The following is a 72,089-nucleotide window of genomic DNA, read 5'->3' on the forward strand; positions in this document are numbered from 1 at the left end:
TCGATCCAATAGGGTAGCCTGCTTGTTCATGTGGGCTGAGGCCCAATTGATTGTTTTTGATCCTGTTTGCACTTGCAGTTAGAGGTAGAGGTGTACAAAACCGGTTTTAAACCCAAATCGAACCGGTTTGGTCAATGGCCGGTCAAAACCGGTTTGACTTAAACCGGTTCGGTTTATAAACCGGTTTAGAGACAAGATAGGCCGACCTGGTCACGTCGGTTCAGTTCAGTTTATAAACCGGTTTAACCGGTTTTAGCCGGTTTTAAACCGGTTTTTCTCAAACCGGTTTGGTTTTAAAACCGGTATGACAGATCTTAAGGGGAACCGGTCCTGAAACTGGCGGTTTGGGTCGGGTTGGGAACCGGTTTGAGTGAAACCGGTTTTAAACCCAAACCAGTTCGGTTCGGTTTGCCTAAAACCGATCCCAAACCGGTTTTTTTTTGTACACCTCTAGATAGAGGTGTACAAAACCGGTTTTAAATCCAACCGAACCGGTTTGGTCAACGGCTGGTCAAAACCAGTTTGACTCATACCGGTTTATACACAAGATAGGCCGGTCTGGTCAAGTCGGTTCGGTTTATAAATCGATTTTAGCCGGTTTTAAACCGGTTTTCCTCAAACCGGTTGGTTTTAAAACCGGTTTGGTAGATCTTAAAGGGAACCAATCCTGAAACTGGCGGTTTTTTTGAGTAAAACAGTTTTTGAAAATTTTGAACTTTTGCTCCAAAATTACAAATAATTTGGACTTTACCGGCATTATTTCCCCAAATCTCATCTTTTACCTGACTTTCTTTCGAAATCTCGTCTTTATTTTTATCTTTTCCCAATTCGTCTTGACAGTCCAAATTATCAAAGATTTTGTGGGAAAAAAGGCTATTTTGGGATTTCTCTCTCTAAGATGGGCTATTTTAAGAATTTTCCCTATATATTAATTTTTGTAAATTTCTATAGACCTTTTTCTCTTGTTATTATTATAGCTAGTGCTAATGTATAAACGAGTCATACTTCCCTTTTTTTATAAAGATATAACTAACTCATTTATTTTTATAATCGATTTTAATTGTATTCAGTAGTAAGTAATCATTTGTTTAGTTAACAGAAATTATAAAGATTACATAAAGTTTAACATTAAAGAAATAAAATTTAAAATACCTCAAAAAAATGTAAATGTGAGTTCTCCACTCATTTTTATTTATTTATTTATGAATGCACGCATTGGTTTATAAGTCTCTTAACAGTTGTCATATAAGTGTTAGTGTGCATAACATGTGCATTTTAGACTCAATAATATGTTGTATACTCTCCGAATTGGTTTAATCTACTTTATATTTAGACATTTAGTTCATTATTTACTAAAATCTAAGTAGATATCAATACGTAAAGATTTACTTTTTAAAAGTTTTGGTATAATAATAGCCTTTTGTCTAAAAATATTTACAAATTACAACTACTTAGTATCGATCCAATAGGGTAGCCTGCTTGTTCATGTGGGCTGAGGCCCAATTGATTGTTTTTGATCCTGTTTGCACTTGCAGTTAGAGGTAGAGGTGTACAAAACCGGTTTTAAACCCAAATCGAACCGGTTTGGTCAATGGCCGGTCAAAACCGGTTTGACTTAAACCGGTTCGGTTTATAAACCGGTTTAGAGACAAGATAGGCCGACCTGGTCACGTCGGTTCAGTTCAGTTTATAAACCGGTTTAACCGGTTTTAGCCGGTTTTAAACCGGTTTTTCTCAAACCGGTTTGGTTTTAAAACCGGTATGACAGATCTTAAGGGGAACCGGTCCTGAAACTGGCGGTTTGGGTCGGGTTGGGAACCGGTTTGAGTGAAACCGGTTTTAAACCCAAACCAGTTCGGTTCGGTTTGCCTAAAACCGATCCCAAACCGGTTTTTTTTTGTACACCTCTAGATAGAGGTGTACAAAACCGGTTTTAAATCCAACCGAACCGGTTTGGTCAACGGCTGGTCAAAACCAGTTTGACTCATACCGGTTTATACACAAGATAGGCCGGTCTGGTCAAGTCGGTTCGGTTTATAAATCGATTTTAGCCGGTTTTAAACCGGTTTTCCTCAAACCGGTTGGTTTTAAAACCGGTTTGGTAGATCTTAAAGGGAACCAATCCTGAAACTGGCGGTTTTTTTGAGTAAAACAGTTTTTGAAAATTTTGAACTTTTGCTCCAAAATTACAAATAATTTGGACTTTACCGGCATTATTTCCCCAAATCTCATCTTTTACCTGACTTTCTTTCGAAATCTCGTCTTTATTTTTATCTTTTCCCAATTCGTCTTGACAGTCCAAATTATCAAAGATTTTGTGGGAAAAAAGGCTATTTTGGGATTTCTCTCTCTAAGATGGGCTATTTTAAGAATTTTCCCTATATATTAATTTTTGTAAATTTCTATAGACCTTTTTCTCTTGTTATTATTATAGCTAGTGCTAATGTATAAACGAGTCATACTTCCCTTTTTTTATAAAGATATAACTAACTCATTTATTTTTATAATCGATTTTAATTGTATTCAGTAGTAAGTAATCATTTGTTTAGTTAACAGAAATTATAAAGATTACATAAAGTTTAACATTAAAGAAATAAAATTTAAAATACCTCAAAAAAATGTAAATGTGAGTTCTCCACTCATTTTTATTTATTTATTTATGAATGCACGCATTGGTTTATAAGTCTCTTAACAGTTGTCATATAAGTGTTAGTGTGCATAACATGTGCATTTTAGACTCAATAATATGTTGTATACTCTCCGAATTGGTTTAATCTACTTTATATTTAGACATTTAGTTCATTATTTACTAAAATCTAAGTAGATATCAATACGTAAAGATTTACTTTTTAAAAGTTTTGGTATAATAATAGCCTTTTGTCTAAAAATATTTACAAATTACAACTACTTAGTATCGATCCAATAGGGTAGCCTGCTTGTTCATGTGGGCTGAGGCCCAATTGATTGTTTTTGATCCTGTTTGCACTTGCAGTTAGAGGTAGAGGTGTACAAAACCGGTTTTAAACCCAAATCGAACCGGTTTGGTCAATGGCCGGTCAAAACCGGTTTGACTTAAACCGGTTCGGTTTATAAACCGGTTTAGAGACAAGATAGGCCGACCTGGTCACGTCGGTTCAGTTCAGTTTATAAACCGGTTTAACCGGTTTTAGCCGGTTTTAAACCGGTTTTTCTCAAACCGGTTTGGTTTTAAAACCGGTATGACAGATCTTAAGGGGAACCGGTCCTGAAACTGGCGGTTTGGGTCGGGTTGGGAACCGGTTTGAGTGAAACCGGTTTTAAACCCAAACCAGTTCGGTTCGGTTTGCCTAAAACCGATCCCAAACCGGTTTTTTTTGTACACCTCTAGATAGAGGTGTACAAAACCGGTTTTAAATCCAACCGAACCGGTTTGGTCAACGGCTGGTCAAAACCAGTTTGACTCATACCGGTTTATACACAAGATAGGCCGGTCTGGTCAAGTCGGTTCGGTTTATAAATCGATTTTAGCCGGTTTTAAACCGGTTTTCCTCAAACCGGTTGGTTTTAAAACCGGTTTGGTAGATCTTAAAGGGAACCAATCCTGAAACTGGCGGTTTTTTTGAGTAAAACAGTTTTTGAAAATTTTGAACTTTTGCTCCAAAATTACAAATAATTTGGACTTTACCGGCATTATTTCCCCAAATCTCATCTTTTACCTGACTTTCTTTCGAAATCTCGTCTTTATTTTTATCTTTTCCCAATTCGTCTTGACAGTCCAAATTATCAAAGATTTTGTGGGAAAAAAGGCTATTTTGGGATTTCTCTCTCTAAGATGGGCTATTTTAAGAATTTTCCCTATATATTAATTTTTGTAAATTTCTATAGACCTTTTTCTCTTGTTATTATTATAGCTAGTGCTAATGTATAAACGAGTCATACTTCCCTTTTTTTATAAAGATATAACTAACTCATTTATTTTTATAATCGATTTTAATTGTATTCAGTAGTAAGTAATCATTTGTTTAGTTAACAGAAATTATAAAGATTACATAAAGTTTAACATTAAAGAAATAAAATTTAAAATACCTCAAAAAAATGTAAATGTGAGTTCTCCACTCATTTTTATTTATTTATTTATGAATGCACGCATTGGTTTATAAGTCTCTTAACAGTTGTCATATAAGTGTTAGTGTGCATAACATGTGCATTTTAGACTCAATAATATGTTGTATACTCTCCGAATTGGTTTAATCTACTTTATATTTAGACATTTAGTTCATTATTTACTAAAATCTAAGTAGATATCAATACGTAAAGATTTACTTTTTAAAAGTTTTGGTATAATAATAGCCTTTTGTCTAAAAATATTTACAAATTACAACTACTTAGTATCGATCCAATAGGGTAGCCTGCTTGTTCATGTGGGCTGAGGCCCAATTGATTGTTTTTGATCCTGTTTGCACTTGCAGTTAGAGGTAGAGGTGTACAAAACCGGTTTTAAACCCAAATCGAACCGGTTTGGTCAATGGCCGGTCAAAACCGGTTTGACTTAAACCGGTTCGGTTTATAAACCGGTTTAGAGACAAGATAGGCCGACCTGGTCACGTCGGTTCAGTTCAGTTTATAAACCGGTTTAACCGGTTTTAGCCGGTTTTAAACCGGTTTTTCTCAAACCGGTTTGGTTTTAAAACCGGTATGACAGATCTTAAGGGGAACCGGTCCTGAAACTGGCGGTTTGGGTCGGGTTGGGAACCGGTTTGAGTGAAACCGGTTTTAAACCCAAACCAGTTCGGTTCGGTTTGCCTAAAACCGATCCCAAACCGGTTTTTTTTGTACACCTCTAGATAGAGGTGTACAAAACCGGTTTTAAATCCAACCGAACCGGTTTGGTCAACGGCTGGTCAAAACCAGTTTGACTCATACCGGTTTATACACAAGATAGGCCGGTCTGGTCAAGTCGGTTCGGTTTATAAATCGATTTTAGCCGGTTTTAAACCGGTTTTCCTCAAACCGGTTGGTTTTAAAACCGGTTTGGTAGATCTTAAAGGGAACCAATCCTGAAACTGGCGGTTTTTTTGAGTAAAACAGTTTTTGAAAATTTTGAACTTTTGCTCCAAAATTACAAATAATTTGGACTTTACCGGCATTATTTCCCCAAATCTCATCTTTTACCTGACTTTCTTTCGAAATCTCGTCTTTATTTTTATCTTTTCCCAATTCGTCTTGACAGTCCAAATTATCAAAGATTTTGTGGGAAAAAAGGCTATTTTGGGATTTCTCTCTCTAAGATGGGCTATTTTAAGAATTTTCCCTATATATTAATTTTTGTAAATTTCTATAGACCTTTTTCTCTTGTTATTATTATAGCTAGTGCTAATGTATAAACGAGTCATACTTCCCTTTTTTTATAAAGATATAACTAACTCATTTATTTTTATAATCGATTTTAATTGTATTCAGTAGTAAGTAATCATTTGTTTAGTTAACAGAAATTATAAAGATTACATAAAGTTTAACATTAAAGAAATAAAATTTAAAATACCTCAAAAAAATGTAAATGTGAGTTCTCCACTCATTTTTATTTATTTATTTATGAATGCACGCATTGGTTTATAAGTCTCTTAACAGTTGTCATATAAGTGTTAGTGTGCATAACATGTGCATTTTAGACTCAATAATATGTTGTATACTCTCCGAATTGGTTTAATCTACTTTATATTTAGACATTTAGTTCATTATTTACTAAAATCTAAGTAGATATCAATACGTAAAGATTTACTTTTTAAAAGTTTTGGTATAATAATAGCCTTTTGTCTAAAAATATTTACAAATTACAACTACTTAGTATCGATCCAATAGGGTAGCCTGCTTGTTCATGTGGGCTGAGGCCCAATTGATTGTTTTTGATCCTGTTTGCACTTGCAGTTAGAGGTAGAGGTGTACAAAACCGGTTTTAAACCCAAATCGAACCGGTTTGGTCAATGGCCGGTCAAAACCGGTTTGACTTAAACCGGTTCGGTTTATAAACCGGTTTAGAGACAAGATAGGCCGACCTGGTCACGTCGGTTCAGTTCAGTTTATAAACCGGTTTAACCGGTTTTAGCCGGTTTTAAACCGGTTTTTCTCAAACCGGTTTGGTTTTAAAACCGGTATGACAGATCTTAAGGGGAACCGGTCCTGAAACTGGCGGTTTGGGTCGGGTTGGGAACCGGTTTGAGTGAAACCGGTTTTAAACCCAAACCAGTTCGGTTCGGTTTGCCTAAAACCGATCCCAAACCGGTTTTTTTTGTACACCTCTAGATAGAGGTGTACAAAACCGGTTTTAAATCCAACCGAACCGGTTTGGTCAACGGCTGGTCAAAACCAGTTTGACTCATACCGGTTTATACACAAGATAGGCCGGTCTGGTCAAGTCGGTTCGGTTTATAAATCGATTTTAGCCGGTTTTAAACCGGTTTTCCTCAAACCGGTTGGTTTTAAAACCGGTTTGGTAGATCTTAAAGGGAACCAATCCTGAAACTGGCGGTTTGGGTCGGTTTGGGTGAAACCGGTTTAAACCCAAACCAGTTCGGTTCGGTTTTGTCACACCCCGAATTAGGGTCTAGGCGTGACACCCGTAGTTAGTACCTGTTTTGAAAATAAATCAGAGTTGCGAGTTATTAGCGGAAGTATTTGATTATAATAAAATATTAATTTATTTTGAAAACCTCTTGAATAATAAATATTCAAGTATTTGATTTACAAACCTTTGTTTATTCTTGTTTACAATATTTTATTTATTAAAAACTGAGTCATCTCTATCTGCGAGTATCTATCTCCAAGAGTGACTCCTATCCCTTGCTGTCTGTGCTATACTTGCTTTCCTGTAATGAGGAGAAAAAATACGTCAGCGATATTGAAGAGGTAGGTCCCAGCAGAGATCAGTTGGTCCCGCAAGACTCACCTTGAACAGGGACGTCTGCGCAAAGGCCATCTGCTCCCGCAGGACCCACCATGCTCATAGGATCTTACGCGCAGTACACAAGCTGAACACGCAGGGAAAGCCTCCCAATGGTGAAGTACCCCGCCTGTTCCCGCAGTTGCGGATACAAGCCATCAGGGAAGGCTACCCGCAGACAGCAGGGCTACACGCACAAGACACTAGCTACTTCAGTAGTCACATGAAGAAATGAGCAAGGCGGGAACAATCCCGCCTAAATGAGCCAGTCTGATTCTGAAAGATCTTTTGTACCATGCCTACCAAGGTATGGACAGGACAGACGATCTGACCAGAACAGCCCATGAGCCAATCACATGGTGACAGCTCATCGACAACAGGGCGAGGAGGAGCACCCTCTAGTACTGTTTGTCACTATTAGCCGCTGCCTACTCACCAACCCTTACTGAGGAGCATGCGCGGCCTACAGTTGGTGGAATAGTGTTACTGTTGGCCGTAACCTATTCACCAACCAGCATGGCCTGCGTACAATCCACAGTAAGTGGGACGTGCATAAACTACAGTTGGTGGAATAGTGCAGCCGACTTTGTTACTGTTGGCCGTAACCTACCCACCAACCAGTATGGCCTGTGCATAGTCCACTGTTGGTTGAACAGGAATACTATTCAGCCGGCTGTACCTTCTTGGAAACCTACCTTCGGCTATAAATACTCCAATATCTTGGAATGGTAAGATCATCTGCTATCCAGTTATCTAGCAATCTCTTAATATACACTTATATTCAGAGCAACCTAGTCTGATTCTCACGCCGGAGGGTGGTCACAAGGAGGAACCCCCCCCCCCCTTCTCAGTGACGAGCTTACGGTGTTTGTTTTGCAGGTCTCCTGAAGAACAGCCTTCTCAGCTAGACCTCATCCGTGGGAAACATTACTTAACCCCCAGATTATCTATAATCTGTGCAGGGTCACTTAGTGTTTCTTCATTGGCGCCATCCGTGGGACAAAAGCTAGAACTATTTTAGTTTTTTCACAATTTCTGAAGAAATGGTTAACGTTACTCCGGTTCAAAGGCCAGTAACCGACCAAGAAACCCCGGTAACAACCCCAGCAACTGGGGGGAACACCGGCGGTTATACAATCCTTACGAACACTACCCCGACTACCCAAGCCGGGGCAAGTGGAGTAAATATTCCATTGGGGTTCTCCGATACCCAACTGGAAAAACGAACGAAGGTTCCTCGCCAAACACTAGATCAAGTGAAGGCATGGGCCGAAGCACGGCAAAGAGAATTCCAAGCCGAATTGGACGAACGCTTGCGTTCAGTTCAACAGGCTGACGAATTCGCCAGTACTCGCCAACACCTCAATATGAGCAGTGACTGCGAGTACTCAGACGACGAGTTGGAGTCCGACACCGACGCGAACCCTCGCCATAAGGCGAAAGGGAAGCGTAAGGAAACGGACGTCCGACCAAAAAGGAATTTTGGGGAAGCCTTTAAACCAATCGTGGAGAGAAACCCGCGTGACTTTTCCAAAACCTTTAGACCAACTGCTACAAATGCAGGGAAGTCAAAGTTCGCAAGGGACATTGCGGAAGCAATCGCCCCGAGAAGTGCCAAACAAATGTCCAACATTGGCACTTACGATGGTCTATCCGACCCAGACGACCATTTGAACAGGTTCATTGCGGGGGCTACCGTCAGCAACTGGACGGAACCCACGTGGTGCTACATGTTCCAGATGACTCTGGTCGGAGCGGCCAGGGCATGGTTCGATCGTTTACCGATCCACCACATATATGACTGGGCGGACTTTCAGAACAAGTTCAGCCAGCATTTCAGCCAACAGAGGAAGTACACTGAAGAGCAGTGGACGATCCTTAACTGCGTGAGAGAGGAGGATGAATCTCTACTAGACTTCATCACTCGCTTCAACTCCAAAAAGCTTAGTCTCGGCAACATAAGTGAAGATCTGGTTCGCGCCGCCTTCATCCAAGGCGCCGAATACCCAGAACTTATCCGCACATTGACGGGTAAGGATGGCATGCCATCAACTTGGGATGCCATCATGACGGCGGCAAAGCGCTTTGCCGAGACGGAAAAGCAACTGGGAAGAGATCTTCCCCAGAGTACACACCTCTACACGCAGAGGACCAGAGAGAACAATGTCCGGATCGCCCGGCAAAACAAAAAGAGGAGGCTAGGTATTTGGCAGTCAAGGGTAAACTTTGACACCTCATCCAGCTCTCGCCCTCTTGTTGGCGGAAGGGACAACACACACCCTTCAAACCGAAAACACCGGTGGACGCCACTCACGAAGAGCGTCACGGAGATATTTGCCACGGAAAAATTACCATGGCCTAAAGCCCCATTGATCCGGCAGAAACCTAATGCGGATCAAAGCAAATCCTGTGATTTCCACGGGACAAAGGGTCATGGTACTGAAGAGTGCACATCCTTGAAAGATATTATTGAGACATTTGTCAAGGACGGAAGGCTTGCACATCTTGTGGCATCGATCAGGAAGGGAGGAAGGAATGACAACCGGTACAGAGGTAACGGACGAAAGCCCGTCGATATCAGCATCAACATGGTTCATGGCAAGGTCAGAGGAAGAAAAAGACGGGTGGCAGAACCATGCGCGTGGAAAGAAGCTGAGGTGCGCTTCCCGAGAGTGCCAGGAGGCCCCAGCAAAGAAGGCCCCATCGTCATCAGAAGCCAGCTGGGGCACTACATCACTTCACGCACTCTTGCTGACAACGGCGCTTCGTCGACAGTGATGTACAGACAGTTCTTTGATAAGCTGGATGATGAAGACAAAGAACGCTTGGAAACGGTCTACGCTTCAATGGAAGGGTTTGACGGAAGTACAGAAACACCCCTGGGTATCCTATCTTTCCCCGTTACTCTTACTGATGGGAATCATTCACGCACAGAAGACGTGGATTTTGTCGTAATGAAAAAGCCACATCATACGTACGACATCCTATTCGGAAGAGACGGGATGGCAAGATTCAACGCCGTGGTATCTTCAGTCCATGGCATGATGGGATGGCCAACAGCTGAGGGTGTAGCAATGATCTCTGGCATTCCCCAGGTATGCATTGCATCTGTTTCATCTAAACCCAAACCGAAAAAGGCTAAACCAACCATCACTGAACCAGAAAAATGGGCCTTCAATGGCAAATACCCCGACCAGGCCGTTACCATCGGACCTACAATCGTTGATCCCACCCGCACCTTACTCAAACGCTTACTGCAGAAAAACGCTGACATCTTTGCGTGGGCACCAGCTGACATGACTGGTGTACCCCGAAGTAAGGCAGAGCATAAACTCAAATGCGATCCGGCTGTTACGCCGATCGTACAAAAGCGCAGAGTGATGGGGCCTGAGCAAACTAACGCGTGTAGAACCCAAGTCAAGGAACTCCTTGACGCAGGCATCGTACGCGTTAGTAGATATCAAACATGGGTTGCAAATCCCGTAATGGTACCGAAGAATGACAAACAATGGCGCATGTGCATAGATTTCAAAGATTTGAACAAAGCATGCCCCAAAGATTGTTATCCGTTACCAGAAATTGATCTCAAAGTGGATTCGTTGGCACCATTCCGCCTTAAATGCTTCTTGGATGCGTATAAGGGGTACCACCAAATCCACATGGCCATTGATGACCAGGACAAAACCGCATTTCGGACGCCCGATGGTACATTTTGTTATAAAATGATGCCATTCGGACTTAAGAATGCAGGGTCCACGTACCAACGACTAATGGACAAAGAGTTTCATGCCCAAATCGGGAGAAACTTGGAAGTCTATATGGATGATTTGGTCATCAAAAGCCTCGAGCCTGAGGCGATGTTGAAAGACATTGAAGAAACTTTCAACACGCTCCGAAAGATAAACATGAAGCTCAACCCGAGCAAGTGTTCATTTGGGATGGAAGAAGGGAAGTTCTTGGGAGTCATTGTTACTAAAGATGGCTTTAGAGCGAACCCTGAAAAGGTTGAAGCCATTGTTAAAATGGAATCACCTACCAACATCAAACAGGCTCAGACACTGAATGGATGACTAGTCGCACTTAATCGCTTCTTGGCAAACCATGCAGATAAGTCGTTTCCTTTCGTGTCAACATTGAGAAATTGCTTGAAGAAAACGCACTTCCGCTGGACACCAGAAGCGGAAGCAGCTTTTCAGGAGATTCGGTCACGCCTGATCGAACTCCCAACACTTACAGCACCACAAGCGGGAGAGGAGTTAATCCTATACCTTTCCGCAACAGATAGAGCAACCGGGGCAGTCCTGCTAGTAGAACGAAAAGGCGTCCAGATGCCAATCTATTATGTTAGCCGTGTACTAACAGACGTAGAAACCCGGTACTCTACCCTCGAAAAATTAGTCTTAGCACTTATACATGCTTCACGCAGGTTAAGACGATATTTCCAGGGCCACCCAATCACCATTCTCACCAACTTCAAACTCTCAAACGTTCTAGGCAAACCCGAATTATCGGGACGTCTAGCCAAATGGGCAATTGAATTGGGAGAATATGCAATTAAGTACAAGCCAAGACCAGCCATAAAAGGCCAGGTCATGGCCGATTTTATTGCAGAAGTCCCCGCTTCGCGGGAGAAAGAGTGCCAGGAGGAGGCTCAACCCTCCCCAGCACAGGACGTCAATGATGTCTGGCGACTCTATACTGATGGAGCAGCCAGTAACGAGGGTTCAGGCGCAGGGTTAAAATTAACCAACCCAGCGGGCCAAGAATATACTTACGCTATTCGGCTGGACTTTCCAAGTACGAATAACGAAGCCGAATATGAAGCATTCTTGGCCGGTTTGAGAATTGCGCGTAAGATGGGAGTGAAAAACTTGGAAGCCCATGTGGATTCCATGCTGGTGGCCAACCAAATAAATGGAACATACACGGCTGTGAACGACACCATGGCCCTGTACCTCGCCCAGGCAAAAACCCTTATGCGTGATTTTAGTGATTGTAAAGTCATACACGTCAAGCGCAGCGAAAACAAATCTGCGGATGCGTTAAGCAAGCTTGCATCACTAGCCTTCACCCACCTGGGAAAGGACATCCGCATTGAACTCCTCGAAGCGCCCTCAGTCCCGCACAAGGAAATTTGTGTCATCCAAACCAGTACAGAAACGTGGATGACACCAATAATAAATTACCTTGCAGCTGGAATACTACCAGAGTCAAAAACACAGGCAAGAAAACTACGCTGTAAAGCACTGAATTATCAACTCGTCAATGATATCCTTTACAGACGTAACTTTCTTGGCCCACTCTTGAGATGCGTGGACAACCAAGATGCTAACTACCTCCTAAGGGAAGTACACGAAGGCATCTGTGGGGTACACGCAGGTCCCCGCGCTGTTGTAGCCAAGCTAAACAACGCGGGATACTTTTGGCCGGGGATGCATACGGATGCACTGGCATACATCAGAAAATGCAGGTCTTGCCAGCTTTACGCACCTAACACGCATCGCCCGAAAAACGAACTGGTTCCAGTCACTTCTTCATGGCCATTTCAGAAGTGGGCCATCGATGTGACAGGCCCATTTCCTACAGCAGCAGGAAATGTTCAGTTCCTAGTGGTAGCCATCGACTACTTCACCAAGTGGATAGAAGCAAAACCTTTAGCCCAAACAACCGCAAAGCATATCAAAAAATTTATTTGGGAATTTATAATTTGTCGTTTTGGACTTCCACAGAATTTGGTGAGCGATAACGGCACCAACTTTGCTGACAAAAAGCTACAACAATGGCTAAAAGAACTTCAAATCACCCACACCTTTACCTCAGTGGCACACCCGCAAGGAAATGGTGAGGTGGAAAGAGCAAATAAAAGCATCGTTGAAGGCATAAAGAAAAGACTCTTGAAACACAGATCCGGCTGGGTGGACGAGCTTCCGCACGTCCTTTGGGCAAACAGAACGTTGAAGAAGGCCAGTACGGGAGAAACCCCGTTCAGCCTCACTTATGGCACTGAAGCCATGGTCCCGGTCGAAATTGGTCTACCCTCACCAAGGGTCTTGAGTCAGCCAGAAGACAATGATGCGGAAAGACGGTTGGATCTTATGCTAACCGAGGAACGCAGAGACTTAGCCGCAGTGCGTGAAGAGAACTACAAACGACAAATGCAAAAGTACTACAACACGCGGGTAAAACTCTGCAACTTCAAGGAAGGAGACTACATACTGCGTAACAACGAGGCTTCGAACCAAGAACGCCCAGGAAAGTTGGCCCCGATCTGGGAAGGGCCATACGTTATCAAACAGGTTCTGGGAAAGGGCGCATACCGGCTCGAAAGGCTCGATGGCACTCCCATCCCAAGAACATGGAATGGAGCTCAATTACGCAAATGTTATATGTAGATCAATTCCAAAACTTGTAAAGAAAAGGCCAAGAGCCACTTCTAATGGAAATGATTCTCCTTTCATAATGTGTTTACCTTTATCCTTATGAACTCCCCACTGGTGCCGGTATTTACCGCATAAATGAGGAGAAGTAAGTCATTGCGTGTGGAAGGCGGCAAAACCCGCATAAACACAACGTTAAAAATAGGGGAAACCTACACGCAGGTATGATGTAAGTAAAGTTTAGCCATCTTTGTAAGTGCAAGTGACGGTCTTATCCGCACAATCACAAATAAGGAAGCAAAACTTCAAACTATCATCTACCACGTTCAAAGGTTATCCTAAAAAAAAAAAATATATATATATATATATATATAATACTTAGAAATAAGGATAAGGAAAACCTACACGCAGGTCAGGTATGGGTAAAGTTTAGCCATCCTACCAAGTGCAAGTGACGGTTCAACCCGCACAATCACGAAAGAGGAAGCAAAACTTTAACCCACTATCAACCACGTTCAAAGGTTAACTTATCCTAAATACTTAGAAATTTCGAGGAAAAATGAGGAAAACCTACACGCAGGTCAGATGACAGTTAAAATTTAGCCATCCTACCAAGTGCAAGTGACGGTTCTACCCGCACAATCACGAAGGAGGAAGCGAAACTTTAACCCATCATCAACCACGTTCAACAGGTTAACTTATTCTAAAACACTTGGAAAATTGCTAAAACTAAGTATGCAAGTTATGAGTTTATAAAGCAAGGAATCCAAAGAAGGAAATAACAATCTTATCCGCAAAAAGATTTATATTTCAATGATATATTACAAGAATGGCCGGGTTACTACCCGCCTGAAAGAGTAAATCTATACAAGTCTATCTTAGCAATGGAAAGGGATCTTCGGGATCAAGCTTCAGGGCCGCTTCCACTTGGACCCGCTCCGTCAGAAGAACGGGGTGGTTCGAGGAACGCTTTGAGAACAGCTAACCCATCATCAGCAACAGCTACTTCGTCCACCTTTTCCACCACTGGATGCGGGAAGGCGGCGTATTGGTTCAATGCTTGGTCATAAATGGCTTCGGTATCCACATCGAACAAAGGGAAGTTGGAAGGCGGGACGCCTTTCTCAACAAACCCTAGACCAAGCAGGAAGCCGGCCTTTTCCCCATCCTCATGAGAAGCGTTGAGGGCTGCGGTCATAGCATCATCATAAGAGGTCTCTGAAAAGACCCGACGCACAACCTACAAAAAAAAAATATATATATACAAGTGTTAGAACCTTTTCTTACAAAAGAAAAGCGTGAAGACAAAGTTAAACATACCTGAGGCAACGCTTCTCGAAGAAGCCATTGGAGGGCAGCTTGAGCTTCGTTATGGGCGCGTTCGGCTTCGCTCTTGTTAAGGTTGGCAAGTAAAACTTCCTTTGCGGCAGCCTCTTCGACGCCCTTAAGCTTCCGCTGGGTCTGGTCAAGCACCCCCCTCTGGTCCAGGATTTCCTGGAGTTTCTTGGCATCTTCCATTGCCAAGGCATCATGAGCGCGTTGGAGAGCCTCTAATTTGCCTTTCAGCTCCTCATTCTCCACACGCAGAGGCTCAGCAACGGCTTCAGCCTGGGCAGCCCTCTCGGTTGCGTTTCACGCAGTCTCCCTGGCCAGCCGAAGCTGTTCATTCACAGCTTGGGCAGCCTTGGAGCGGGCCTCGAGTCGCGCCTGAACTTCAACCTCGAGGGCCTTGAAGGCCTTCTCCTTGTCGGCGGCAGCTGCCGCCAGCTGTTGGTTCTCCTCCCGAAGAGCACGCGCCTCAGATACGTCCTTGGCGCGAGCTGCTTTCAACTTGTCGTTTTCACGACAAAGCAGCTCGACGCGCGGCTGCATCCGGGCCTGGAGAACCCGAAGCTCATTGGTTAGCCTACCCTCCTGGTAGCTAACCATGGCTTCCCCCAACGCACCCGGGGGAGCAGCGTGGCGAACCCAGTCCACGCACTCCACAGGTGTGCGAAGGGTTGTTCCTCGGCGTATGTTCCATCGCGGAACGTACACTTCATTGGAATCCGTCACTGCAAAAGAAACAAAGGCAGTAAGGAAAAGATGATAAAAAACATAAGGGAAAAAGAAAGGAACCCTACGCACCTGTAGGGTCAATGACAGGCCGATAACCGCCAAACCCATCACCTGAACCTAAAGGAAATCCATCCAACAGGTCAGGTAGACGGGAAGGTGGCAAAGATCGGCGGGAAGCCCTGCGCGTACCTGATGGTCCGGCCATTGGTGCCGGTGGCGCGGGCATGGTGGCAGCCGCCGTGGTCGCCGTTGGGGTCGCCGCCGCGGTCGCCGCCTCATCAGCAGCAGCAGTAACCGCCGGCTCCGTGAAGGATGCTGTAAAAATCGCACTCACGGCCGGCGGTGACGTCATCTCGACCGGAACAGTTGGCCCAAATGAATGAGCAACTGGACCAACGGATGCAGACGCAGGCGCCTGGGTCGACGCCTCAGGAAGGCTGACCGAGCCTACCGTCATTGGCGGGGAAGTACCCCCCTGCGCTTCACCCCGGAATGCGTCAACATACACGCCTGCACAAAGTGTTAAATTTAAGAAGTAATAAATCTGCAAAGATATTATGATTGTACTTACGGGTTTTCTTGACCCTGAACGTACGGACGGGCGGGGAGGAACCCGATGGAGCCGGCCTCTTGGTCCCGGTCACCGTCGTCTTCGTTGGTTCTCCGGCGGTAACGGTCGCAGCCTCCGGAACAGTGGTCTCCTCACCACCGGGCTTCCCCGCCACCTCTTCACTATCTGACTCCGAGTCAGATAGAACCACCGGACCAGCCGTGGAGGCCTTCTCCTTCCCTTTCCCGCCGGCAGCAGCTTTCTTCTTCCGCACCAATGGAGGAGCATCTGAGGATTCCTCAGAAGAAGACAGGTCAAGAATTCCAACAGCGGGTACAGCATTAAGGGGTTGAGGAAGGAATATCGCCTTACCTGGCCGCCGTTGGCTCAGGATCTCGTGGCCCAGCGGATAGACCTCCACAAACCGATCCGCTGTTTGCTCCAGGATGGGCAACTCGCCCTCGTCCAAAGCACGAGTACCCATCCGCGCGGGACCGTCGGCTTCCCGCGGAAACAGAAGCGACTCCAAATCATTTCCCTCTGAAAAAAAAAAAAAAAAAAAAAAAGAAACAGTTAGAAGACAAACTTGTATCAAAAAAGAAAAACAAGACATACCATAGGGAATAGAGTTCAAACCGTATTCGAGGAGGATGGGAACCAGAGATGCATCTTTCCACACCCGGCTCATCCCTAACATGACCATCCCGGACTCCGCAAACCGGTAAACCGGAGATTGGATCCGGGATATCTTCGAAAACCATTCCGCCTCCTGGTAGTTGGGGGCGTGAAGGCTCGGTATCGCTTGGCCATTTTTAAACTTCATGGCAAGGGGGATGGCGCGGGCAGAAATGTAGAAGAATTCCTGCTTCCACGCACGAAGACTGCGCTCGGTGTCGCATATCTTCAGACCCTTAATACGGGTCGTCAGGGTGTACCACCCTTGGATGCACCTCCAGGTATAGAAGGTCATCAGGCGGTCCACATGGGGATCGATGCCCAAAATCCGGCACACCCACTCAAAATGGCGAATCTTGGCGATCGCCATGGGGTGCAGCTCGGTCAAATGGACACCGTGCCTCTCAAGGACACGGTAAACAAATTTTGTCAATGGGAATCTAAGATTCCCATAGACAAAAAACGCAGCATAAACCCCGATCTTGCCACTGGGGGCATCGTACACGGTCTGGTGGGATTCAGGAAACTCAGGCTCGAGATGATCGAGCATGAACTTCCTGACAACATACCGGTACTGATCGCCGGGCATAGCACACTGGCACTCACCAGCAGTACCCCTGTCGTCAGCTATAGCTTCAGCATCACGAGAGGACATTATTGCAGAAAGAAGAGTGATTTCGGGAAAATGCTTGCCTGAAAAAGGGGAGTATTTGCCGGAAATCACTAAGAAGAAGAAGAGTGAAAAGTGTGAATTGCAAATAACCCTCTCCCGCTTTATATAGTAATCGCAATTAATGCGGTGAATTTAATGCGGATGAGAGAGAAATCAAGGGTGCAATGAAACTATGACACGTGGCAAAAAGCAAGCTGGCAACAGCTGCTGAAAGGACGTGTGCCAGTAATTTCGCGGCCACGCGCCCGAAAAATCATGCCCACGCGCCTGAAAAAGCGACTGGAATGACCATGTTCTGTCACGTCACCATAACTTCCTGCACGACCTGACACAGTCAGAAGAAACCGTCACACGACGTTTCAGATGTTTGGACTGTTCTTATCCTCACCAACCTTTCGAATTTCAAAATTCAAAATTCAAAAAGATTCAAAGGTAAGCGGGAAAATACCCCTTACCTTGGCAACCAAGTAACCATAAGACGGATGCGGGTACAGTGTTAAGGCAAAACCTTCCACATACCTAGCACCCGCAGGGAATTGAAGCCAAGAATACCCCGGCAACAAAGTAACTATAAGACGGGTGCGGATACAGTGTTAAGGCAAAACCCTTCGCGTATCTAGCACCCGCAGGGAATTGACGCCAGGAGTACCTTGAAAGTAAAGTAACCGTAAGACGAGCGCGGGTACAGTGTTAAGGCAAAACCCTTAACATACCTAGCGCCCGGCAGGGAATTGAAACCAGGAAGGATCTTCTGGGCAATGCTTGTGGAAACGGAAATAACATCCCCGCAGAACGGGAACGTCGAGAAATACATTGTTTGAGGCTCCAGGATGGAATTGGTGGTTTAAACATAATTGATCACTATGTTCAAAACCACTAAAACCTCAAGGAGAATCCACACAAGTGAGACTCAACGCTCCTGACTTGCGAGAAAGTTACGTACCTACCCGCATCATACCCAAAGATCAAGCAAAAAAATCGGGAATTTTTGCAAGTGACATTAGGAAACCCGCGGGAAGAATCCCCACGGAGAACCTTAAAACTAGAAACCCCTTTTCAAAACCCCTTTGCAAGTGACATTAGTCCAAAAGTTCACCTCACTTTATTAAACATTCATGAGAAGAACATTGGACTGGGGGGACTTGAAGAGGTAGGTCCCAGCAGAGATCAGTTGGTCCCGCAAGACTCACCTTGAACAGGGACGTCTGCGCAAAGGCCATCTGCTCCCGCAGGACCCACCATGCTCATAGGATCTTACGCGCAGTACACAAGCTGAACACGCAGGGAAAGCCTCCCAATGGTGAAGTACCCCGCCTGTTCCCGCAGTTGCGGATACAAGCCATCAGGGAAGGCTACCCGCAGACAGCAGGGCTACACGCACAAGACACTAGCTACTTCAGTAGTCACATGAAGAAATGAGCAAGGCGGGAACAATCCCGCCTAAATGAGCCAGTCTGATTCTGAAAGATCTTTTGTACCATGCCTACCAAGGTATGGACAGGACAGACGATCTGACCAGAACAGCCCATGAGCCAATCACAGGGTGACAGCTCATCGACAACAGGGCGAGGAGGAGCACCCTCTAGTACTGTTTGTCACTATTAGCCGCTGCCTACTCACCAACCCTTACTGAGGAGCATGCGCGGCCTACAGTTGGTGGAATAGTGTTACTGTTGGCCGTAACCTATTCACCAACCAGCATGGCCTGCGTACAATCCACAGTAAGTGGGACGTGCATAAACTACAGTTGGTGGAATAGTGCAGCCGACTTTGTTACTGTTGGCCGTAACCTACCCACCAACCAGTATGGCCTGTGCATAGTCCATTGTTGGTTGAACAGGAATACTATTCAGCCGGCTGTACCTTCTTGGAAACCTACCTTCGGCTATAAATACTCCAATATCTTGGAATGGTAAGATCATCTGCTATCCAGTTATCTAGCAATCTCTTAATATACACTTATATTCAGAGCAACCTAGTCTGATTCTCACGCCGGAGGGTGGTCACAAGGAGGAACCCCCCCCTTCTCAGTGACGAGCTTACGGTGTTTGTTTTGCAGGTCTCCTGAAGAACAGCCTTCTCAGCTAGACCTCATCCGTGGGAAACATTACTTAACCCCCAGATTATCTATAATCTGTGCAGGGTCACTTAGTGTTTCTTCAGATATGTTAATGAATCGTTGACTCTGAAAACATTTGACTGACAAGATAGTTTTGGAACAATCTCAGCAGAAACGTTTCTTATTTCTGGGAACTTGTGCAACTGCCATACACACACAATTATGGTTCTCCAATAACTGTTACCCATTGGAGAACTTTCGTTATGTCTGTTAGCCAGCGGCCACGTAGCCTTGATTGATAGGTTAACAGATATGTTTGGATCTAAACACATGTGTACTCGGTCTGAGTTGCTTTTATTATCTACCTTGTGACTTAGGGATCACGTAATCCCTTAAAATGTAGAGATCACATAATCTCATATTTGACTAACTGTTTAAGATAAACAACCCGTTTATCTTACTGTAAAAGGTTTAATGTATTCACATGTGATTGTGATTGTCTTTTCTAATTGATGTGGTGATCTCGTTTGAAAATCCTTGTGAATGAATGATTGATCTATGTAATAAAATAAGTTTATATAAATACCCGGATCGTCTCTTGATCCAGCTACAGACCTTTAGTCTGGTTTTGATAGCTTTAAACCTTGACTGATCATTTGTTTGAATAAAATATTTAAACTCATAGTCTTTTCATTTGTTTACAAATCATGTGTTGAGTTTCTTTTTCATGAAGAAACATCTATTGATAGGTTTCTTCTTCAAAAAGAAACATTGAATTAACTATAACCTTGGTATGTAAAATCTTACATTTCTTAGTTTTGAAGAAACTACTATATCTGCTTGTATGTAAAAGCTTATGTTTCTTAATAACGAAGAAACATGATTTTAACTATAACCTTTACATGTATAAAGCTTTTGTAAATATACTTATGATCAAGGTTTTGGGCTATACCCCTAACTATGGTCTAAGCCATATAATATAATAATAAAATAATATTTAGACAGAACCCCTACCTTACGCGGGTGTTTGGAGTTTATATGCCTAAGCTGGTACGGTCAGCACTTCTACTTTCTATCGCGTATCGAGACTCAAATCGTCAGAATTTCGGGGTTTGGTACGTTCCACGAGACTGGCATGCAAATCGAGACTAAGTGTGTGAAATGTGTGTGGTTTGGTGTGAGAATGAAATGCCAGATCCCTCCCCTTTTATAGCTGATTTTGGGAGCCATCGCGTAGCGCGATGGTTCCTTTGCTTAGGGCATCATGTAGCGCGATGTCAGAGAATGACACGTGCTATGCTGACTCAGCCCTAGCATCTGCCACGTGTCCCCCGGTCGCGACACGTGTCTGGTGACTCATACAACCCCATCGCGTAGCACGATGGTGTTGTTCCTGGGCTCATCGCGTAGCGCGGTGCCCCGTTTTTCTGATTTTCTGGGGAAGAGCATCGCGTAGCGCAATGTTCTTTTATATCTGCCCATTGTGTAGCGCGATGGGTCTGAAAAACCAAAATTTTCATTTTACACCCTTTTCAGTTCTAGAAATGTCATTTTTAGCCCAAACTTTGAATGGGATATTCTCAAGATGTTACAGGTTTGCCTGAAACCGGTCCCAAACCGGGTCTTTTAACACCTCTACTTGTTGTCGCCATCTTCTACATTTGGTACTTGATCTTGTTGACATCTAAAGAGATAAGTAGATCAAAGTATCAAACAATATATAATGCTAATGGGCTAATGCTAATGTTATTTTGAACTCAGTTAATATCAATAACTAATAATGTATACCTCTAACATTATTTTCTTGTTAATGATCTAACAAACTATTGATCGGAGTAAATATATTTAATGAGCGATTGATCAAAACCACACATTTTAAATCAGTTAAAATAAATAAACTTATACTAGTTTAAAAAAATTAAACTTTAAAATTTAAACTAGTTGTTGAGTAAAGAGTTGTTTTTTAACCAACTGAACAAATGTTCTTGGATATACCACAATAAAGAGAAACAATTATGAACTCTAGAACAGACTGGGAATTGGTTTTTTGATACTCTGTCAATGTAAGTATTGATGCATTGTCTTACATTCTCCTGTTAAATATATATGTATCATAGGAATCGTGTTATATCACGTAACAAGATCGAGGAATATGTCTGATATGTCTTTACTATCCCGTTTCCTATACTTGAAAATTGTTTCTCATACAAAGAAAATGCAACCAATAATCAATGGTAAATATGAAGAAATTATACATGTTGTTTAGTGGTAAAAAGGATAAATTTCTTATATGCCCGATTTGACTTGTGCAGCCCATCAAAATAAACAAATCATATTTAGGTTGACTTGTTTAATCCGTTAATTTGTTAACTTATTTTATTAAACAAGTCAAACACATGCAAGTAATTAAGTTATATATTTTTTATAAGGTTACCCATCAGGCCTTTTATTACAACCCATGTCTGGCTCCATTTACATATGCTAACATGTTTGACTCGCCTGTATAAATAGATTACAATTATTGCATGGATCATGTTCATGCTACAGGATTTGAAGCTTGTCGCATGTTAGATAGATTTGATGCCTTTAACATAAATAAATAAATAAGGACCACATTTAGGTTTATCAATTCAATATTGGCATCAATAAACAATACATATATATTATACAAATGAATGACAAATAATTCTTTTTTTTTTAAGTATGTGAAAAGTTGGTCTTTTTTAATGATTAATAATTTGAACCTTATTATAAAAGACCACACCGAAAGGCAAACATGATGAAAAGGAGTAGCTTATATTATCAGAATTTATCAATCTCAAACAGTTGAAAACGCGTTACTTCACGACCAATCTATTTGATAAATAAACTAAGATACGTCGAAAAGTTTTCTTAGCAAACACAAAAGCCAAAAAGCATTCTGACCAAAAACAAAAGCAAAAGTAGGGGGGTCGATAAAATAAATTAAAAAAAATGCTATGTACGATTGCGAACTATTATTCTGAAAATGCAAATTACTATATTATATATATATATTATTATCTTTCTAATTTGAAGTTTGAACTTCACAACCACCGAAAATGTATAAAAAGAAGTTGACAAGTTAACCTACTCCCGTCTGTCTAGTAATTGTATCCAGCCTCTTTGATTTATTTGAACTTAATTACGCATATAGTCATTCTTAGGCCTGCTGATAAACCAAATGAATATGGACAAAATATGTTCATATTCGTTTATTTGACTTTAATCAAATTAACAAATGAACGGAAATTCTAGTTCGTGTTTGCTTATTAAGTGAATGAATCCGTTAGCGTTCGTTTTTTTTTCTCATTTGTTTATACTGTAAACGAACACGAATTAACATAAAGGAACGTAATGAACAGGCATAAGGAAATGACTCAATGATCGCTCATGTGTTGCAAAGGGAAAATCAAAATTTCTGAATTTCGGCATTTCATGGCAAAACAAGTGTTCTAAAATATGAAAATCAAACAAGATTTAAATAATGTTAGTAATAAAGAAAACTTTGAATCATTATTTGAAGAACTTAAACAAAACGGATATAAACGAATGTAATTTAACAAAATAACAAAAATATGTAATGCTTAACGATATATTTATATTTACAATAAGTTAATTAATTTTTTTATAAATAATTTCATTTGTTAAAAAAATAAATATTAAAAATAAATGTAAAATATGGGGATGACATGAAAATGTAAAAACATGTGACTATGTGAGAAATGACATTTGTAGGAAAGAAGAGAAAAATCATGTTTTTATAGAATTAATGAAAATCTGATTGATAGTTTACTTGAAACGTTTGTAAGTGTATGTAAGCCAAATTGTCAGCCTGTTTAACTCATTTAAATAGTTGTGCCTTGTTGTTTTGTTAACATAAATAAATATAGTGTTTTATGTTCGACTTCACTTGTTCAACCTACTAATTGGAAACATCTTAACTTGACACGACCAACTCTCCTAAACAATATATGCGTAAATATCAAAATCTTCTAGCATTATTTAATAGCAAAAAATAAGAATTTTTTAAAGATTAATGACAGTTTTTAACCTTTACATTTTTTATCAAATTTATCTTTCTCCAAGTAAAAAAAGACAAAATTTATTGGTACAAATAGACATCTCCAAGTAAAAAAAGACAAAATTTATTGGTACAAATAGACATCCAAACAATGATGAGCACCGAAGTGGACGTGTTGTACTTCAAACGAATACGTCGCATGTTATCATGAACAAAGTGACGGTTATTAGTAGTTTGTTTAGTTTACCACTTTAAGAACAAAAGTAGAAAACTAGTGAACTAGAATCATATAAGTGTCCTCATCAAACAGGTCTAAACGCGTTGTCTCACGAGTTTATATAAAGTATCAAAAAGTTAAAAGTTCTCTTAGCAAAAAAAACAAAAGCAACCATTTGCATTGGTACATGTGGGTTGAGTATTTTGCAAGTTAAATAAGGGGTTATTGTTTCGAGTTTTATTTTGAAAATTCAAACTGCATAATTAAATATGTTTAAATCTTAACTTGTTGTCTAGCGATAAAAGGCTTAGGTTCTCCAGTGAAGACTCAAATTCGACCACATTAGTGTCAGTTTGGTGGATTATGGCATTGAAGGAATTAATTTAGGCCTTACGAGGTTGTCAGTTCGAATCTCGAGCTCACCCGGATTTTCGTCCTACTGTATATTACGTCAAAGAATTCTACTTTTGTAGTGGCACAACGACTGTTACGTTATATGTTTTGAATACTATTTGCGTAATTGTTATCCATAAGTTCTAATTGGTAACTTTAAAAGAATTGATGCTGGAGGTGATAGATTAATAAATAAAGTCACGTTATAGCATCGATATATTCATGTTAAGTTAGCCATGAATTAAGTGGTTGATGAAAATTGCGTTTGAAAAAAAAAATAAGAAGAAAAATAGTTAATAGGCATTTTATTTTGTGTAGAACATGTGAGGATGGACGATGACAAATTTGACCATTCTACGGATCAATTTGTGGTTAAGGAACAAGCGTAACGATGTCGAATTCCAGTTTATTGACATACGATAAAACATTTTTTTTTTCAAACTGTTTACAAGCCACAAAAATAAAACATATTAATCATGAATTCATGATTATATTTTACTACTTGATTTTGTTACTTTTTTTTAAACGGCTTTTACTTTTATATTAATTAATCCACCCTTACCACCCGATGACCCGAATGTCCTTGTGAAGACATTTTACTACCACTCTACCAGATGGTTAAATATTTAACAAAATTGGATTATGATAATAATTATAATATATTTGTATTTATATTTAACAGTTGACGAGGAGATAGTATATTTTGAGAGAAAAAAAAATATATTTTTTGTGAAAATCTGGTTAGCGTTTCTCAATAATTGAACTTCCCCAAATCGGTAAACGTCACTAGCATATGTTATGTTATCTCTCTCTCTTCGATCTAGTCCTCATATAATCATTTGTCAAAGACAAACAAATTTAACACGTTATGTCGCATTCTCTAAACATATATGATGGTTAGTAAAGACAATCAATAGTGATGCTTGTTTTATAGACCATCGTTGTGTAAGATACGATAACGATATGCCAATGATTTTCTTGAAAATCAAGGAGCTATTGGACCATAAATACATACACAATTTACATCATAAACGTGTAGATGAATGAGTCAACCGATATTTAGTTATGAGTATGTATCAATATATATCAAAGGGTACGAAATAACACATTTACGAAGGTGATCGATCAAGAGGAGATGGCAGCATGTGGAGGAGACAGTAACAATAACACATTTACAAAAAACGTTCAATAATCGAAAAGCTACTCACATTTAAAAAACCTAATTAGTCGGCCTCTAAATCTTAACCAACTCTGGTTCCTTTTCTCGTTCAAAAATCGATACGAGAAACCCAAACCATACATTCAAACTCACGGGGAGCACATAATAGGAGCTGAGCTACATCAACACCATTATTAATTGAACGAAAGATATTATATAAGCACCATTTAAGAAAATCAACACGTCATCAAATGAAACATGAACAAGATTATAATATCATATTGACGTAGTTTGCTTTGATTGATACACAAATTATATATCACCAGGTGTTTAATGATTAGCAGTAACGATAAAAGGTGTTTTTAAAGATTAATTCAACCCATTGTTGTGGAAAATAAGTCTAAATGTTCACATTTGACAATCATTGAGCATATTACACGTAGGAAAAATATATCCCATCAAGCCATGGGGTATAACATGGAGCCTCACGCATTACGCTAACGTGCCGGCCTCACACAACCCCCGCTCTTTTACTTAACGTTCTAAATTCTTTTCGTCTTCAAACTAAAAATTTTCAACAATTTTTAAAAATAGTCATGCGCGTGACGGGGTCCAAATAACCATGGCCACATTGGTCATTGACCAGTCATCTTTTTTTTATCTCTTTCATTTATTTTGATTTTTAAATAATATAAATAAATAGAGTGATGGAGAATGATAGATGGGTAATGGGTTGAATGATGAATTTGAATAACGAAGGAAAAGCTAAGATAATATTGGACATGAACAAATAATATAAAATAAAAAGAATGATAAATAACACATAAGCTTGAAACACTCGTTTTTATTGAGATTCTACGATAAAATTCCATGCATGTACCTTCAATTGATACCATAAAGTCATAAACAAAGAATCCATAATATAACACAAGTGAAAGTTTGAAACTGAGGCCTTAATTGAGGTCTCGATCTTTCAACACGTACGTACACCATGTTTTACTTTGCTTCTTTTATTTATTAGCAAACAGTCGTTGAACCAAATGTATAACAAATATTTAAATAAAACTTAGCAAAATCACAATATAAAAATAGCACAAAAATTATCCATGTAATTTCTTAAAAAATATAACTTATTGGAAAAAAATTTTTTGTTATAATTTCTTTTTTTTTAATTGCATTTGACTTTTTACCCATATTTTATTAGATTGCTTTCATTTATATTTGTTGTTGAATATATAGAACACGACGGAACCGTATTCAATTGATTTTGTCAGCAATTGAAAAATATGCATGACTAATCAACACACTTTAAATAATGATTTGAAAATTTAAAAAAATGGAGCCTACAAGATGAATAATTAAATATTATGTGTACATTTAAATACTACGCGTCTTTACACTCTTTATTTGAAATGTCTACGTAATTAAGATAGTAATTAAGATAAACATAGTTTTATTATAAACAAGAGATCCTATTATTTTTATTATTAACTGATTATAGGATATAAATATGATCATCATCATCATGTGATATAAATATGAAAATCTAAAACTTTTATAAGTTTTGATATAGTCTTATTTTGTGTTAAACGTTACGGATTATATTCCATATTGTTGAAGTTATTGAGGTCAACGTTTAGTCAGGTTCATCATGTTTATAAGTTATAACCAATGTTTGTAGTGTTGGACAGTCTCTTTTGTTAACATTCTTGACATTCGTATAGATTTAAGAGTTAGCTAAAAGGGTGCTTGAGTTTATACATGTTATTCACATGTCATATTCTATACGATATTATTCACTTGTAAATGTTATTTAAGAATTATTAATTATTAAATATGAAACATGTTGCACATGTTATATTTTATACCATTTTTTTTAACATTAAGTAAAATTCCACATACCTACAGGATACCCGTTCGAAGTCCGATTTTATTGTTAGTTTAGAATCCAAATAAAATATACCCGAAACATATTCACTTGACATATGATACAACTTTAAACATCACCACATTTATTTGGGAAATCAAACAGACAAAACAAAACAATTTCATTACTTTGGTAAAACACTAAAACCAATTATAGAAAAATAATATATATAACTGCTTTCATAAAACAACTTTGGAAGCGATATACAAATAAGCACACTCCATTTTTTCCTTTGAATCAATGGTACTACATTGCATTATGCCATTGGATATGGCCTCATGAGAGTGTTATTTTTAATATATATATATATATATATATATATATATATATGGTGGAGTTATATTAAGAAGTGAAGTGTGTCTAAAAGGTGTAGAAAGTAATCTCGTGTGTTAGATTTAATAATCTAATTGTCTAGATGAAAAGTGTGTTTTTAGGCAGTGTGTTTTATATTAATAGTTGTTTTATAACACTTCAGGGGTATATTCGTCTAGTGTGTTATAATTTTTAAACACAAGACCAAGAACATCAAGAACAATAATGCACTATGTTGAACAAAAACACAATAAGCATCATACTAATGCATCAACTTTAAACACTCCACGACACGTTATTCCTCTTTGACATTTCATCAAATAGTTGGTGTGCAGCACACTATGTTGAACATGATGAACAAAAACACAATAAACATCATACTAATACATCAATTTAAAAACTCCAAGACACTTTATTCCTCTTCAGCATTTCATCAAGCATTTGGCGTGAAACCTCCACCGCTAGGGTTTTCCAGCTCACTTGTGAGCTAGGTCACAAGTCCGACGGCCAAAACAATCGAATGGCTCCTCCGTCAAGCGGAACCGTCAATTATCGCTGCCACCGGCACCACTCCGGCCACCGCCACCCAGCCACCAACCCGATCCGGCACCAACAACCTTTCCGGCGACTCCATGGTTTCTGGCGCCCCTACCTCCGTTCACCCCATGTCGACCAGCCACCGCTACCAACCATGTCGACTACCGCCACCCAGCCAGCACCCCGATCCGGCACCAAACAACCTTGCCACCGCTACCAAACCCTTCAACCCAATTAACTCTTAAATCAATAAGTAAGCTGCCGATCTTGAAAAACACTTCACAGAGACATTTCGTCCAACACTTGGTGGGCAACCAGAATTGAAGATGAAAAATAAAGAAATGGGTACCTGGGTATTCAGAATCTTGTCGGATATATAAGCCAGGTTTTGTAGAAATGGTGTAATAAGCAATTTTAATAAGTGTATTATAAATTACCAAAAATAAGAGAAAACAATATGGACGATCCTACCCTTATTTGCTTTAGTCCATCCAAAGGTCTAGATCACTTTCTACACTTCTTATGAAATATTCATTTCTTATTTTAACTTTGCTCTCTCTCTCTCTCTCTCTCTCTCTATATATATATATATATATATAGGGGAAGTATAAAATGAAAACTCACTTGAGTTGTGAAAACCCGTGAAAACCCTATGTAACATCGTTTTTTTTTGTTACACACGTAATATTGTTGTTACATTTAATACAAAACATCGAAAAATAAAAAAAAACATTTTTTTGTTATTTTTTAACATTTTTTTACTAATTTTTATATATGTTTTCAGGAGAGAGAAAATGTTATATATATGTTTACATTTTTTATTAACTTTAATTGTTGACCGCAAGATTTAAACTTTAATTAAAAACATGTGGTTGAGAATGAGTTTCTAGAGTTTTCACAACTCAAGTGGGTTTTTATTTTAACATAACCCTATATATATATATATATGGGAGATTTCAAACGAGAACCCCTTTGAGTTTAAGAACTCGAAAGAACTTAGTGTAACGATTTTTTTTTTTGAATTTTTTTTACACATGCGTGATATATGTAGGTTACATACACGTAAAAAAGTTATAGAATATTTTACGCATCGAGTCAACTTTTTGCACATGTGTAACGGACATAAAAGTTAGTGTAACCACTTACATCTTTATTCTCTCTCCTACTTTGATTTTTTTACCAGATTTAATCTTAACCACATATTCCAATTCATTTAATTAAATGTGTGGTCTATAATGGATTTCTTAAGTTCTTAAAACTCAACTTGGTTCTCAAAAGATCTCTCCCATATATATATATATATCTTTTAGATTTAATAAATAAATAATTTAGTTTTAAGTTTTAACTATTAAAATTAAAAATGTCTTTTAATTAAATAAGTAAATTACTAATTTGCCCTCATGTGCAAGTCATATGACCAGACTTAACAATGAAATTTAGTGTGGTTAGGTCAAAGGATAAACACTGTTGGAATTTGAAACGTAAAGGATATAGCAAATCAATTTAGAAGACAAAGGATAACGATGAAATCTAATACAAACATAAAGGACAATTTCTGTAGTTATGTCTATTTAATATTGACCGTTGAATTGTTGTGAATGGTCTCAAATACTTCATATCCTTTTTAAAAACATATCCAACACGTAGGGGACTAACACCCTAACCGTAAACTGTCCACCCCTCCCTCATTCCTCCTCTCTCTCTCAATGCCCGACCCCGACCATAACACACGGGCTCCACCTATAGATTCGACTAGCTTGGCTCCCCAACAAACGGCTCCTCTCCATTGACAAACGATCCGTTGAAGATGGGCCAAGTAAAAGTCACTTTATTTATACAAAACTTAAAAAGAGAAAGTCTTAAGATATGATGAAAGTTATAAATACATTTACAGGTCTTGATTCCCACACAATACAATTCTTTGCTTAAGCATTGAACAAGACAACACTAAACCCGTGATCTCCTTCCTTCAAACCCTCTCTCTATAGTCTATATACACACACACACACACACACACACACAATCAATCTCTATTAACCCATCGCATATACATATATATATCAAGAAACCCACCCTCTTATTCTTATCTTACAAAGAAAAGAATGGATTTTTACACACACCCATCTCAAGCTTCTTCATCCTTTTCGTTTCTAAATTTGATCACAAAAGTCAAAGATTTCTTCAGCTCTCTGCTTTCCGCAATTCTTGGAAACCTTCTCTCTGCAATTTTCACCTTCTTCTTCGCATTAGGTAAATTTTTTCAATTTCATGTCTTCTTGTTGACAAATTAGGGTTCAAAATTGGGGCTTTCTGTAAAAAACACATTCAAAATACTAGATTAGATCGATCACTACTTTTTATCATACTTTTAGGCTCGTTTATTTTATCAATCGAGCTGAAGAACAGAGCTCGAGCTTGGCTTGTTAACTTTTTATTTATCTTTTACTAATAATAATAATAATAATAATAATAATAATAATAATAATAATGTATAGAAGACAAAAAATATAAATTTTAGCATGCATCTAAAACACAGTTTTTTAAACAAGAGAATTTATGACACAATATGTATTAGCTTTATATATATATTTTTTTAAAATCGAGTGGCATATTATGTGTATTTCTTTTGTTTTTTCTTCTTCTTCTTATTATTATCATCATGAAAATTCGGGGTTTAATCTAAACAAGCCGATGAGCCGAGCCAAACGTAGCTCGGGCTTGGCTCATTTAGATACAAGCTTTTTCCAAGGGAAGGCCATGAACAGTTTGAACAATTCTAATCTTTTCGCCTCTCGATTGAAGCTAATCGCTGGTGTGTTTGAATTTGCAGTGGGCACTTTATTAGGAGCATTGACTGGTGCTTTGATCGGTCAAGAAACTGAAAGCGGGTTCGTTAGGGGTGCTGCGGTTGGCGCCATTTCTGGTGCTGTTTTTTCAATCGAAGTGTTTGAATCTTCTCTTCTTTTATGGCAATCTGATGAATCTGGGATAAGATGTCTTCTGTACTTGGTGAGCACTTTTATTTTCCAATTCACACCAATTAAAAGAATAATAACTATGAGTCGGTTTCTACGCTGCTGAAATGAGTTCAATCAGAGTTTGTTTGAGCCGGTTACGGATAAAAAAAATTATTTTTAAGCTAGCTAGACAAACTTTTTATTTGATCCTCATCCTAATAATTATATCCCTTTATCTAATATTGCGTTGCGTTTCCAACAGATTGATGTTATTGTAAGTCTGTTAAGTGGAAGACTTGTTCGCGAACGGATGGGGCCCGCAATGTTAAGTGCAGTCCAAAGCCAGGTAAAGTTTGAAATCTTTCATTAAGTGTGTAATTTGTTATTTATTTGTTTATTTTGTTATTGATGTTTACGAGTTTATTTTAGATGGGTGCGGTCGAAACAAGCTTTGCAGAGGTTCATAACATATTTGACATTGGTGGATCTAAAGGTTTGCCTGAATATTCGGTTGAGAAGATACCGAAAATCATGGTTACTAGAGATAATATTTTGGATGATTCGGGTGAGCGGGTTTCTTGCTCTGTGTGCCTTCAGGTAATAGAACTTCTTTTAGCAATTCTGTTTGTGTTTAAATAACTTTTTTGAAAAATATTTGTGTTAAATGATCAAAAAAGTGATAATATTTGGTTTGTTTTTTTCAGGATTTTCAACTTGGAGAAATTGTAAGAAGTTTGCCACAATGTCATCACATGTTTCACTTACCCTGCATCGATAAGTGGCTTATAAGGCACGGATCTTGTCCGTTATGCAGGCGTGATCTCTAAACACCCTTCTATTCTCTGTAAATTCTGGAAACGAGACATTTTTCATATTTTGACACGCATATGTTTCTTTATATGTCAATATACGGCTTTACTTTGATTTGTATATGATAGTGTATGTAGTTAGGTTATACAGTATATGTATCTTGATACCTTGTGAGAGTCAGATTAGTTGTATAAAACATAACATTACATTCTATCCCTTGTGGTTCTGCCTCTGTTTTGAGAATTTGTACTGTTTATTTGAATAATGTTCATCGAGTTTTCATTTTTGAAAGTGTAGTATCAATCTGTTTGGTTTGGTTGTTGGTTAATTGTGTAAAACGATTCTTTAACCGAATATTGTGCCTTCGTGTTTGGGCTCGGCTTACTTCAATACAAATTTGGAGTTTGATAAAAATCATGGTTCCTCCCTTAATGATACTCATCTCTTATGAAAATACATTAAGAAGTTTGTTCGGTTTCTAATCATTCAATTATCTATCTGTTAGTTTCAGTAGTGTAAATGTATGCAACTGAAAGTAAATCTAGAGGTCATTTATCAAAATATTAGAGTTGAGTCCAACTTCCGTCTATGTGGTTTGACGAAAACTGTTACTTTCATCTAAAGGTTTAAACTTTGCCTGTGCACACTGTGGTTTGTGTTTATTGTTATTAGAGTCCACTTGGCTAACACTATTAGTAGTTATTTGTTAACTTGAATGGCATTTTAATATATTATATTGTCATGCTTGTGGATTTTCAGTGCATTTTTTGGTCGTTTATAAGGTTGTGTTTCGTAGATTTGGTGATGAAAGATGGTAGTTGGTAGGTAAGGTGTTCATTGATGAAAAGCTTATCCACTTTCTACTATCCATATGCATATCTTTAGCCACCATCTATTTGTTACCAAGATTTAGTAGTCGAAACAATAATAATTGAAAAGGTACACCATTATATCCTATCCTTAGCCTTGATCATTTGACTAAACTGCTATGTAGTTTGTTGCAATATGTGCATAATATATAGCATGATTTGTTAGAGTTGCATCTCGATGACAACATGGTTTAGGATATGAGTTTGTGGAGATGTATGATTAGGATTAAGGATTTTTAGTCGATGTTTTGTATTGTCTTCGCTTTGTCTTAGGGGCTTAGATTCTCCTACCTTTTAGTTGAACTTTGCTGGTGATTGTTATCCTGAATATATGTCTATATGTTCTACGGTATAATGTGTTGTATATATTATACTAGTCAACCGTTCACCATATGTGTTGTTATTGGTGAATATATGTTTTGTACGTTGCTTGTTACTGGTACGGTTGTTAATTGACTAGGTTTTTAAGAAAAGTGCTTTTTTTTAATTTTCCTGAAGGGGATATTCATCAAAATGACATTTTTTTTGTATTAAGTTGCAAAGTTACATGCTTGTACGTATGTTATGTCATTAAGTGATCTAGTTATGCAAATACGTAGCTTAAGTAATGATAAGGCATATCATTGGCCCATTGAGCCTAAGTGTATGCTTGAACAGCCTAAATAAAAGCCAAAATGGGCCTATTGAGCCTAAGATGTATCTATCGAGTATATCATTGTATGGTGAAACGGCGCAAATAAAGGCCAAGTCCTCCATGAATTAAGTACACAACGAGTTAAAGAGGCAGCTCTCTGGTCAGCCAATAGCTTAGTCCCCCCCGGCCAAACCCCACCCCGGTGGTATGTCGTTGAAACTTTGAAATAGTCTAGAGATGGATCATGATAGTTTTGTGAGATGCTATACGACTTCAAAGTTCTCGTGTAGACAAGGAGAGTATAAGCACGGGCTTGAGATGGTAAACACTAGTCGGTGAGACAATTGGGCTGTGTTAGAAAAATGTCATTCAGAACAAAAAGATTGGCTCGGGTTAACCTATAAACACTTTTTTATTCATTTTTTTAATAACAGTTCCATAAAGTGAAGAATCATAAAAGAAAAACACCAAAAAGAAAATAATAAAATAAAAATAAAAATCTAAAAACAAGATTTACACAACATAAGCTACAAAGGATTCCCTATACATCATGCAATTCAACTTAGAGAAGGTAAATTACCTTTTTAACCTTCTCTGGATTCCCTAGGCGGTTGATGGTGGCACCGCCGCCAGAGTTTTCCCCGAGAGGTTGATACCACCACCTCTAAGAGACAAAATAGGCCCTTTCCACAAACTTCCTTTACCAACTAGATTCGAGTCTAGAAATATAACTACAACCGTTATATCATCGTGGAAATGACGCCTTACTCCCCTATCAATTTTCTTCAAATCCGCGTACCTCATCTCCCTCTTCTTCGCTGCCTCTTGTAACGCGGTTCTCACCAGCCTTCTACCAATTCCCTACATCAAAAACACTTGTTACATCATTTTATTAGAAACCTAAAACGGACCATTGCAATAGACTTACTTTACGCGGGTGATTCTGCACTATATCCACGGCTTCTTGATTACTAAGATGCTCCCAAAGACCATCCGATGCAAGTATAATAAACTGATCAGTTGGTTGGATTTCGTGCATAGATATCGACGGCTCAGAGTTGAGTATCGGCCTCCGAATCGGGTCACGCAGACGAAACTTTGCATACAATGGTTCCCTATTGAACTCCGCCTTTTTTAAGTACACATCACCTATAGATCTTGATATCTACAACATGATTTAAGATAACAATATTATTATCACCTTATCACTTTCAACAGTACAACCAACACACGGACCGTACCTGTATGAGCCCTTTTACACGCCACACATTATGTTTCAATACAACAATTTGTGGATCATCGGGATGCAAACTATGAAGCTCTTGTCTGACCGACTCGATGCTTGCATTATGTTCGGTTGATAACTGAATACCAATAACTTCACCAGTTGCCTTCACGGTTCTTCCCAAAACAGCTCGAGAATCACCTGCATTCGCTATGTAAAGTGTCCCGTCACAAATCACACCAACCAGACAACACGTTCCAACCGAAGCTAGTTGCGGTTTAACCACCCAATGCTTAGCGACAACCGATAAAAACCCCTCTTCTGTTGCGTAATACGCTTTCCGGATCACATCCATGGACATAGACTTTTGTTCTGCAGCAAACCCTACAAATTCAAACAAAAAAAAGATAAGTACCGTTATAAACTATTATCAAAACTTTATGAAATTTAAACACTGGTTACTCACTTTTGAGATTCTGAAACAGGTGATCATTAACGTAACGGGACGTTTCAGGTCCACCATGACCGTCATATACTCCAACAAACGTCCCGTGTGGACCCGAATCGAGTAAGCTCAGGGAGCCGGACTCAATCTGGCTTTGATCTTCAAGCAGCATATTGGCTTGAACCACAGTCATTGAGTAGTCACCATGGATATGTTTCCCCAAATCTTTATACCATAAAAGACCATCCTGTCGGCCGACGTCTGAACCGATATCATAGCGGTCCGAAGACGGAAACCAGCAGGATGCTAAAATGTTCATCAATTGTGATACCATCCCTCCTCCTCATCTCTCAACATCCAATATCTGATGTGGAAAAAAACCCCCCTAAATATATAAGCTCCTCAAATTAGAATGTTCTACTCATTGATCAATTGTCAATAATAATAATAATAATAATAACAGAACAAGGATCCAATTAGTAGAGAACAAGCTAATAGTCAAATCAAATTTCTAGGTCAACAATGAATTGGTCAAATGAAGAATATTTGAGCTTAAATTAAAAGTAATTAAGAGCAAGTAAAGTATAATTAGGGCATTCATTCATGGAAGCAGGTTGAGGTGCTGAAGCATACCAGATGGAAGAAATTGAAGTGAAACTGTGTGGATTGAGATCTGTTCATGCATCAAAATTTGAAACTTTTGTTTATAGGAGTGTGTGTGTGTGTGTACAATGTATGCGCGTGTATGTATAGATTGTGAAGTTTTGTTGTAGATATGATGAAGATATGGACAGGAGGAGGAGATGGATGAATGAGAGAGAGATATGAAATTAAAACTTTGGTATTATTATTACTATTTATAAATTCACAATATTATGGTAACAAGATTAGTTATTGTTAGCCGACGGTATGGTTTTTTTTAGGAACACTCAAGTCAAATTCAAATTTAAATTCTGAAGTCAGCGTTAGTCCTGTTAAGCATAGTCTGGCTAGAATGAAGCATCGTGGCTCTCCATATTTGAAGAATGCGATAGTCTAAACACAAAAAAGTTGTCGTTTTAAATTTATTTACTTTTTTACAAAATATATATAGTCTCACTTTAACAAAATGCTCTCACACATATTTGAGATATTGTTATTTATTAGTATAAATCATTGTCAACAAAACAATGGGTGTAGTTTATAGATTAGATGACTAAAATTCAATTTAATTATTTAATATTAATTTATTTTTTCTTTATTTAAGTTGTGTAATATTGAAATAAAAAGAAGTCTTAAAGGTCACATTAAAAAAAAAAAAAAAAAAAGACAAAAGGTTAAAGGATGAAAAGCAGCCCATTGTAAATAGCGGTTTGGACTTTTGTATGCACAACTAAAAGGTAAATAAACATGTAAATTCAAATACATAAATGAAATGAAGTTTGGATTTTGATATACCAAACTAAAAAATATATAAAAATGTGGAAAAGGAGAAATTGAAAATGGGTTTGGAGGGACGAATGGGGACGATAAATGAGCAGCTATCATCACATGCACATCCGTCCACGTGCGGGTCATGTGTTCCCACGAGTGCCAAATAAATGCTGTCTTGCATGCCAAGAAACAGCTGGACCTTTTCTTTTTATGTATGTATTATTTATTAAAAACACTTTCAACTAATGCTTCCAGGGGCGAAGCTACGAAGGAATCAGGGGTGGCCTCGGTCACCGTCGTTTTCTCCGTTAAAGGTTGTCGAGCTGCTTTGTAATTCTTATTCTAAGGTACTCACCCCTCCTCTCGGCTCTCGTATTATTATGAATATTTTAGGTCTAGTTTTTTTAATTGTAAGAAGAATCATTTTGAAAAAAATCAGATATATAGATGTCATATTGCTTGATCCGACCCGAACTGAACCACCGACCCGAACGAACCACCGACACGAACCGAATCGTCGACCCAAAAATTTTTGGGTCCGTGACTTTGGTCACCACCGTGGCTAAGCCCAAGCTTCGCCACTGAATGCTTCCAAAACAGCTGTCTACGTTAAACCACTATTCGGATCAACTATGGACACTTTTTCTGTCTAAATGTTATGAGCACCGGTACGTGACCAAGGACCACTCGTTTCGCATCTCAATTCCTTTCTCTTCTCTTCCCTTCTTAAATTAGAATCAAGAGCAAAGCTTAATGATCGATCATATTATGCACATTGGCGTAGCTTCCCCCCTCCCTCTTTTATTTTTCTTCAGCAGTGTAAATTTAACTGATTTCATCTGAAATGTTTATACGTAGTGTAAATGTGCACGCTTTCGTCCAATAGTGGAAATGTATGCGTTTTCATCCAAGGTTCGCTATTGATTATATAGGGCTTGATGGGTAATGGGTTGAATTAATCCCAATTGGTAGACCCAAATATGATTTTCTTATATGTTTAAATTAACAACATTAATCCAGTTAAATTTTGCAACACAAATATTACATGTGTAGTTAATTTATCTTAATGAGCCCAAACGTGTTAACAATAAGGGCAATTCATCATGTTATTTTAATAGCCCAGTTTATAAAGTATCCATGAGGTTACTTGGATAGAATAAATAAGAATAGGTTTCTGGCCATTTGAATATTATTAATAAATTAAGTAATATTTTTTATTAGATGGTGTAATCTTTTCTGAAAGAATTGCATGCAATATTCAAATATAACCTTTTTATGTGTGACCGTGTATCGACCATAAATGAGTTTTTGTCTTTTATTTTGTGTGTGTATTATGAACATATGGTCATGTGTGTGAAAAAGTCATAATAAATCCAAAAAAGGTTTAGAAAGCAACTTATATTATTTTGGGAAAATCACGATGAACGTTGATGCAAATTGCAAATAGAGATGAATTTTGTTAAATGTATGACCATTGTCCATTGATATGGATCAATGAGTTTGCCACGTAAACTCGTTCGGCAATAAGTGAACGATTGAGCTAGCCGCTAACTCTATCCCTATATGTATTCTCACAAGCGAACACTAAACCAACTCCACCTATCCTTTCTTTAGCATAGTTATTCCCACTCTCACATGCCATTCAATGCACGTGTACTTTAGTGACACAAATCAAACACGGTTACATATTTTCCCGGGTTAGAGAGTGAGTAACTATGTACGGGACACATGGAGCCAACTCATTTATCAGAAGAGACGTGTGACTGTGAGTAATTGATCCAGGTAGGTGGAGCCGACTCAACTGTATGTTCACACTTGAGTACACGTAGCGCAATTTAACTGAAGCAAAGCCATGTGTTGGGAGAAATGTTTACCTTGCGTTGAAGAGCCAATATATATACATCAAGATTTTAAATTTTACTGATTCACTAGCTTTTAGCTCGCGTGTTACTTTTAGTTTTTTTTATTGTGAATATATATTTATAATTGAGAATATCGGACACAAACTTTTCTTGAAAAAAAAAAAATTATAATGTATTTTGTGTTTAGGTATTAAACATGAAGGTTACATGAACATATAAAGTATCTAATACTTATTAGTTGGAGATAAAGTATAATATGTTTGTTTTATTTTTTATTTGTGTCTCAAATAGGGTTTCATGGGTTTATCGGTTAATGTGTCACAACATTTTATTGTTTTAGATATGAATTTTTCGTCTTGATTTAACATGAATGTATGTTATATAGCTTACTTTATTTATGTTTGTGTTGAGTTATTAGGTTGGTTGGTGATGCAGAACGTATATATTGTGTTATGGATCATCTCAAATGGTTCTCATGGGCCTATCAATTAACGTAGTCCAACATTTTGTTGTTTAAGTTATGTATTTTGAGCTTAATAGTGAATAGGGCTTTAATTAAATTGATGTATTTGAATTTCTTCGTCCCAATTTTGTTTCACATCTATCTCAAATGGGAGAGTTATGTGTTTTTATTTCATTTTTTGATGTTTAATTATCTTTTTTACTTTTATGAATTGTAGTTTGTAGGGTTTTTTTTATATCTTTGTTGTATTTATAACTTTTAATAATGTGTTAACATAATATGCATCAAATAAGAGAGAAGTTATATTAGCTTCAATATTATTAATGAATATTTTCTATTCATATGTTAAAACTAAGTTTTTATAATCTTTTAATTATTAATATTTTTTAAATGAGTAATATTATATATATACACACATATTTTACATGTAAATTTTTTAATATTATTTACTTATTTTTATTTTAAAAAATGAAAAATAAGGGTCATTATAAGAAGTCACGTGAAAAATATGTGTATAATGTTTTTATAACTTGTTTCAAGAAATCCTTTCTTTAACTCTGATGTGCTAAAAGTAGTTATATAAAAACACGTTAATCTAGACACTAAGTAATAAATTCTAGACTCTTAAACTTAACTAAACTACTAACCGGCAAGTGAACCGGTCGACTCTAGTACAGCTAAGTAAGTCCGGATATCGAACCCACGAGACTCTTTAAATTACGTTTACTAGATAATTAGACTTGACTACAAAACACGACTTATTATTTATATTTGTTTAAGGGGGTTTTTTATTTAAAATACTAATTTATACTGTAATTAAAACTAATAAAGAAAACAAGTAAATTAGACGAAAACAAAGTTTGTTGTGAAAATATGATGATGATAATGAGAAAACTACCTAGGCTAGACTTCTCTAAATTTTGGTAATGAATTGACTCGGAAAAATATTTAGTTATGGACTAGGATCGTAAAATAGACACTTAAAAGAAAAACCAAATAGGACCCCTGACCCTTCTCAAGAGAAAACCTATGGATTTCTAACAAGTTTTAACGCACACCAGTATTTAAAAATCAAGTTCACTTACGGTCACCCAATTGTTTACAATTTAGTTCATTTATACGAAATCCTACCTTACAGCGCGGAAATCAAAGGCAATTTAATATGATTAATTGATTTGATAAACAATAATAAATAATCAACCCTAGACGGACTCCTTACGAAGAACTAAATCTAGCCATGTTAAATAGTAAAGACTTATCAATAACCTAGCATTTTACAGATTTTAGGTTAGCAGCTCACTAAGGTTTATTTAATAATATTATTCCTATGATCTTATCGCGAAATCAAATCATAAAATAATCAAGAACACAGAGTAATTGACCTAATAGCAATCCTATTAGATGACAAACAATAATCAAGGAAAACTATGGAATAAAACTCATCAAACAATCCTAAGCAATCATACGCATCAATTAATTATAAGCAAATCTTTTACTAAATCATAAAAACCATAACGTAAATAAATCCCAAGTCAAATCAAAACGTCAACGTAAGTTCATCATAAGCCTAGGCAGTTTATAACGTTTAGCCTAGCATCTTAAAATTAAACGAAACAGACAAACAAGAATTCATGGTGTAAAATAAACGAAAACGAAAGAAACAAAAGATAAAACCCGTGTTCTTCGTCTTCAACCAATGCGCGCAACACCAGCTGATTCTTCTACTCCAAAGCTGCTGAAAACTCTTCTCGGTCACCTCGGGATTCACCAAATTCGGATGTGGAGTTAAGGTATGATTAATGGTGAGTTTAGGGGTCTTTATATAGGCAATAAGGGTCCAGAAATAGGTTAAGACGGTTTAAACAGGAAGATTCTGGAAGTCGGGCACCGCCACACTACGCCGCGCTGCGCGGCGGGCTTCCCCCCTCCCGTCGCGCGGCGTACCGGCCTCAAGGGGGGGTCTGGTCCACTTCGTCTGGTCCGGTTCAATCCTGGTTCTGTCCGGTTCGTTTCCTGACGCGTCGGTTCTCCGGTTCGGCTTGTTTTTGCTCGTTTTTCGCCCTCTTTTCACCGGAATTATAACCGGAAACCTAAAACATAAAACTAAGTTAGTAGTATACAAATCTTTCAAGAAACCGACCAAAACTAATAAAATATTATATAAAATATACACAGGATTTACGTATAATAAACGTTATATCAAACTCATTCTTCAAACCGTCGCCTATGCATAATCCGATTTCAAACCTAAATATTCTCATTCAATCGAATTAGGCGTAATTAACTCGTGTTCTTCTTTGGCGAATGTAGGTGATTGGAAGTACTGTAGGGTGTTGAAGAGATTTATGTCTGTTCTTAGCCCGATCAGCCCAAAATTGAGAAGTATTTATAGCTTTCTTTTACCATAACAATCCTCTTGACATTATCAGAGCCTTAAGTTGTCATTGATAAACTAATGAAGTTAAAAAATATATATATATATATATAGAAAGAGACGAAATAGCTATCTTTTGAGAAAAAAAAAATCATTCAACCAACACATATATACACACCTACATATACATACATAAATTTGAACCACTCAAAAAAAAAACTCTTCATGGTTGTTAGCCTTAATTGTTAAGTCAAATTTTATTATAAGTTACGTGTCATTAGTGTAAATAGTTTAAAGTTAGCTTTAGAGTATAATAAAGTGTATCGTGTATAAGTTAAAAGGTTTAGAGTAACTGGTCAAGCTTGTGAACGATTGTAAGAGGGATGCGTCAGTTCATCAAGAAAGACGGCTTTTGATCCTCATGTGTGTATATATATATCGTTGCATCGAACTAGTCAAGGGTTAACGATCCTTGCAGCAATTCATTCAATAATTATCATCATCATTTGTTGCATACCAAATCATGGTCCTACACTAGTGTGGTATGATGTTCAAGGTTTAAAGTATCAACAGGATTGTTTATCGGTTTGTTTTTCGGGTTATTCAATTGTAACCGAACCGAATCCAATAAGGTTCAAAATGAACCAAATTCAAATTTGGATTAGTTTTAGGTAGGGATGAGCAAGATAAGGGTCAGACCCTTAAAACCCTTTTACTCGACTCGTAAAACCCTTAATTAGATCCGAATATATAATATGGGTCGGGTAAAGGGTATTTAAATTTCACCTTAAAAGGGTTTCAAGAGTCCGACCTTTTTTCAAACCCTTGACCCTTTTAGTAGTTTCTAGATAGATATAATCAGATTCGCGATTAATCTGAAATGTAGGAGAGGTTTGTATTTTATATATGATTCATCATAAATTTCCCAACTACTAGAAAAATAAAAGGCCATAGTACTGATTGGAAACATATAGATATGAAAATCACCGAATTATTCTCTACATGTAATTTGTGAATGTGAATATTATTTGCATCGGTTCAAATGGTTGTAAACTTTCAAAGTTAGAGTTTACTGTGTTATTAAATGAAAGTATAATTGTTTTAGGATTCATATATTAAAGTCATATGTGAGATATGCAACTAGTAAATGCAGAAAATGAGCTACGATTACTGCTTTAAAGGGTAAAGGGTTGGACCCTTGAAACCCTTATTTATACCCGACCCTTTTACTATTTAGAGGGTAGGGTCTCGGTGTGACATTCGTCAATTTCGGGTCTTGTTTGTATTCGTTTTTGTATTTGTTTATTATGTAAACCGACCCGATTTGTAAATCAAAGCTTATGTTATAATCAAAATGATGGATTTATGTTACAATATTATTTCACACTTGTTGAGTCTTGAAAACATCATATTTTTATTTTTATTTATTTATTTATTTATTTTTTTGTTGTTTTGTGTTTTTGTCTTGATCCATTTTGCAGAAAAACTCTTGTGTCTCACACCCATATTTGACCACCAACATTACCCTATATATACACCACATTTCCTCTTCATTTTCCCTTGCTACAACTCCAAAAAAAAAACTCTCTCAAACATCAAAGATTCAAGGTTATCTTCTTAAGTGTTCTTGAAGGATTTTGGTCTTTCATCTTAATTAGTTTATGTAGCCTTATTAATACTTGTTTATGGTTGTGCAACATATATATAATATACACCCCTTGTTTACCTTTGGTAGTTACTTCTCCGATTCCGGTCGGTGAGGTTTCGGACCCCATAAGGCAAGGCTTCATGGAGGACTTCGTGTCCTTGATATATATACATCTATATAACTTATTCATACATATTAATCTTGCTTATTTTAGTTTGTTGGTCATGTTTACAAGTTCCATGGTTATGGGTTTTTAAGAGTCTATGCTTCGGTTTAACCGTAAATAGCTCTAAACCGTAAACCAAACTTTGTTACTAGTTTTGTTTGTTTAAACATACTTAGTGTTAGATCTAAGTTTCTAAAATCATTTTTACAAATTCTATGGTCATGGGTTTGTAGAATCTTACCTCGGTCTTAACCCGAAACACGATCCGAACCGAAAACCGAACTTTTGTTTAAAGACTTTATTGTTAACTTTTGGTATTTTTTTATTTGTACATTATTATACAAGTTATTTAGTGTTTGGACATGTGGAAACCATCTATGAACTTGTTGTGAGATGGAAACCGAACCAAACCGATTCTTGCTCGCTTAAGACACACAAGTGTGTTTTTTTAGCCATCAAGACTTGTATATGTCTTTAAAAATAGTTACAAATTGATTTTTAAATATTTTCTTAAGTACTTGGAAATGTTGGATCCAACTTGATCTCATAACAAAGTTTGGACCAAAAACCGAACACTCGCTTAACGTGCGTTGTTAGTTCTAAAACAATGGAACTACATACTTGGTTAAGTCTTATTAAATTTTATTGAGTTATCTCATAACATTCAATATTTTGGAAAGTTGACTTTGGGTTTGACCAATTATCAAGACCCGAACCGACAACCCGAACACTCGATAAAAAAAAACCCGTTTTAGTATATTTATTCCAAAGGGATTTGCATTCTTGCATTTTACCCACCTTATTACTTAACATAGGTTGAGTAAATATTAAGGTTAGATACTTTAACCCGGTTTCGAGCAAACTTACATTTTTAAAGGGTTATTATTATAAATTCTTAAATAGTCACATTTTAAACCTTGAACTTTAATTATTTACATTTCTCAACATTTATTTTGTTTAAAGACCTTCAAGACAACCCTTCTAAATTCAAGACTTTTCTTTTTAGGCATTGTGCGTTAAACTCGTCGTTCCGACAAATCTCCAAATTATCATCTTTCAAGTTTACCACTTGAAGGTGAGTACTTCATACCCCATTTTCCATCTTTTATTTTGGGGGTGACATTTCATACTTATTCAACAAAATCCTTTATATTTGAATCTTAAACCACAAACGTAGTTGTATACTTTACCTAAATAATTGCTCGATTTGGTGTTCTATGCTTATATGCCTATGTGTTTATCGCTTTTGGTTGGTGGAACTATAAAATCCTAGACTATTTGGCATCCCCTTATAGCAAGGTATCGTTAACGTAATGCAATTAACGATAACTATAAAATCCTAGACTATTTGGCATCCACTTATAGCTAGGTGTCGCTAATGTGTTTAGCGATATCTATTTATCCAAATTACCACTTTTATTTATCGTTTCGTATGCAAGTTTTGTGGCTATCTTTATTATATACTAATATGATTAAACTTATGAATTGCTCACCAACCTTTGTGTTGACAAACTTTATTTTATGAAATGTTGCAAGGTTTGCATCTTGGTTGATTTATGATTGTGAAGAAAACGACATCAAAGACCTTAGGATATTAGTAAAAATGAACAATATCAATTTGTCATATTTTGTGATATCTTGTTTATGGTTATTTTATGGATAATTGTTATGTGACATTTTCGATGTTGTGAAATGAAATGAGTTTATTAAATACTGTCACTTTAATTAGTGTCATGTGCTTATGGACAATCGTTACACCTCGGCATGTTCCGCCACCTTTGGTCGGGGTGTGACATTCTGGCTCCGGTTCTTTATGTGAGAGAATGGTTTTATTATCCAAGTCCAAACTATGATAAAGCTCTAATTAGATATGAAGATGGTCAAGTGAAAATTTTGAAGCGTCTTGTAGATTCAAATGATTTTGTAGCAAATATACCTCCATACCTGTCTATTAGCATGATCAACCGGCACAAATTGACCAGCTCCTAACACCACCACATGACTCAAATAGACACCACCCAATCTCTCAAATCACACTCAACTTCAAACAACAATGACCGACTTTTTCACATGGGTCATCCTAATTGAATTCAACTTGTACTACAATAGATCATAATACATGTTACCATTACAAGGTAGCAGTGTTCACAACAATAAAGCTTCAATCCAGTCACAACAGATAGCAGCACATATGCAGCAGATAAAATCTCAAAGTTCACAACAACAATATTACATAGTTGTACTACGCAGGGTCGGTTTTGGTTAGGGTGTGTAATAACCAGATTAACCCGAAGCAAGTGCACTGATTTGAAATAAAATAAACTATCCATGCATCTCGTATTCCAAATGCTCAGCTTCTGCATCCATTTACCAAACAGATTAAATGCCATTCGGGTTAAGTTCTTTGTATTACAATTATGTCTACTTTTTTAATAACATTAATTTGAATCATAATTATTACATCTTAAAACTGGAATCAATTTTTAAACGAATTTGATTTAAAGATTAATATTACTTGATTATAGTTATATCATTAAAGAACTTTTATTGTTATAGTATTAATATGACCCTAACTAAGGTGCTATTGAGTCATCAGTTTCGAAATAATTTATAGTTGAATACAGAAAATGAATGTGTTCATGTTCGTGTTCGTTTATGTTGCTTCGTTAATGTTACACAAATAAGCAATAAATGGCCGTTTAAGTTTTACATAGACTAACATGAACATTTCAATTTCCTTAATGAAAGGACATGAACAAAAATTATGTTCGATTATAATTTCGCGTTCATGTTCAGTTAAAATTAGATGAACGAACACAAACATGCCCCCATTCATTTTCGTTTGCAGGCCTAACTGCAGCCTTTATAAGCATATAAAGTTGATCATCAAGTTAAAGTAACTACTTGTATATTAAAATATGCAAATATTCTTAAACAGTCCTCTTCACCTTCAAGTGAAGGATATTTCTCTCCACGCGAAAAGTCATTCAAAGAACTGTGTCACAAATATTAAAATTTCAGTATATTAGAATCAGTATCCTAATTCCTAACTTCTTGAATCTTTTCACAAATGTAGCCGCCACTTAATAACACAATTGAGATGGCGAGAAAACCAGTATCACCATAATCTTGTAATGATTGTTAAAGGGCAAATATTTGAAAACATGATCAAATAACTTGTAATGTTATTACTAAAATCTATTAAATTTGGTTGCCATTTAGTACATAAACATAAGCAGCTCGTGATGATCTACTTTCATAAAAGTGTAGAACATTATATATGAAAACGACATCAACTACAACTTCTCTAACCACCTGCAGCCCGCAATCAATTATTTGTATATATCCAAGCTACACAAAGAACTTAACATGCAAAACATACCTATGTATGGCTGATGCCCCGCATTGCGGAGCCCATGATTTGGCTGGTTTTAGTGCACTCACTATAAAAATAAAAATACCCGTTTTATTTGTGCCCATCTTCGTGTAGTCATGAAAGAGTGTATATGTTCACTTGACCATTAATCTTATCACACAACTCCTGAGACGCGTTACATGCGGGATAATTGAGTTTCTAAACACATGAAAAACAAAAACCTACCTATTTAAACACACTCAAATTCCATAAAAATTAAGCATTTTCAATGCATCCGCATGAAAAGCATCAATTAATATCACTTACATGAATTTCGGCTGCTTATCCTCGCTACGGGCCACTTAAAACTGGACGTTCCTAACAACAACAAAAAGGTGTAAACTGACAAAAGGAAAAAAAAACATATGTTGTTCGATTAAAAAAGTTAACACAACTAACAACCTCATATTTTGTTCAAATTGATATTTTTTTTAGAATTACCCAAAACACCCTTGATGCAAATTAGACCCAATATGTAATTTTGACTATTCGAAAGTCCCAAAAGCTGAATTGACCCCTGATCCCCAACACGATACCTGAAACAAACATTATTATGCTACTTGTGCATTAGAAATATGATAGGAATTACCGAACTCTTAAATCGTGATTAAAAAATAGAAAATGGAGAATGAGTAAATGGTATATAAAATATACCCCTAGGTTGAAGGGTGTTGAAGGGTGATGTTGAATGATGGGGGAAAACTGGCATGGCGAGTGAGGGGAATGGCGTTGAGGGTGTATACCTCTTAGCTTAAGACACAACTTGTAAAATGAATTACAGACTACTTAAGAAAAAAGATTTTGAACAGTACAAACACTATTTATCGTAGTAAAGCAAGCTGTATTTGAAAAGAGAGATGGGCGGCACTTACCTTGAAACATAATTGAAGAACAAACTATAACTTTATAATTTTATGTTGCTGACATTGATCAAACAATTTCTTTAGTTGCTTTGCTTGTTCTTCTATCCTCATCCTTAAGTTCCTTTGGATCTGAAAACAAAAGTTAAACTTTGAATTTTCGAGTGAAACATATTAATTTCATATTCAGATGAACATAAACGAACGAACTTGAATTTACCTTTTGTTGCTCATGAAGTTGCATCTGGATGGCAAGTTGCATTTGTAGAGCATCCTTAAATTGCATCCCACTTATTATCAAGTCAAAGTTTCAGGTCAAACCAGTAAATAACAAAATTTATGTCAACTATCAAAAAAAATTTCAACGTGGAAAAAGAAAATTAAAACTTTACAAAAATTCATTTATTACAGGAAAAATAAACGTTACGTTATATTTTTAATCAACAATATGGTATCCATGCCGGTTATCTTCTCATAATCTCCTACAAATAAAAAAAACCCTGATCAAACACACTTCAAATAATAAAAATTTAGAAGTTCTTCATACCTGTTGCAGATTCCGGTTTCTTTGATTGTCTTCTGCTGTCAACTGAGAGTTCCTTTGAATCTGATATTAGAAGCAAAATTTGTTAACGGGTCAAACTTTGACTGCTGAGGTCAAAAGGGCTGACTTTTAACTTCAAAATCAGCATATATTATTCAGATTTTTATGATTTTTTTTTAAATTATACTAAACTTAGCACGCCGATGAAGATCTATAGGTGCTCGTGTTTTTCCGTAGCAGCGGATTTCTTTTCCACGCGCCTCACGTACTGGCGTACGACGCCGTGTGCCGTCGGTTCGCAATGAACTGAAAACCTAAAATCAAAGAAAACATATCGGATAGGTTTTGAAGATAAGAGATACAGATAGAGAGAGAGATGGAGAAAGATTTACCAGAAGAGAAACTCATGAACGCCATCCTTCAAATATTGCATAACAATCAAACCAATTAAGTCATTTACTAATTTTCACTTAGAGCTTATGCAAAGTAAATCAAAATGAAAATATGATTGCCTAATTAATCGCACAAAATCATCAATCTATCAATAAACACTTAAATTCATTGTTTGAAACCCTAAATCATACAATCCAGTGACCAAATTAAGCAAAAATTGTCGTATGGAAAGCGAATACACATAAACCTTGATCAGAATTTGTACCTCAATGAAGCGGGTCGAAAGAGTGATACGCCAGCTATGGTAAAACGTAAACGCGTACGGCTGCACCGGTTACTGAAACGCAATGGAAATTCTCAGATCAAGTTTCAAGAAGCAGAAATCATTATGCATAAAAAGATTGTTCCAAGTGTTAGAAAACATGGTGAAGGGATATTTTGTGGTTTTATTACATGTGAATTTTAAGCGGTGAATTGAATTATATCTCTTAATTAGAGTATTTATGTTACTTTATATGAGGTTTAAAGTCTAATATTAAGTCTCTAATTTAATAAGAGACTTTTCATCCATGCATGGTTTAATATACATGAGTTTTTATATGTCTCATTTGAGATGAAAAAAAAAAGGAATTCTTGAATAACCTTTAGAGAAGAGAGAACACTTGAATACCACGTATGTGGGAACATATAGAGAGGAGTACTCTCTACTCATTTCCTATCACCATCTTATTCTTCCCTATTTATTTTCAAGAACACCGCTTTACCTAATGCAATCACGGGTGTGAGTATCATCTCCGGCAGTACACACACTGTTCCGGTTGTTGTACCCTGGGAGACAGACGGGCTCTTTAGTAGAGACCCGAAATCTGTTTTAAGGGAAATGTATTAAATACATGCCTCAACCATGCTCTCTCTCTCTATATATATATATATATATATATGGAGAGAATTAATAGAGAACTCCTTCTTAAAGAGAGAACTATAGAACTAATAAACAAAATATTTTTAATTTAATTAAAAAAAATATTTTTAAATTTCCGTTTTTGCCATTATTCTTATATTATGTTACCATTTACTCGAAAAATACATATATAAAAAAAACGCGTTGTAGTGCACATATGCAATACATCGACTTTTTTTTATTGTATATGTGCACTAGTGTGTATTTTGATATGTGCAATAATGTTGAATAACATATATGCAATTTTTTGTATTGTATTAGTGCAATAGTGTTATATTATATACAAAAATACCAAAAAAATAATATAGTGCATATGTGCATTAGTGTTGTATTACGTATATGCGATAGTTTGTTTCGAGTACAATTATTAGTGTTTGTATTTGCATATATTCAATAGTGTGTATTTGTATAATGCAATTGCGTTGTATTATATGCAATAAAACACTATCGTATATATACAATACACATTAGTGCACATATGCACTACATCGCTAGTTTTTTTAGGAACAATATCATCTTGTTAAAAGGAGGAAAGAAAAAAAAATCGCAAATTATTTTGTTTTAAAAAGTTAAAAATAGATTTTATTAGTTCTCTCTTTAAAAGGAGTTCTCTCTAGATCCCACCCCTGTATATATATATATATATATATATATATATATATATATATATATATATATATATATATATATATATGTGTGTGTGTGTGTGTATATGTATATATGTATATGTTGTTTTGTTCATTTTTTGTTGCAGTCAATGGAGTTAGCCACACCAAGGAAAAACTAAGACGAATATGAAAATACCCAACGGGTGGAAGAATCGGATCAAGAAGCTCCTATTAAAGTTCTCACCAAAGGCATCAACATGAATCATTATATTGATATAAATTGCTTTTTATATTTATTTCTTTTTGGTTTTGTACACGGTATTGTACTATGATATTTCTCTTGTATAACGAGAGTATCGTTATAATTATTTTATTTTATTATTTTTAAATAATATTGTGACACATATCCTACACCAAGTCCTCTGATCTTTTTTTTTCGTTTCGATTTATTTTATTATTATTAGATGCGATCATGCGAGTGTATCAATTTAATGTTGATAATCGATCATGACATTAATTTTAATTCCATTATAGTTTCTAGTAACAATCTTAAATGGTTACATAATGAGCCAGGTAAATTTATTATTAATAATGTGTTTAAAGAAGTAAAAACATCTACAAGAATCATTGAATAAATGTGGGTTGTATAATTGATAAAACTATTACATAAACTGTGACAATCCTCGATTTCGGGTTAAATTCTATTTATTTTGTATTTGTTTTTATGTTGTAAACCGACCCGATTTATATCCCGAACATTTCAAATATATAAAATATTGGATTTTATGTTACTAAAATATTCCCGCTTGTCTAATTTGAAAAACCCTTTTTACGGATTCGAAAACGGACTTAAAACGCTCAAGATACATCAAAAACGAACTTCCGGACGCGAACCGACGTGCTGACCAGCAGCAGATCAGCAGCCCATTTTTTTATTTTTTTGTTGTTTTGTGACTTGTTTTGACCCCTCTTGCATGCAAACCTTGATATCACACCCCATGTTTAACCCTTTCAACCCACTATATATATACACCCATATCCCGTTCATTAATCCTTGCTCATTCATCTCTTTATCTTCCAATTCTCAAGCATTCAAAGGTGTTATTCATATTTTTTTTGGCAGTTTGACTTTCCAAAGTCAAACTGATAATAGTCTTACATTATAATCAACTTGTTAACACTTATTTATACTTGAAGATTGTTATACAACATATATATAATAGCACCATTTGTACCTTCGGTGGGCATTTCTCCGATCTCGATCGGTTAAGTGTCCGGCCCATAAGACAAAGTTACATGGAGGACTCGTAGTAGTCCTTGATTATATATATTTTCCGCATCTAACTATCAAACTAGTTATACTTGTTTAACTTCTGCTCATCTTAGTTTTATTTTACATTTTGAGTTCCATGGTTATGGGTTTGTTGAGACTAGCCTCGTGTAACATCCTAAAATTTTAATGATGAATAAAGGAAGTTATGTTTAGTGATTTCGCGTAATTAATTAATATTGGGTAAGGAGCGGGTCTTGGACTTGGATTAATTGAGATGGGTTAAATGAGAATGGGATTTCAGGGATATAAATACCCCCAAAACCCCAAAATACCTTCATTTCCATCATTTTCCTAAAAACACTCCATAACATACACACCACCTACAACCGCTGGCGGCAGTCGAGGAGAGGGAGAGCGAGGTCCGAGAAAGAGAGAGCGGTTGGTTGTGATTAAGCAAGTAAACGAGATCCAAACAAGCCCAAAAAGGTATGATTCTTGATCTTTGAAGTTTAAAGATCCAAGCTTTTTAGTGTATAAACGACCAAAAATGGTCGGGTAGCGTAGTGGGTGATATTGAACCATAGCAAGGGTGTTAAAATCGCTCGAAATGCCGATCAGAAACTAAAACAGCGGCTGCCTGGGCAACTTCGCCTTCATCTGGGCAACTTCGCCTTCATCTGGGCAACTTCGCCTTCAAAGTGACGAACTTCGCCTGCAAGCTAAGTTCGCCTGATGAACTTCGCCTGCAAGCTAAGTTCGCCTGATGGCAACTTCGCTGTAAAGTTAAGTTCGCCTAACTGGTAACTTCGCCTGAGGCCAAGTTCGCCTGATGACAACTTCGCCTGAAGCCAAGTTCGCCTGATGGCAACTTCGCTGTAAGTTAAGTTCGCCTAACTGGTAACTTCGCCTGAGGCCAAGTTCGCCTGATGACAACTTCGCCTGAAGCCAAGTTCGCCTGACGGCAACTTCGCTGTAAAGCTAAGTTCGCCTAGCTGGTAACTTCGCCTAAAGCTAAGTTCGCCTAAGGTTAACTTCGCCTGAAGTCAAGATCGATTAGAAAATAAATTAAAAATCTAATGAAAAATGTGTTAAGACAGTTAATGGAAATAAAATTTTTCCAAGCTGACCTGGCAGCTCGACCCCAGCTAGGGGCTCTGCCTCTTGGACCCTGCTAGGGGCTGCCGCCCCTAGACCCCGCTGCCAGGGGCGCTGCCCCCGGACCCCCGTTCGTTGTGGGTAGTAATTAAGACTAGAAAGATGTTATAAGTAGTGATAGTTAAATTGATATGTATACTTGTTATACAGTCAGCCGTGCACAACTGAAGAAAGGGATTACGATCAACGGAGAACGTAACCGTGTTCAGGTGAGTTTCTAGCCCCATTTATGTGTTACGTTTTCGGGGCTGTGTGCATACTCAATATGTTTGTTAATACACTTATCCTAAGAGATAAGTGTATGCCTTATGTGGATAATGTGAAATGTATGAATGATTGCTTGATAGTACGTGAACGATCTTCGGATATTGCACGTACTGTCAGGTTGTAACGCTATGTATAAGGTAAGTATGTTATGTATGTTTATGTGTATGAACATGATAGAGATAATAGAAGAAATAAATGATAATGTATGGTTATGAAAAGGGTACCGAGCCCTACTAATACTCGAGGTATGATGTATGGTTGTATGGTAACGAAGAGGGAATCGAACCCTTCTAATATTCGAAAACTAGGGACCAGACCCTTATAATATCTGTGATGATAGGGACCAGACCCTTATAATATCTGTGATGTTAGGGAATCGAACCCTTCTAATATTCGAAAGCTAGGGACCAGACCCTTATAATATCTGTGATGATAGGGACCAGACCCTTATAATATCTATGATGTTATGGAATCGAACCCTTCTAATATTCGAAAACTAGGGACCAGACCCTTATCATATCTGTGATGATAGGGACCAGACCCTTATAATATCTGTTCTAATATTCGAAAACTAGGGACCAGACCCTTATAATATCTGTGAGGTTATAGGGCGAAAGGCTCTTTAAGAAGTATGATTATGTATGTAAGGAAAGCATGAAGGTAAAAATGAAAGTATGATTATGAATGTAAAGAAAGTATGAAAGTAAAAATGAAAGTAAAAGCACTTAGGTGTATATGAAAGAAAGTTAAGAGAATAAGTATGAAGCGTAAGAATGTATTGTATGATTATGTGATTAACTAGAACTCACTCAGCGTAGCTGACTTTTAGTATGCACGCAGGTGAGTAGGATGAGGCAACTCGCTTGAGGAGACACATGGCACTGAACAAGAATCTGGCATCTGAAGACTTATGATGTTTTAATTTAATGCTTTAATGTTGAAAGACAAAGGATGTTTTGAGACAAGTTATGAATTATGTAAAGTTTTATGAAAGTTTTATATTCCGCGTAAATGTTTTAATTAACTCTGATATTTAGAACTGTGTTTATGAGTAAATCCAACACGAAAGTAGGGCTACCGGTAACGGGGCCTTACACCTCGGTTATTCCGTAAATAGCTCTAAACCGGAAGCCGAACTCTTGTTTACTAGTTTGTTTAAATAGTTGTATAAACATGTTTTATATAATATTTGAGTTTCTAAAATCATTTTAATTAGTTCCATGATTATGGGTTTGTAGAATCTAACCTCGGTCTTATCTCGAAACAAGATCCGAACCGAAAACCGAACTTTCGTTTAAAGACTTTGTTGTTGACTTTTAGTATGTAAAACTTTGGTATTATTATTTATAAATTATTTTACAAGTTCTATGATGTTTGGACATGTGGTAACCATTCTTGGCCTTATTCCAAGATAAAAAAAACCGAACCAAACCGAACTAAACCAAGTTTACTCGCTTAAGACACACAAGTGTGTTTTTAACAATTAAAGCTTATATATTTCTTTAAAAATACTTTATAAACTGATTTTAATTATTTTCACAAAGTACTCGAAATGTTGAATCCAACTTGATCTTATAACAAAGTTTGGACCGACTAAACCGAACACTCGATTAACGGACGTTGTTAATTCTAAAACAATAGAACTACATACTTGGTTAAGTCTCTTTAAGATTTATTGAGTTATCTCATACATTTATTATTTTGGGAAAGTTGACTTTGGGTTTGGTCAAGTCACCAAGACCCGAACCGACCACCCGAACACTCGTTAAAACCCGTTTTAGTATCTATATTATAAAGGGACTTGTTTTCTTGCATTTTTACCCACCTTATTACTTAACATAGGTTGAGTAAAATTAAGGGCTAGATACTTTAACCTGGTTTCGAACAAACTTACATTTTTAAAGGACTATTATTATAATTTCTTAAATATTTACATTTTAAACCTTAAACTTTAAATTGTTTATATTTCTTATCATTTATTTTCATTTAAAGACTTCCAAGACAAATTTTCTAATACAAGACTTCTTCTCCTTTAGGCTTCGTTCGTTAAACTCATCGTTCCGGTTAATCTCTAAATCATCAAATCTTTCAAGTTTATTACTTGAGTGTGAGTACTTTCATCCCTCGTTTTCACTCTTTTATATTTTGGGGGTGACATTGCAAACTTATTCAAATCCAAATGATTTATACTTGAGTCTTAAACCACAAACTTTATTGTATAGTTCACTTAAATAAATGCTCGATTTGGTGATTATATGCTTATATGTTTAAGTGCTACTGTGTTTACCGCTTTTGGATGGTTGATTCATAAATCCGAGTATATCTGGCATCCCCTTATAGAAATGTGTCGTTAATGTATTCTTATTAACGATTTCATACAAAATCCGAGTTTGGCATCCCCTTATAGAAAGGTGTCGTTAATGTATTCTTATTCACGATTTCATTTATCTAAATTGTTGCTATTATTTATTGTTTTATATACAAGTTGTGGAATTTCATATTATATATCTATTGTTCAAAAACTATGAAATTGCTCACCAACCTTTGTGTTGACAAAATCTATTTATGCAATGTTACAGGTTTGACTTTAGGTTGACTCGAGGACTTGAAGAAAAATAACGTTATCGAGACTATTAGGATATTAGCAAAACGAACAATATATTATTTACTATGATTTGAATTTGGTTATTGTATGAACAAGTTATGTGACTCTTTGTGTTTTTATGAATTTAAATGAGTTGATTAAATATTGTCACTTAATAGTGTCGTGTGCGATGAACAATCGGTTGCGCCCCGACGTTTCCGTCATGGTCGGGTGTGACATAAACCCTAAGAAAAAAATAATAGTTCTTTTCTTTTCTCTTCATTCTTTCTTTCTTTTTTTTAACAATTAACATCATTTTTTCTATTTTTCTTCTCGTCTTAGATGAGATTATAACCCACAACCTTTTGATTGAAAGTTATGCACATTTGTCATTAGACCAAACTAGTGTTTGTATTAATAGTTCTTATTTGAAAAAATAATAATAAATAGATATTAATTAAATACTTGTGTTAAACGTTTGTTTTAATAAATAAAAGCATTTAAAAGAGGGCTTATGAACTCTCCTCGTTAGGATAAAATGATCCTGAGCTTTCTAACGTTCGTTCAAACCTGAACCGCCACAATCACCACGAACAACCCCCTGCCACCACGGGCTTGGTGTACCACAACTGCTACAACTATTCGTCCACATCTCTGTCAGACCCCTCGTTCTTTTCGCACTATGAAATCCTAGACTTGGGTCTTGTCACCTCTTTAATTTCTCTAGTGTCACACGCCAACCTAAGGCGGAAATACCGGGGCGTGATCCGATTGTTCACAGCTCGAAGATACTATCATACATAAAATGTGACAATATCTAATTAATTATTTTATTGAAAATAAATACACACAATATCCAAACAATTTAAATACATGAATGTAAGCTCAAATAATGTTTATCTTGTTTATATCCTAAGGTCTTGTCTAAGTGTTGAACTTCAATCTTCAATACAAAGCATCCTGCATATGCGTAGAAAATGGAGTTTGTCAACAACACATGTTGAGTGAGATGATCAACAATTTTGACACAACAAATAGTTATATAATAAATAAATAAATAATAAATGATAAGTGTTAAAAGCGCAAACCAATCTATGTGGTAATAATCAATCAAACCTTAACAAACCATCATAACCAAATCGTGCTAGTGTACCAATGAATCGTTGCCAAGCGAATCGGGCATTGATTACAATGACTAACATTGTCGTTTTACCTTCGCCAAGCGAATCGGGCTCCGGTTACTAAGACAATCATATGATCATACTAGTGAGAGCCCTATACAAAGGGGATATGTTGGACCTCTCCAAATGTTATCAAGTAAACAATTAAACATGCAGGAATTAGCAATAGCATTCAACTAATATTCACACAATGATTATGTTTGCGAGTTTGTGTACATATATATAGGATAGAAAATATGACTAAGTACGCATATGTCCCCAAAACGTTTGAAAACAGTGTATAAAAGGGTAATGATCAAACTCACCTTAGATTAATGACAAGCGATTAATAAACGCGATTAACGAGCTATAAGCGAGTCGTCCACTACACATCAAATGTTATGAACAATTCAGAATGTGAGATTTTAGGATATGATAATAAGTAAAAGCGAATTTAATGCCGCTGGAATCAATCCAAACGGACGTCTAGAACTCCAGTTATGTTTGTTTTAAGATTTAAGCGAGCTGGTACTGACCAGAATCCGATGGGAATGAATATCTGGAACTACAAGTATAAGGATATAGAAACGAGTATATGATGAGGAGTAAAAGAGAAAGATAAACAAGGCCTTCATCAAGGTCTCTCCGTGCATGGTGAGAATAAGCACAAAGAGTGTGTGTATGTATTGAGAGTATGAGCCGTCACAGTGGAGATCGTGGCATAGCGTTGTTTGGGTTGGACATGGTTTTGACTTGGTTTGGAGACTAATCTATTTAGAAACTACTAGTGCATATGCTTTTATATTGATCTAAGGGGGTGTTTGGTAGAGGGAATTGAGGGGTGAGAAATGGAATTGGAAAGAATTCTCTTGTTTGTTTATGAAAGAAAGAGGTGAGAAATGGAAATAAACCATTTCCATTTCTCTGATTTTGTTTCTCTAACAAAAGCGGAGAAATGGATTTCTATGGGTTTCATTTCTCCCATTTTCCCACTACCTCTCTCTTTCTCTTTCTCTCTCTCTACGCAAATCCTCTGTCCACAGCTCCAATGGCCGACGGCGTAAGCACCTACCAGAGCGGCGGAGCCGGCGGCAAGTTCCGGAAGAAACCTAGCCGCCGTAGTTCTCACGCCACGCCGTACGATCGGCCTCCAACCGCAATCAGAAACAATAATAATAATAATAACAATAATAATAATTACTCTAGCCTATTAGCGAAGCTTATGGACCCTGCGTCTAGGCTGTTATACGCTGATGCTAATAGGTTGTTTGGCGTGTTTCGTAAGCGGCTTAATTCTCAACCTGCACAACGTTTGACAGGTTAAAAGCTTTTCTCGATTAGGTATTTAGGTTAGGGTTAATTGAATTTGGATGTGGAATTAAGTTAATTGATTTTGTGTATGATTGTGCTGGATTAGATGTGGCTGTTTATGTTGATTGCTGAATGCTGATTATGTTTATTTGCTTAAGATGTGGAGGAATTTGGTTAATTGATTTTTGTGTGCGACTGTTGTTGGAATTAGATGTGGTCTTGTATGGTTTATTGGTTGTTTATGTTGATATGCTTAGGGTTCATCTGATTGTATTTGTTACCTTGTAAAAGAGCATATTTTTGGTGCCACTTTATAGTAATTCTATCATCATGGTGGATTGTTTTGTTATTGTATGTTTACATTGGCTTATGTTTGTTTTGGTTTTAGAAAGAAAGTGCTGTTTAAACTGTAGGGGTATACGTTTAGATTTGATTTGAGTGGGTGTAGTTTTGCTATAGTTGAGGAGCTGCTATTAGATGAAATCTTCAGTTTGTTAGATTTAAGAGGGGATTTGTTTCATAGATGAGAATTGGGAAAATTTTTTCTGTTAATACTAAGTTTGTTGTTATGTTTGTGAATGTTCTTTAAAATCACCAGGGGTATGTACTTTGTAGGTTTCTGTAGATGTGATAATGGAATGTGTCCCATACAATCATACATCATATTGCGTAGATTTTGTTTCACTTATGTATTATATCTCACAGCATAAATGATGATTGTCTGGTTGTCTTTTGTGTTCATTATGTTCAGCTTTGTAAGCTTGCCATTGAGTCAAAAGCGACAGACGGGTAAATTAAGTTGACATAGAAATATAGGTTTTCAGTAAGTTTGGTTATAAGAAAAGGCATCTGTAATTATGTATGTATTCTAGCCAAACCATGCTTGACTATCGTCATGAAAAACCTTTTTTTTTGTTTCACTTTTGTTAAGAGCCTGTAATTAAGTATCTAGCTTACAGGACTGTTTATGAATGTGACTGTCTTGTGTTGACTAGAAATAAAATGTTGATATCATTGCCATTGATTTGGTAATGGCTAAGCCAATAAGTTCATAACCCACAGTAGAGGTTACAACATCGTTGGGGGATATAAAATCTAAGTTATATGGACTTCATTGTTGCTTAAAATTTTAACTGAAACATAGCAGGGTTATTGTTCAAAAAGCTGACATTAATTTCATTCACATTGCAAAAGTTTTTAAATTATGTATTACTACGAATCATAAAGTATGTATCAGCCAATAAGATTAGACAAATTTTAATTATAGTGTTAGTTATATTTATTATGGACAACCAATCAAGTTTTTATTTTTACCTTGCTGCTACCTGTTTTTTAAAATATATTTATGGTTTTTTAATTCTTTCTATGTTCCTTACTAAGGCTTTACTGTGATCAGGGACTAATGAAGACCCAAGGAATGTGTCTCAGGAAGCCGCTGTAAATGTAAGTTTATTATTTTCCATATCACATTTTTTCCCCCAAAAGTTACTTTTGCTTTGTTGTTAATAGATACCCTTTTCATCATAGCATGCTTCGAAAACTGATGCATTTACAAGTGGGACATTGATCAAACATGTAGTAGAGAGGGAGACTGTGAACTTTGATGCTGCAATTTCTACACCTGTTGTCATTGCAAGAGTAAGTTGTATTATTTTGCTTGTGGTTATTTGTTTTAGTTTTGAAATTCATCTGTAATTGGATCATCACAGGCCTTTGAAGATGATGTGGCTTCACCTGCTGAGCTGGCAAAGGCCTATATGGGGACTAGGCCTACAAAACTATCACCAATTGCGTTGACAATAGAAGAGAAAATTGAGATGGTCGAGTTGTATACTGATGGTTCAATGGGATAGTTGTGTATGGTTGAAGTATGTTTTGTATGTGAATTGGTTTTAACTATGGTTGATGTTTTTTGCTTAAAAACAATGTTTTGTATGTGAATTGGTTTGATCAATGCATATTTTGGTTGGAATTTATGCATCTTTTTATATGTTTTTTATTTTTTAATAAATATTTGTTATGAAAAAAATACTTGTGCAAATGATAAAGTTGATATAATTCTCTGTTTATTTTCTATGTACCAAACAAGAGAAATGATTCTCAGCTATATTTCTCTACTGAAATCTCTATACTACCAAACAGAACAGTCAATTCTCATTCTCCAGACCAATTCCCTTTCTCTGTAATTCCATTTCTCTATTCCATTTCTTTACAATTCCATTCTCTGTACCAAACACCCCCTGAGCAACTAGATACATGGAGCATGACAAACAAGGATGTTTAGAAGCAAAGGGTAAAAGCGTCATTTGACATAGCGTCCAGTTTCCAAGAGATATAGAGAGAGAGAGCTCCGTTGGCAATTGTGCGTGTTTGTTTGTGTTTTATAGAAACATCATCAGCCTCCGTGCTGTGCTGTGCTGTGCGATCGGATCATCATAACCCAGTGAGTCGATCCAAACACTAGTAATCTTTGGAACCCTAGTATTATTATTATTATTATTATTATTATTATTATTACCCATCCCCAATTTTGATCCTTTTATTTAAGTTAGGGTTTCGTCCTTCAACTTGTCTACCTAGAACCCTAATTCCATTCCAATAAAACCCACGCACCCTATGGCTGCTGCTGACGATGGCCTTATTGCCCCTAATTCTCCCTGGAATCGGATTGTCCCCGCGGTTACTGAGAATGCCAGCTCTCCTGATGATTCCGGCAGCGATGCTTTTAATCCCGTTATGGGTGCCGCCTGGCCTGCCCTCGGAGAGTCCACTAAACCCACGCTTAAGTCCGACTCACTTGCAGATGCTTCATTGTCACCTGCATTACAGGTATCATTATTACTATTATCAATTTGGATTAAAACATGCTTTGAGCTATGAGAAATAATATGTGAAATTGTCGATTTGTTGTAGGTAACAGGAAGTTCATCTCCATCGAATAAACAGGCGGCTGCTGCTGCTGTTGATGTAAGTCCTAATTCAACTCCAAATCATGTGGCACCTTCAAAGCACAAGTCTTTTAAGCGCGGTGGTGGGAATTCTAGCTCAAATGTATCAGCTAACGGAGCGGTGTCTCAGCCTCCAACGACCCAGGATTCGGTAGTGGAGCCGTCACATAATGTTAGCGTATCTGGGAAAGCAGGAAGTGATCATCGTGAGTCACAAAAAGGAGCGCAGTCTCACGGTGGTAACGATCATCAACAGCAGCAGCAGCATAATCATCAAAGGGGTGGATATAAAAGAGGCAATAGTAGAAGCTTCAACAACAGAGATCATGATCGTGGGAATCAAGAATGGAATCAACGCAGTAGAAGTTTTAATAACCGAGATACACATTTGCAGTCTCAAAGAGGTTTTCCCAGGGGTGGTGGTTATATACGACCCGCTGTACATACATCTGCTTCACTTATTCCTCCACAAATGCATGTGCCAATGCAACCTTTTGGCAACAATATGTTGTACCCTGGTGAGGTTTTTTATTATCTTATAGCTATGATATTATATTATTAACCGTGTGTGTTGCATGATGTTTGCATCCTTCTGCAGATGTGACATCTTCAATAGTTTATTTTGGTCCACCTCCTCCACCCATGCCTTTTGGTGCACCATTATCTCCAGTGTATTTTGGTCATGATCCTTTGTTGAATGCTAACATAGTGAACCAAATTGATTACTATTTCAGGTGCATCTTTTTTAAATGGATAACGAATGGTGGTTTTTTATAATATTAGAAACTTGTCATTTATGATGGTGCCATTGCAGTAATGAGAACCTGGTTAAAGATACATACTTGAGGCGAAACATGGATGAACAAGGCTGGGTTTCTGCTAGCTTAATAGCTGGCTTCAAAAAAGTGAGTTGAAAGAATAATTCTTTTGGTTGATTCATTTAATGGTTGATGCTTTCTTCTATTTTAGTGCCCTTATGTTTGCATTTTTTTTTAATTGAGCCATGTATTTGCGACTCTTCAGCTAGCTTGGTGTTTAAACAGAACATGAAATAACTCTAGCATTGTCTTGATATTAGCAATTACTTCTATTAGAGCGTATTTGTCTTCCATAAATGTGATTTTATTGAAGGTTCTCAAAAACTTCACTTTTCTATCACAAGTCATATCATTCATAATTCATAGACACTAAAATCTAACATGATTTATATTAACTAGTACGTTAGAATGCTTCATGCAGCATTATTTCCCAACCTTATTTAGTGATTTAAATGTCTATTTAATTTAACTAGTGTTAATAGTGAGTGTGTAGAACAGTCTACTTTAATTATGAATGCATCCCCATTTCTGTAAAACTACCACTCTTTTCCTGAATCCATCCATGCAATTTGATTACTGTCTGGTTACAGTCTACGTGCAAGCTCATTATTAACTAAGACGATGGACATAGAATGGACAGTAATCAAATTGCATGGTGTATTCAGGAAAAGGATGTAGTTTTACATGTATGTTGATGCATTCATAATCAAAGTAGTCTGTTCTACACACTCATTAGTAGCTATTAGTTAAATAGGCATTTAAATTCAATAACGATGGACATAGAATGGACAGTAATCAAATTGCATGGTATATTCAGGAAAAGGATGTAGTTTTACATGTATGTTGATGCGTTCATAATCAAAGTAGTCTGTTCTACACACTCATTAGTAGCTATTAGTTAAATAGGCATTTAAATTCAATAGCGATGGACATAGAACGGACAGTAATCTAATTGCATGGTGTATTCAGGAAAAGGATGTAGTTTTACATGTATGTTGATGCGTTCATAATCAAAGTAGTCTGTTCTACACACTCATTAGTAGCTATTAGTTAAATAGGCATTTAAATCATTGAATATGATTATGAAATAATGATACATGAAGCATTCCAATGTACCAGTTAATATAAGCCCCGCTTCATTTTAGTGTCTATGAATTAATTGATACATAAAAATCGATACTACTTGATGTTAGAAAAGTGAAGTTTTTGAGAACCTTTGATAAAATCACATCTATGTTTTGACTCGGTTTTTTTCTGTAAAATTAGTTCATTGTTGTGTAAGGGGTTTTTTTAGCTAATATTGAATGCAAAGAGTCACTATCTCAAAAGTTATTTTTTCCATTATGATTGTGATATTTTGGTGTTGCCATGCTCCTTTAATTCTACAGTTCAAGTTAATGCACTTTTAGATATACATGATTTGATTACAGTTTGATCTTTTATGCATGTAAGTTTTGAATTTTCCAAGTTATGGGATCACATTGCATCTATATGTTGACCTCTAGGCTCTAGGCCTCTAGTCAATTGTTAAAGTGTGGTGGATATCACTGCAAGTGTGGTGGCTGGACCATCTACTCAACCTTTTCTTGTTTTTTTTTTTTATTATAATGTTTTTTGTTGTGAAAGAAGAAATGATGTTTTGCCCTATTATAGGTTTCCTCTTTGACGGATAATGTTCAGTTTATATTAGATGTTATGCGAAGTTCAGCTGTTGTAGAAGTGCAGGTACGAGTTATTTTCACCATCTCGCTTTATCAAACTTTTGCAGTTTTGCTGATAACTTGCACTAGTATCTCTTAACGATAATCATGCGTTTTAACGTTCTATGATACTTTTATCTCCCCAGTCCTCACTTTGTTATGAAAGAATAATTATACTTTCTTAACATACTTTACTGGACTTTATAGGGTGATAAGATACGTAGGCGAAATGATTGGATGAAATGGATAATGCCTGTACCTGGTCAGTACTTGAATCCATCAAGCCCACAGACCAATCATGAAGGGTTGGTGTCTCAGGTTCAGAGTCTTACATTGCACGGGCAAGTTGAAACTCAGTTTAGCAGGTCGAGTTCTGAAGGTGAGGGGACCGTTGGTGTGACTGGTCAACAGGCTGGTTTTGACCATGCATCGGCAGCTTGAAGCGGAGTCTTTAATCTCAAAAACTCGTTTTGAGAAGAATGGATATCAAGTATGATGATTTCAGAGGCACATGGACGGACCTTAAAAAACTTGAAAAAAAAACTAAAAAAGAAAGACTTTAATAATGAATGGAAGAAACACCAAAAGGATAGGATTATTATGACATGAGTAAGTATGGGTTTGTTTGGATTTAAGGATTTGCTTCTTTTTTTGGACCAATGTTTTAAAACTATCTGTCTGTCCTTTGTGGTTCTTGGTTTATGTTTTGGGTTGATGTTATTGGGGGAGGATTTTGTGATTTACTTCCCCAGTATAATACTTCTTGCTGCTCTGAGGTGATTTGGACTTGTGATCAAATCATATGAATTGTGTGCTATTATTAAGTTCCATTTGAATATGATACAATACTTTATCTTCGCTCTTGCATGCATGTGACATATTTGATGCAGGTGTGGCAGAGGTTCTTTGTGTTTGTGTTGCCCGAATTGATTTGAATCTGTTTCAAGTTGCTCTTTTGTGTTGTTTTGCTTGACAAATTCTAAAACCGGAATGTGCTGTTTTGGGTCCAAACTGTCAAGTCCAGGTGTATTGTCTTTGGGCATTTTACTCAAGCCTAAGCACTTTTTTTTTGTTTTTTAGTTTAAAGAAAATCTAGTTCGGTAAACTAGGCACAATCAAACCAAACCAACATACGAAGTTCCAAAACCGATCAGTCATCATTGTATGGTTAATCGACACTTCGGTTATGGTTTGGGCCAAAACTCTGTGCACATCCCCTGGCTTTTGTAGACTCCCCTGTATTTATAGACTTGCTATTCTTTCTATATCTTTATTCCCATTCAAGGTCGCCTCCAATCGATAATTATTCTAGCTGATTTTGAGCAAGGTTTTATAGAGCTATAAGCCACATGAATGCTCCTGTATGTTTATTAGATACTAGCGGCGGTGACGGTGATTTACAATGTGATCCTCGTTTTGAGTTAGTTTATCATTGCTCTCGTGATATATTGTGTATTGGTTTTGTTAGTTTTTGTATTTTGCCGCATCAATGTGATCTATCTATGCCATAAGTATATATTAAATAACTCAATTAAGTAAAACAAAAGGTCAAAAATATAAATAAGAAAATGTAAGTCATAAACATCATTTCAGTTTTAATAAACCAACACGTGTGTTAACCACTTGCATTGCGGTGATTAGTTTTAGTCATATGTCTTACACATTTCAATGACCTCATTTGCATATTTTGTCTTCTTGTTTGACTGCTTCAGTGACTAGATGATGAGTTTCTATTATCTTCTCATCCTTAACTATCACATCTGCTGGAGCATGTTTGGACGCTGCAAAAAAAAAATGTTTAGTCTCTCATACATGTTTTACCAAAACCAAAAATGTTATATATTTAGTATTGATGTTAAATTGGCACATGACATTTCTTCTAAGTTCTTTGTTTCGTCCATAGGAGATTCCTAGTTTATGTAATCAAAAAAGAAACAAATTCTTATATTGTAAATGATTGATTTGATAAGGAAGACCATGTCTTAATTCAATTTCTGTTACAATGAATAAAGTATAATGATAATAATAAATTCAAAATGTATTCAAAATATATTCTGAAATATAAAGCATTAAAGCCAAAATCTATAGCATGACTACATTTTATAACACGCGTGGTTCATTCATCACGTAATGCTTAACAGCAGACAACATTTGAGGTGTATATCCCATCTCGTCTAAAATCTTTGGCAGGATGTACTAATAGCTTTGTATTTTCCCGTGACATCCCTCTTGATAATGCCATGTATAGTTGCCCATGTAAAAGTACAGAATCTGGTAGATAAAACACCGACGTGTGAAATTGTTTGACCTTGAGCTTTGTTGATGGTCAAGAAAAAAAGCTAAGTTGAATGGAAGACTGTTTTCGTATTAGCTTAAATGGGAACATGTCGTTTTCAGAAAGACTTAGAGATATTCTTGGCAAATATACTATTTTTTTTTTGTGTTGACCAACAACTGTTTCTACATCAATAGCGGAAACCTTTACATATTAATCTTGTGTCATTACATAGACCGAGTGATGGATTGATATTCCGTAACAATATTATCGGACATCCAATTTTTAATCGAAGCTTATGAGACGCCAAGATTAAACTAAAAGGTAATATGCAAGGGTAGTTTAACTAGCACAAATACATTAAAGGGAAATAAACCGACAAACAAAACAGAACAGAACAGAACAGAGTAAGTTTCATATATTAATCCTTAACATAGTTTTAGAGACCACCGACTACTACCAAGTACCAAGTGTCATGTACCCAGTACCAAATTGTCCCTTGCTGTGAACTCCATTTTGACATTTGTAAAAAACTATAACCCCCATCTCAAGATAATAAATAAACTATTATAATGAAGTACTATATAAATTTTATATATATGTGAATATATACATATAATAATAAACATTTTTGTATGGATTGATTTGCCTCAGAAATCACGAAAGCAATTAAATGATCCATTTCTCAAAAACAAAAAATAATAAAAATCTCTAGGCATATATCAAACTGGACACTTTATTCCTAATCATCATTAGGTACTTGAATAATCATTTATCGTTTGTGTAACACCTCGTTATTTGGCATGTAGTTTAAACGAGAAAAGTTCGTTATAATTTGAGAACGTAATCATGGATGGTTTAAATATTTACGAGGCTATTCGATCACATTTGGTAGTTAGTTAGCTACGATACATGAAAACTAAACACCATGGCCTATTGGCCTTAAAAACTTATTCGTTTAATTCAAAAGTCACAACCAACATTAAAATATACATGACTAAATTCTTTCTTTGTATGGTCAAGACGACCCAAACATGCATTTAAAGCCAAGGAAGTTTTGAAACCATTTGTTTTGTTAATAAGTTATTAACACCATTAAAAGTGGTTGAATAATAAGAATCATAAGAGCTAAGAATAATAAATAAGGAATTTTGATGAAAATAGCAAGAAAATTGTCATCAAAACATAGGCTTGTTATACTGATCCACTAGGTTAGATCCCGTGTTACACACGCACGGAAAATATATAAAATTTCAGATATATATATGTGTGTGTGTTTGTTATATACATTTTAATGAATTGTAAACGTTGGATAATCTAGCATTATTATTATTATTATTATTATTATTATTAAACATTGTTGTTTTAATAAAAAGAACCCAACATACAAAGACAAATGAAGAAAATTAACAATTTAAAACATAATTCTAAGTTATGTAACATATTTCTAACTTATACCATGAAACAAAAAAAAACATATTAATTAAAATTTCAACATCTACTGAAGTCATATGTTGTAAACTATGAAGCGCAAATATATAGATGTTGCAACATAAGTTGTGTGTTATAAAAACTATTTTTATCAAAGTCATATAACATACAAGTACACAGTATAAAAAATGCTACAAATATGACTATAACAATGAGATATAATTATAATTTTTATTAAATTACGTGTTTAATAAAGCAGCAATATAATTACAACCTCGTGACTTAAACCACCATTTCAATCAAAATATCCATACATCCGGTCCAAATGTTCATAAATAATTTCTCAAAATCCAAAAAAAAAAAAATAACAAAGTCCCAAAATTTAAAAAATAACAATAGAAACAATTATTGTCTTTATATTATTCAATAAATGAATATTATAACAATTTGTTTTGAAATTTTAATGTTTAAAATTAATGTTCAAATTAACACGTGGAAAATATATAAATGTAAAATTGATAAGTTAGAAGCCTTTATGAACATGCTAGTTGAATACAATGTGAAAACCTTGTGTTACTTTAATAGTATAGTAAGGTATGGTAAAAAAAACGTTTTTGTTATACTTAATTCTTAAGATATCTTATTATTATTAAATTAAATAACTTTTATTGATTACATAGACATATAACTAAGATTTCACCTACTGTGGGTTTTCTATTGAGAGCGAAACGAAGATAATCAGACATGTCAGTGTTATCCAAATGACAAAAATTGATATAAACTTTTAAAAACTTGATATAAACTTTTAAAGACAAAAATTAACTAAACTTCACATGAGGACCATCTAGCTTATATCAACATTTATAAACTTTATTGAATATACTTCGTTAAATAATCTGAGTATTATTGATATTTTGCTTTTCAAAAGATTTGGTTTCAAGTTATTAAATATATAGTTTAAAAATAAATAATAATAATAATAATAATAATAATAATAATAATAATAATAAAAATAATAATTTAGTAAATATATTAAAAGTATTTATGACATGAATAATAAATGGTTTTAATTAATTCGGGTATATTTATAAACAATAAAAGATTTGTGTAACTGACTCTAATAAATATTTTAACAAAAATAAACCGCAATTTACGGGCGTAAGATAGGCCCCACCGGGCACTTCGGATTCCTCACGTCTATCCAATCAAATTGATCCACGTCAGCTACGGTTTCCCATTTTTATTATTATTATTATTTCCATACATAAAAACGAATTTGGCGGCAACCGGAATCATTTCAAATTGCAGATTTAAAACCCTAGCAACCTTCGTTTCCCCCAATCTTCTCACACTCTCTCTCTGCAGGTTCGTCTTGGATTCAATTAATTGCTTTGAAATGAATCGATTAGTTGATTTCTGCATCGCACGTGCTTTAATATAGGTTTTGTTGATTTTTGCAGGTGAATTGATACCGAGCGAGAGGATGAAGGCTATCGGTGACCTCTGACGGTAATTGTTTAATTTAAGTTCATGTTTATAGATCGTAGTCTGCGTTTGGTGATTATTGTAGGCGTAAAGTTAAATATTATATATTCAATTGATATCTGATGTGACTTAACTCTAAGTATTAGCAGATAATAAGTTCATGTTTATAGATCGTAGGCTGCGGTTCGTCTATGTTTCCGTTAATGACTGTTATTCAGCTTGTTGAAACGAATAACAGTCATTAACTGTATCATGTACTGTTCTGCGTGAAGTAGCTGTATACAGATGTATTTTGTCTGCTTTAAGCTTTGATTTACTATCTGTAAAGTCAACACCTGTATCTGTATTGGTTATTGCGTATAGAGTTAGTTATTTAACTAACTTCAGGGATTATTGTTGATTTGCAGGCATAAAATAAGAAAAAATTATATATTCAATTGAGGGTTATTGTGTGTAGAGTTAATTATTTACCTAATTCAAGGATTATTGTAGCTATTTTGTCTGCTTTAAGCTTCGATCTCCAGCCTGTAAAATCAGATTTTTGAATCTGCATTTGGTAATTATGTGTAGAGTTTGTTATTTACCTAATTCTGGGGTTATTGTAGGAATAAAATTAAATATCGTATCGTATATTTGGTTGATATCTGATGTGATTACACTGGATCTGACATTTATTTGGATTTTCGCAGCAGTAGAGGAGGCAAATAACAACTAGAATGGGCAAAGTGTCGCCTAAAGAGAAAATGTCCAAGACTTCAAAGCAGAAGAGGCGGGCGCACGGATCCAACAGGTATTTGAAGCCAGGTGCCCTTGCTCAGCTTCGTAATAGCAAAGCGTCTGCATCAAAGTTATCTGCAGATGTTGGGAATAAGAAGATTGATGCTATGGATACAGAGAATACTCTGTTTCAGAATGAATGTGTCTATGACAGCCCTGTATTATTATCACCTGAAAAGTTCAGATACAGTCATGTGACTGGACCACTTGATGTGCACAAGGAGAATAATTTACAGAGAACACCTAAGACACCTCGTGACCCGTTTCCTGAACCGGATGGATCTGATTATGACTCCAGGCTTGAATCTCTCCCAATGGAGTTGCTGGTAATCTATTTTTCATCTCTATTTTATACTGATCATATATTCCAATTTAGCATAACCTATATTTTAATATGTGTAATTTATTGGTTCAGGTAAAGGTACTTTGCCACTTACATCATGACCAACTGAAAGCGGTATTCCATGTCTCTGAACGAGTTAGAAAAGCTGTGAGTTATTCTATATACATATCATCATGTCTAACTGTTACATAAAAGCAACAGTTTTAAAAATGGTTTGCATATTCATTCCTCAGACCGTGATAGCTCGCCAGTTTTATTTCAACTACACGACACCAGATCGGTCTCGACAAGAAATATTGTGCACATCCACACAGCCTTGTGAACACTTGTCTTTTGTGAGGTTAGCACTTAACATCCCATGAATATTCTGTTTCTTATTTGGAAAATTATTATTTTGTTTAATCAGTTTAATGGTTTGGTTTTCTATCTTTTATAGCAAGGGAGATGATAAAGACAAAGGTTTTAAACTACCCATAACTCCAAAAGCACCTAGGCACGGGCCCCGCCCCCCCTCTCGCATAAAGTTAACGGAAATGCGACAAATTGCAGCGGTTTTGTTTCAAGAATCGGCGTTTCATCCTAGCTACATTGTTCCATCTTTAATACCGAAACCGATATGCAAATCTTTCGGTTCCAACCGTGTGTTGTTTTATGATGAAGAGCTTGAGCTTTGTCAAGCTGTTGCTCAGAATAAGCTTCTTTAGGCTTTGTTGCAGTCTTTGTTATGTATAGTGGTAAGCTTCTCTTTCTCTCTCTAGTTTCATGTTTTTTAGATTGGTGTTATTAGTGGGTAGGTAGGGAATGATGGTGCAATTTTGAAAAATCTAATGGAGGCAGTCATCAGCTTGATGAGTGGTAGACTACTATGGTTGATAATGGAATAATATGTTGAATGTTATGGTTTGTAAATATTATTAGAACAATTTCATTTAGGAGTTGGTTGGTTTGTTTATTTTATTTTTTGTTTATGGCAAGTAATACTACTATATTTGGTGGTTTTCAAGTTTCTTTGATTTTTTCTATCTTCTTCAAATTGTTTGTTGTAATTTTCTTGTTGCACACAAGGGCGGATCCACATGTAAGTAAAACACCAGTGTCACATGCTGCTATTATAAGTAATTGTTTACTTCTTTTAGCATTAATTTTGGAAGGTACCTATTGAACAATCTTAAAGAGTAAAAAGTTTGAATCTCTCACTAAACTTGCATAAAATTTAATATAAAATTGAATAAAAACATGTTTGAAAGAGAGTCCAGTTTTATGCTTACATCATGCTATATAAACAAATAACAATGTGTAGTCCTCAACTTATAGTTTTAAAAACTTGTGCTTTGATGCATTTTGATCCTGAGTGAGGTGTTAAGGACTTGAGGTTACTAAAAAAAGACAGGTTTATTTAAGGGCAATATGTTAATTGGTTAACTTTTAAAAACTAAAATGTAAGTTATTCTCACAGTCTCTGGTTAGATTGCTCAATTGATAGTCTAATCTGTTAAACTACTCAAACCAAGTGTGTTAGTGTATAATTGATGATCAGATATGAAAAACTCATACATATTGCAATTGATCATCTAATTTGTTTAATTACTTATTACCACATACAACAGTCGCATTATACAACATAACATCTGCATCAGTGGAGCTGTACATCAACTGCAACAATGCGATCTCATCATTCCATTATGTGATGCGTTCACTTACGCACATATTTTTAAACCAGGTCCTCAAGTTCAAACAAAAAAGCTTAAAAATTTTAATTAGTAAACAAAAGGCAGGAAAAGTCAACATTTTACTCCCTATTTATGGTTTAAGTCCAGCCCGAAACTCCCAGAATCTTGTGTATACAAGAGCCTCATGCGCTGGTTTAAGACGACTAAAGAAAAACTCCTTACAAAATTAGATTAAACTCTTGTTATTATTGGTAATTAACAAGGCTGCATGCCTCCTATTATTATTAGTCGAGCACTAGCATGCTTTCAAAGGGGGTGAGAAAGCTACGGAAGACAATCCGATAGTAAAAAACGATCTGGGCCTTCTGTTGAGCCTTGAGAAGTAGCAGTAGACCAGTGACTTATATCAAATAAAATTTCACATGAAAGAGCAGTTTATTAATGAGATAAACATGAAGATAGTGTGTGGAGCTTGTGTGGCTCACAAGTATAATTAAATGCATGGGACATTTATCATACTAGCTAACTTACATTACCTTCCCACCTGTTTGGAAAGAAAGACACCCATTTGTTGGACATTTTGACTTCATAAAAGTGATGGTTGTAATGAGACCTGTTTTAAGAATTATTATTTAATATATAACATAATTGTAAAGTTACATATAACCACTAAAGTGTACGCAACAATAATTGTAGAGTTCTTCAATAAAGTTAATTTTCAAATTTTAGCTCCAATTTGATTTGATTTATTTTATTTTTATTTTTTTAAGAGTTCTCTTGTAATGAGTTATCATGTTAAAAAAAATATACATTAATATATAGTTTTCAGTTACTACATTAATACATGAGAAATTGTTAACACATAAATGATTTTTTATGAAGAGATGTCTCTTTGCACGTAATTATTTTTTTTTTATGATGATTAAGTTTTAAATGACTAGTACTTAACGTTAAACATTGACATTTCATATCTAACTAATATTTGTCCACTTGTTCTTCTCCTAGAGTGTCCACATAACGTTTCATGTCATCCACTTTCCATGTTAAAAATTTCAACATAAGTAATCAAATTAATTTTAATCCTAATGCTAATTAACGTTTAAACCAATATATAACACAAGCATTGGTCAAACTTAACATTTAAAGTTTTGAATTCATAACTTAATATTTTTTTTTTGACCAACCTAAATATAAAAAATTTCAATGTTTAGATTACATCGATGCAGAAGGCAAGCGGGCAACAAGCTGCGCCGCTACCCCCTTTTGAATTGCAAAACCCAATCTTTTAAAAACTGCATTTGCTGATCTTCGAGTCATAACATTACTATGCATGATCCGCTGAATACGGAT

At 36.3% G+C, this 72,089-nt stretch overlaps 4 protein-coding genes across 4 annotated transcripts; 3 read left to right on the plus strand and 1 right to left on the minus strand.

Moving 5' to 3' along the window:
* Positions 1-29,997: 29,997 nt before the first annotated feature.
* LOC143626275 (NEP1-interacting protein-like 1) lies at positions 29,998-31,709 on the plus strand. Its single transcript, XM_077096417.1, has 5 exons — positions 29,998-30,145; positions 30,726-30,904; positions 31,115-31,198; positions 31,282-31,449; positions 31,557-31,709. Exons 1-5 carry the CDS (start codon positions 29,998-30,000, stop codon positions 31,677-31,679), a joined length of 702 nt encoding a protein of 233 aa, XP_076952532.1. The 3' UTR covers positions 31,680-31,709.
* A 2,059-nt stretch (positions 31,710-33,768) lies between these two features.
* Positions 33,769-35,169, minus strand: LOC143626276 (putative protein phosphatase 2C 46). Its single transcript, XM_077096418.1, has 4 exons — positions 34,857-35,169; positions 34,407-34,774; positions 34,094-34,330; positions 33,769-34,026 (listed from the first exon to the last, which is right to left on the minus strand). The coding sequence occupies exons 1-4, from the start codon at positions 35,167-35,169 to the stop codon at positions 33,769-33,771; spliced, it is 1,176 nt and encodes a 391-aa protein (XP_076952533.1).
* Positions 35,170-59,908: 24,739 nt separating this feature from the next.
* On the plus strand, positions 59,909-63,199 carry LOC143626352 (la-related protein 1C-like). Its single transcript, XM_077096475.1, has 6 exons — positions 59,909-60,121; positions 60,206-60,758; positions 60,839-60,974; positions 61,055-61,145; positions 62,712-62,783; positions 62,966-63,199. The coding sequence occupies exons 1-6, from the start codon at positions 59,909-59,911 to the stop codon at positions 63,197-63,199; spliced, it is 1,299 nt and encodes a 432-aa protein (XP_076952590.1).
* Positions 63,200-67,900: 4,701 nt separating this feature from the next.
* Positions 67,901-69,786, plus strand: LOC143626277 (F-box protein At4g35930-like). The gene is made up of 5 exons (XM_077096419.1): positions 67,901-67,973; positions 68,639-69,052; positions 69,142-69,216; positions 69,303-69,409; positions 69,506-69,786. The coding sequence occupies exons 2-5, from the start codon at positions 68,666-68,668 to the stop codon at positions 69,771-69,773; spliced, it is 837 nt and encodes a 278-aa protein (XP_076952534.1). The 5' UTR covers positions 67,901-67,973; positions 68,639-68,665; the 3' UTR covers positions 69,774-69,786.
* Positions 69,787-72,089: the final 2,303 nt, after the last annotated feature.

Source organism: Bidens hawaiensis, unplaced genomic scaffold (assembly GCF_021521415.1).
Source record: "Bidens hawaiensis isolate Kalapana, Puna unplaced genomic scaffold, B.hawaiensis_p1.1 tig00004357_1, whole genome shotgun sequence".
In the NCBI taxonomy this organism is placed as follows: domain Eukaryota; kingdom Viridiplantae; phylum Streptophyta; class Magnoliopsida; order Asterales; family Asteraceae; genus Bidens; species Bidens hawaiensis.

Bases quoted from the DNA above. Each gene is read 5' to 3' on its own strand.
- LOC143626275 (XM_077096417.1), top strand. From the start codon at position 29,998: ATGGATTTTTACACACACCCATCTCAAGCTTCTTCATCCTTTTCGTTT. The intron at 30,905-31,114 runs GTGAGCACTTTT...CGTTTCCAACAG, and splicing joins TAAGATGTCTTCTGTACTTG to ATTGATGTTATTGTAAGTCT. The intron at 31,450-31,556 runs GTAATAGAACTT...TGTTTTTTTCAG, and splicing joins CTTGCTCTGTGTGCCTTCAG to GATTTTCAACTTGGAGAAAT.
- LOC143626276 (XM_077096418.1), bottom strand. From the start codon at position 35,169: ATGGTATCACAATTGATGAACATTTTAGCATCCTGCTGGTTTCCGTCT. The intron at 34,775-34,856 runs GTGAGTAACCAG...TTGAATTTGTAG, and splicing joins CCTGTTTCAGAATCTCAAAA to GGTTTGCTGCAGAACAAAAG. The intron at 34,331-34,406 runs GTACGGTCCGTG...ATCATGTTGTAG, and splicing joins GTGTAAAAGGGCTCATACAG to ATATCAAGATCTATAGGTGA.
- LOC143626352 (XM_077096475.1), top strand. From the start codon at position 59,909: ATGGCTGCTGCTGACGATGGCCTTATTGCCCCTAATTCTCCCTGGAAT. The intron at 60,122-60,205 runs GTATCATTATTA...GATTTGTTGTAG, and splicing joins CATTGTCACCTGCATTACAG to GTAACAGGAAGTTCATCTCC. The intron at 62,784-62,965 runs GTACGAGTTATT...TGGACTTTATAG, and splicing joins CAGCTGTTGTAGAAGTGCAG to GGTGATAAGATACGTAGGCG.
- LOC143626277 (XM_077096419.1), top strand. From the start codon at position 68,666: ATGGGCAAAGTGTCGCCTAAAGAGAAAATGTCCAAGACTTCAAAGCAG. The intron at 69,217-69,302 runs GTGAGTTATTCT...TTCATTCCTCAG, and splicing joins CTGAACGAGTTAGAAAAGCT to ACCGTGATAGCTCGCCAGTT. The intron at 69,410-69,505 runs GTTAGCACTTAA...TATCTTTTATAG, and splicing joins GAACACTTGTCTTTTGTGAG to CAAGGGAGATGATAAAGACA.